Below are 72,089 nucleotides of genomic sequence, written 5' to 3'. Positions count from 1 at the left end.
TCTACATTGCTGGTGGGAGTCCAAACTTGTACAACCACATTGGAAATCAATCTGGCACTTTCTAAGAAAATTGGAAATAGCTCTACCTCTAGACCCATCTATATTATTTGTGGGCATATATCCAAAAAATGATGCACCACATAACAAGGACATTTGCTCAACTATGTTCTTAGTGGCTTTATTCATAATAGCCAGAAACTGGAAGCAACCCAGATGTCCCTCAACCGAAGAATGGGTAAAGAAACTGCAGCACATTTACACAATAGAATACTACTCAGCTATTAAAAACAGGGAAATCATGAAATTTGCATGCAAGTGGATGGAACTAGAAAATCCTATCCTGAGTGAGGTAATCCAGACCCAGAGAGACAAACATTTACAGAAGCCTAGCATATCTGCACTCAAAATACCTTCTTTTTCACAAAGTAGATACTTGTCTAGTAACTGCCTACTGATAAGCAGAAATACACGTTGAAAAGACACATGTAATTCTTCAGTTACCTTGACAGTAACAGTCATGACACCTTTTAAACATAATAGGTAAGTAACTACTACTCACACTTTAATTTTTATTTTGTTTCCTTTTCCTCATCATTTGCAAACAACGAACCATGTAGACGATGGGATTATATTACAACTACTTTACATGCAGTGGCCAGCTTCAAGAAAGTAGGTAATGAGCTTGAGGTTGGAAAACTATTAGTGTGAAGAAAAATTATTTCAAGGTAGGATAGAGTAAAAGGAGGTCCCAAGCGTTAATAAAGATTAAGAGGCAAAGCATATCATCTCAGCCTGTGTATGAAACTGTACCCTATTTGGTTGTGTATACTGTGCACTCACTCAGCCTGAGAGCGTTGATGCTGCCACCTGGCATGGTGCTGACTAAATGGAATCAGTTGATGTGTCCCACATAGATCATTAATGGAGTAAGTAAAAGTGCAGCTCTTTCTGTTTTGCTATACTCACTGCCCTACTAGCTACCTTATGGGGTACCTCTGAGAGGTACTAGATGACTTGGTACCAACAAGCTGTTCTTTGTCCACAATTTCACCTCAAAGAGCCCAAAGGTGCTTCAGCAGTTTCAACTGTACTGCTTTCTCATTTCTCACAGTAATACAAGACCCACTTACAGATCACCCTCGAGCAAATCTCTCAGTATGTGATATTAACCATATGCCTGCATATCTCATTCACCTTCAGTGTACTTCCTTCAAAGGGAAATAGTGCACAGTGACTCAGAGATAACTTTAAGTCCTTATAGCCTGCAGAATCTCAACACAAATCTTTTACCATTTGCCTTCCAATGGTTCCTCTGTGAACCTTTTACTTTTTTCCTGCTTTTATATTCAATGAGCCAAAAACTTCTGCTACAGTGTCCATCATCCTGTGATTGAGTTATAGGGTGGGAAGAGATATTCTGAACATGGATAGTATGCTCCAGCCCTTGCCTAACTTGCTGCCAGGTTATTCATTGATGAATTTTAATGTTTCTATCAGCTATGTTGTAGTTACATTGGCTAAATGGAGACAAAAAAGACATCTAGAAAGAGATAAGAAACGTCTACTATCTTCATATTAAGGAATGAATTGTATAAATCTGGAATGAATCAATTTTTTTTACATTCCACAAGAGACTGTCTATAGTAGAAAACAGGAACCACCTTAATCGCACAGCTCTTGCTCCCACAAAATGCAGTTAATCTTCATAGTTCCATTTTTATATGACTGATAACATGCATTGTATATATTTTAAACTGTAAGATATCTGCAGGTAAGGGTAGAAGTAGAAAAAATACATTTATATCTATCAATTAAATCATTAGACAAAGAATATAATCAAGACCATTTTCTTTTATCAATACTTTTGGGGGGGTGTTTATGTAGAAGACATTGAAACTCATATTGTAATTTTATAGATTAACCTACTTGAACATGTACAGTTTAGTTCTAAGCCAGTACCTTATGTACTTTTCCATTGGTGTGATAAAACACTGTTGTTGAGACAAACTAGACAAGAGTTTATTTCAGCCTTATAGTTATGTGGAGTTAAACTCTATGACCATCATGTTGGGGAGCATGGCAGAAGTTAAGCACTCATGCCATTGGCGCAGTAGCTGAGATATCATATCTTTAGACCAAATCTCTAGGAAGAATTATAAACACTGAGTGTGATGAGGTATTTTGAAGCTTCAAAGCCTACCCCAGTGTTGTACCTTCTTCAGAGAGGTCAAACCTCATAATCATTTTCAAAGCAGTTCCAATAACTCAGAACAAGGATTCAGTTACATGACTCTACATCAGCATTCAAACCACACAGTAAGCCATAAAGAAAACTCAGGGTAAAATGGCTACTGCTGTTGGAATACAAGAAATTTCAGCTTCTTTTAGGCTTCTCCTACTGCTATGATGTAAGTCTGAGACTGGAGGAAGAAGTTAAAGGAAGTGGGAACCTTTTTTGATTTTGATTTTCTCTCTGTTATATCTAATCTTTTTACCTGTATATGACTATATACACAGAGACCAGAAAACAACCTCGTAGTTATTTTCAGGAATGATGTTGACCTAAGTATGCTGTTGCTCTGACCTGAAACTCATGAGTAAAGGTAAACTGGCTGGAAAGTGACTTGGGATCTTCCTGTATCTGTCTCCCAAAGGCTAGAATCCAAGAGCATGTGCACTTGTCCAGCATCTATACTCTAGTTCTGTAGATCAAATTCATACCCTCATGATAGAAAGGGAAACACTTTACCATCAGATCCACCATTTTAGACTTCCAGTGTTGTTATAAAGAATACTTTGATTGATGAATTTCACATTTTGGAAAGTTATAATAGAGTGCTCTTTAAGTCTTGGTCTTGATTTACTTTGTCTTCCTTAAAACAATTTGTAGGATATGTGTTATCTGTTGATCCATTTTCTGAAGGAGACATTGGCTATGTTACAGGAATGTTCAGGACTTGAGAGATTGCCTATGTGACAGGAACGTTCAGGTTTGTGTGCCAGATAATTGGAATAGCCTTACCAGCCTTACTGATTTTAAGTTTTGGCTTTATCCTTGTCTTTTCACATATGGTGTCAAAACAATGAGGCCTCATCTGAGATCAGATTTTTGTTATAGAATTTGGGAAACAACCCCTTTGTCATCACAGTTTCCTCTGAGATTAAACATTCCATCTTGGAAGAAAACTTCTTATGATGTTGGGTGTTAAAATGGGAGGAAGTGAAACAGCAGGTGTTCTGAGGGAAACATTCCATCCTGCAGGAAAGCTCTTTATGCTCAGAAAAATAACAATTCAATGGCTTCAGTATGACTCTGGACAAATTAATTAGGACCTTCTTTGCAAAACATATATACACTCTAGTGATTGTTGAGAAAGACTCTTCAACATGAACAGCTACCTTAATGACTTGCAGAACAGCTACACAGAATGGAAGAAACAATATGATTTATCTGGAAGAGACACACATGACCTGAACTACTTGTAAATAAAAGAAAAAGAGAGATTAGTGAAGGCAAAGCCATTTCTATAAAGCAATCTTAGGAAGAATACTATAGAAGGTGTGGCATGTATATTCATTCTAGTTTGAAAGTGAGTGGTTATTAAATTTCTCTCAAATATCCTATTCCATACCTCTTTTTAAAAATTTATTCTTCTTTCATATATTACATCCTGTCTGCAATATTATTCACTTCTCTCCCCCCAGTCCCTCTCCCCCTCCCCTACTTTCCAGCAAATCCACATCCTTTCTGTTTCCCCTCAGAAAGGAGCATAGATACATGCAGCATTCAACGGTGTTAGAGAAGATTCTTCTTGAAGTAGACGTTAATTAACAGAGATCTACAAATGGATAGTGCACACAGAATGACTTTAGAGTACTCAGCCTTCAATTTGATGTCTTTACCAAACTCTCCTCAAAGGGCTCAAGTTTATGTAGAACAAGCGACAGAAAGGTTTTGTTTGTTTCTTTCTTTTTTTTATGCTTAGCACATTTAAATTATTTATTGGATATTTGCATTTTTTGTTTATTTGTTTGTTTGTTTTGATTTTTCAAGACAGGGTTTCTCTGTGTAGCCTTCACTGTCCTGAACTAACTTTGTAGACCAGATGGGCCTCGAACTCACAGCTATCTGCCTGTCTCTGCCTCCTGAGTGCCTGGATTAAAGGCATGCACCACCACCACCTGGCTATTTGTGTTTTTTATTTTGAGAATAAGCCTTCAGCCTTGAATAGTCTCCTTGTGGACTTACTGACACCTCTCCCAATCCCGTCCTTCCATCCAAGATTTAAAAGCCAGAGGTTGTTAATGACTCCAGATAAACTAGCATCTTCAAGACACAACAGAGCCCATGCATATATGAACTGACAAAACCAGTGACAATATGCATAAAGGCCTGTACACATTCAAGCCAAACAAAATTCCAGCATTAAGGGAACACAAAGTCCTACCTGTAACCAAGAAGCTATTTAAAATTGACACTGTGCAGAAGTGGACAGGCACTTCCAGTGGAGTGTCATTGAGTACATCAGCCACAATGCAGGGCAGGTCCACCTCAGGAGCAGTAGGCAAACACAAAACAGAATTCATGCTTTTATGTGCCTTTTGTTTTGTTTTACTTTACTAATTTTCTTCTTCATTTTCTTTTTAATTTCTTTGATTTTTTTTTTTTTTTTTAGGAAAAAAAAGCACATATAGTTGAATAGGTAGTGAAGGGAAAAGCATCTGGAAGGAGTCAGGAGAGGAGAAAGTCTATTATGAAACATATATGAAATAATGAAAAATTCATTAAAAAAACAGCATATAGATATAGTACAAAAGGATTGTACTTGTGCTGTTTGTTTTTAGACATGGAAGTTTCCTTTTAGCTGGTAGATTTTTTTCATTACCCATCACCACATCTTGGTCTTTGGCTATAATGAATTTGAAGACTAACAGGAATATATCTTGCCTTGGTTTTAATAAGTTCATTCACCTTTACTTGCTGTGAATCTAAAGTCAGTTGTCGCTTGACTTAGATGCAAACCAATGTTCACTTATTTCCAAAAATGTTTCATAGGCATGTGGCAACAGCATTGATTATTTTTTTTATCAAAGAGTCATGAAATTCTGACAAATTTTCTATTTGAATTTGACATTTATAAAGAATAATTAAGAAGACATCCATTACAGGCATGCACGGACATGAAAGGTAAATATTAGAAGAAGCCTTGAAAGTGTTCTAATTTTTACCTTTCATGTCCAATTCAAATAGAAAATGTGCAATTAACACCTGTTGTCATGGACATTTTGTACTTCAGGACATTGAGATAAGTGGTAATCTTTTATGTATTCCTGAACAGACATTGGAATAGGTTATAAAAAGCAAAAGTGTAAATATCTTTGTTGGATGTCTGCAAATCGGCCAGTCCCCACCAAGCAGAGCAATCATTTTCTTCCATTTCATGGAGAATCTGAGCATCAGGAAGACAGGTATTATCTAAATTATGGTAATACTACTTTCTATTGACATCACTGGTACTATGTTTCTCCCTAAAGGACCTTAGAGGTGTTTGGAAATGCAAGTAGATGCTTAATAATATCATTATCAACAAATTAGATACCCAAATTTCACTCTCTCAAATGAAATGTTGAAAATTCCTTTCTCTTTATAAATCACCTCTTTCAGGCAGGAGATAAGCAAAGAAATGGGAAGAGTGGGCTCATCCTGCTAAATAAGGCATTTTGTGATTTTTATGCTGCACATCTTTGGCTTTTGACAGCATATTATCAGAATCTCTTGGAAGAACAGCCAGTGCACACACCACAGGTTTTAGTGGGAATCCCAGGGATGAGGAATATTGATACCTGGTATCAGATGCTCTTCAGCTTAAGCTATCATGATAGAAGATTACTTTAAAATAAGTAAATTACAGCATGGTACATACATGCAGCGTTTGCACAAATGGTAATATATAATATTTACTGATATTAATAAATTTACAGAAAAAAATCCATAAATAATGTATTGTTTAGAAATGTAAATTTTATTCCATGGAAGGACAGTTTTCTGAAATAAAACTAACTTGTCTTAACTATTTTTTCTCATATGAAGGCAAACCTCAAACTGATTTCATTCTGTTTTCCGTTTGCTTTCTACCATCTTCTCTCCTAATCTGTCTTCTGTTTGATTGTTTCTCTTGTCATTTGTTGGGACATAGTACAAGTCCACAGGACCTGATTCAGAGGAAGGACTTGCTAATACTGTCAGTATTGAATGGACCAAATGGTTTTCAAACTGAGTCAAATTGAGCCCTTATATATCTACACGATAGAATAGATAGCCATTATGACTAACTGTCAGACCCATACATGAAAACCACCTCTCAGATGTAAAAAGTAGAGGAATCTTGTGGTCACTGTAGAGGAAATGTGTACTACATATAAAGGAAAAGAGCAGGCAAAATGGGGAAGGTGAAAACAGTTGATTGTTTTTTTTTTTTGTGTGTGTGTGTGTGTGACATAATGATTAACGATGAGGGTTTTAAATGAGTTAATGCCAGATTCAGCCTTTACTTGACATGCATGAGGCACATCTTCAGTTTAACCCTGACAGAGTGTTAGAGTTTGCATTAGTGCCAATAGATTGCCTTTGGAGTATTCTAGAATACATATGTGAGTAAGTGTTCTCCTTGATTGTAAATCAAACTCTAGTTTTGACAGGAAGTCAGATATTTGATTCCATAATACTTATATATACATTGTAGTTGCCAAAATATGTAGAATTCATCATAACAGGAACTGTCCTGCAGCACAGAGACATAGTTTGTACAGGAACCTCCAGTTCACATGATTTTTAGTTGAGATTCAGGACAAAGCAAACCAGTCAAAGAGGACTGCACAAATAATGAAGACACAGACATGGGACCGAGAAGAATTGACACAGTGTTTGGGTAAGAAGCATGCAGCAAGATAGTGGATTCTTTTGTATTACATCATAAACACTACTGTCTGCATTTTTATTCCACACATGTGGCAATGTATATTCAAGTAGGAATGTCCAGTTAACATTAAATAGTCCTAGGGAACACTAAAGACAATCCTATGAGCCAAGTGCTACTAAAAATGGTCCCAGGCAACTTATGAATCTACTATAATGTGAGATGACATTGGATTGGTGCATAAGTTGTCAACTGTGTGATGTGATTGTCCTCTGACTCTTGTTTCTTCCTCCTTTCTATAGGATCTGAGATTAGCACACCTTTTGTAGCCCAGGAAGCCACATAACACAGCCAACCTCAGAACTACTTCACTTGTTTAGCAACCAAGGCATGAAATTGACTTTTATCTTGAGAACTTGCTCTCAGTTTTCTGTAATAGGGAAGAATGCAAGTTGAGGGTGCCGAGTATCTGCTTCTGTGACTAAATTTCTTGGCAAAATTTAACTCCTGGAATAATTAACTTATTACATTTTCGGAGCTTCAGAATTAAATAAACACATCTATGACCAGATCATCGATGCATTTGATCCTACAACCCCTCCCATTTTCACCATCCCTATCCACTCCTAAATTTTTGGCTTCTTTTTCATTGAGGAGTACTGTTTAAATATATATATATACACTTGCTGAATCCATTTATTGTTGCTTATTCTTGATAAATGTTCAGTTTTTAAAAAGAAGAACTACATAAAAATTGAAGCACAGGAATGAAACATGCCACATACTTACTTCTTTCCTTTAAACATGCAATGTAATTTTCTAGCATGGCAGCCTTTTCCCTTTGTTGTCATTTTCTTGTTCCTTAGTTCTTCCTAAAGTTATTGTTCAGAAATAAAGCATTAAAATACACAAATCTACAAGATACTAAGGATATAAATATTACCTTTCTCTAGGATTGGAGGTGAATAAGATAGACTAGTATATTTGGATTTACACTCATGATTGTCATGTTTCTTGTTGGCTCAAATGATGTGGTTCCTTTAACAAGAAGTTGTTGAGCCGGGCGTGGTGGCGCACGCCTTTAATCCCAGCACTCAGGAGGCAGAAGCAGGCGGATCGCTGTGAGTTTGAGGCCAGCCTGGTCTACAAAGTGAGTCCAGGATGGCCAAGGCTACACAGAGAAACCCTGTCTCGAAAATGCAAAAAAAACAAAAAACAAAAAAAAAAACAAAAAAAAAAAGAAGAAGTTGTTACATAAACCTCCTTATGTTTGGACTACAAGAAATGCATAATTAAGTTTTGGTAAAATAATGATTATGGTGTAAAATACAATTATAAAATTCTGGGCTTTTAAAAAATTATTTTATGTGTGTGTGATTTTGTCTTTTATGTGTGCTTGTGTATCATTTGCATGTCATAGAGACCAGAGAGGGCACTCATTCACCTGGATTTGGATTTTAGACAGCTTGGGTGCTGGGAATGGAACCTGGATCCTCCGTAAGAGAAGCAAGCTCTCTTTTCCAATGAGCTATCTCTTGGATCCAACATCTGGACATATGTTTGAGAAAGTACTTATCAATGAAGAAGAAAGAATACGCAGAAACTATTTAATGCATATATAAGTCAACTGAAGATTCCATTTCCATAAGCTATTTATAATTTAAAATGAATATTTTATTCTGAAAATCTGAATATGTATTCATTCAGTGAATTTCTAGACACACTGTATGGTTGAAAGAGTATGAGTGAAGAATAGGAAATGAAAGAAACACTAGTAAGTGAAAAGTGTATTTGGAATGAGTATCCATTACAACTCTAGGATGTAGTCTCTATATTCTGAATTTTGCACGGAAACCTACTTTACTTTCTCCTTATTGGTGGACTCTAAAAGACTCTTGTTCATCCAGTAGGAAAAGAACATGTTTCCCACCTAAACATACCCCCCTATTGTAGTTTCACACACACCAGTGGAAATTCTAGCAGTAATTGTTAAGGTTTGATAGATTCCATATGGCTCTTTTTTATTTCGTTTTGTTTCGCTCTTTTCGTGGTTTCAGACAACCTTAGCTTTATCTTGTTCTTACCATTCAAAGCAATGAAGTTCTCCTAGACTGGACATCAACAGAGTGCTAACTGAAGAATATTCAGAGAGAACTGATCCATCTACAAAAGACAAGTCATTTTTGGCCTTTCTTTTAGATTTATGGCCAAAGTAAAAGATTAAAACAAATTATTTTTAAATTTTCCTATAGAAAAACATATTGCAATGCTTACAGATCTTTCAGATTTCATGAAACCTTTAAGTATCTAATTCTACTGCCCACAAAGTTTTATCATATACACTTCAAGGCGCTTTATTGTTTAATTAGTAGAGTTTCTGGAGTCTTCTTTAGAGAAGCCTGCAGTGAGTGCACTACTTCAATACAGTGTCAATTTTTCAGGCAAGGTCATGGGAGGAAGATGATTCAACCACACATTGATACAAGTCTTCTGTAGACACTTAGACATCTGCTGGATGTCACATGCTCCCAAAGAAGCAGGCTTCACAACAGCAACAAAAGGCATGCCTCTACTATATAGAGAAAAGACGCAGAGATGGTCTATTCAAATGAGGATGCAAGAGTTAAACTGTCTGGCAAACACAGTTTTGTACTGATTAAATTCTGCCCTGTGTACTTGGAGTCGGGCACACGTTCTTTCCACTGCGAGAATACAGGGTAATATCTTTCCTCAGTCCACACCATGAGAGGCAGGAGATCCTAGAGCTTTCATTGCTCCAGACAAGCTTCTTAAGGCTAGAAACATCTGGAGCTGAGATCAATCTGAAGCTAGCTCTTTAAACCATTGTCATTTTCTATTATGTTGAATAAACTTTATGTCTGTATTCATTATGCCTGTAATTCATTTTTTTCTCTCTGTACAATTGGTTTGGTAGAGTAAGACTGCTTTTCTTTTTACCATTTTACTTGGCATACAATAGAATGGCTATACTCAAAAACATGAAGAATTGTGGGCACACTGAAGTAGTGTCTTCTGTTCTGATAATGTCTATGTTTCTATTACCTTAGCGAGCATTAACATTCTCTTTACTTTTGCCATTTCCCTATCTCTTTACGTGCTGTTTGTCATTTTGAAATAGTATCTCTAGGGCTCATGCTAATTTGCACATCACTAAAGTCATCTCAGATCCATGATGACTCACAGTCACGACCAGTAGGAAAAATATGATCATTTCATAATACCTTGTCTCTAGTTCCTGGTGATTCTTCTTTCTGCCATGTCTTCTATAATGTTCCCAGAGTGTTTCTAGTGGAAGTAAATAAACTCTTTTTGGACCATCATATCATAGAAACAGTCACTTATTCTCTGTAGTTCAGCCAAACATGATTTTCTGTCAGTAACTATCAAGATTTATAAAGCAACTCACCATAAATGGGTGACAGTTCCAGGAATTGATACGCATAAACACTAATGTTTGTAAGGTGTTTGTTTTTGCAGACCAATTGCATCAAATATAGCAGTCTGATCATAGCCACCTTAATGGAGCCTATGGCCTTCCCAGGCACTAATTTCTGTTCTGTATTATAATATACCACATAAATTGATAACTACACCATTGGTTTTAAGTACAATGCAGGGCAGTTTGCTGCTAACAGAATCTCTTGCTAGTATTTTACTAGTGGACAAATTGCTAGAATGGCTGTTTTGTCATGTGGTTGAATGCTAGCGACCATGGTCATTTCTCCAGGAAAAAAGCTGCCATCTTTTGGTAACACAAAGACTTTTCCTTATGGTGGGAGCTTCAAGGTCACAACATAGCGAGAATTGTTTTAGTACTGTTGAGCCAAAGTATGAAATTCCTTCAACAACTGGGTTTACCCATTTGATTCTGGTGTGAAACTAGCAGGATCTACAGATTATGTGTGTCATATGCCTCACCTTTCCAGCAGTCCTAAGGAAAACTCATCCCAGACATGGAGGTGTTACTGAAGAAACCTACAACTACCACACATGTATTTTCTCATGTATGCTGCACAGAATTGTACAGATTCTTCAACTACTTAATTGTTAATAAAAGTATCTCATCTTCTCCAAGATGATTTGTTAAAGCAATACATCCTGTAAAAGATGGTATTATATCATGAAAAGTTTATCGATTGTGACCATCTTCCTTAGAGAGAAAATTGTCATTCAGATTGATAAACTGTGAGAATAAAAAGATAACTTAAACATACTCTAATAAAGTATGAAAAAGTCTCAAGACTTATCAGTCAGAGAACTATTAATTACTAATAATTATTCCATCACACTGCCTGAGCCTCAGTTTCCTTAATTTTGTGTCTTGCATGGTTTTAACAGTCTAAGTAGGATCAAATCAGTTGGTTGTGCATAAACCACTAAGGAGTCAAGTAGATCCACAGCTTATTCTGTTATACTGTACTCACAGCCTGACTACATGTGTTATGGGTTCTCACAGGTACTATATGAGCCTAGTGACTACAGGCTGTGCATAGACCAAAACAATTTGCTCAAATGGCCCACAGAGCAGTGAACAATTTCCCACATCAAACTCCCATTTCCCAAAATAACACAAGATTTTCTTACATTCTACCCCAAACAAATCACACAAATTGTGACTTGGGCCATGTTTAGATAACTCATTCACCTCAGGTAAATTTGCCTCAATAGAAGAAATTCAAATTGCCCACTGATGCAGGGATAATCGTCCACTATTAGGAATTGCTTGGTTTCAAAACATATATTGTATAATTTGCCATATACTAGTGTCCTATGTCATTCAGTCTTGCCCCTTTTTCAGACCATCTTGATAGCTTTACCATTTTGGATCAGCAAAAGCCTCTCCTACAGTAGCCACAATCTGTATTGAGTTCACATGAGGGAAGAATATTATGAACAAAGTCAGTATGTTTCAAGACCATGTAACTATCAGACTGTCATCTTTTGTTTCCTCGCAAATTGTATTGTGTTCATGTATAAGTTTAGCAAATGTATAAAAGAGAAAACATGTTCCCATTTCTACACATCAAATAAAAAATAACTCTGCAAATCCAGAATCTGTAAGTTTTTTATATCCCAAAAAACTGTATCTACAGTAGAGAACAGAGACAATCTTGAGTGCACTTCCCCAAAGACTGGAGAAAAGACAGGCTAATCTGATTCACTGTCAGACTTAAATATACTCTGTACTGTGTCCTACAATATTTTTCTAAGTTATGGATGGCCCTAGGCATGAATGGAAGGAAAACATATACTTTTCTTTCTCGTCTAGTTCAGTCAGAAGGCTAAAAACTCAAGCCCATTTTTTTTTTGCCAAAACTTTTATTTGTGTGTATAAACCAGAGAAATTCATATAATAGGTTTATACATCCACATACTTATGGACAGTTTTGGTCTAAACCAACCACTAAAAAAATCATAGCCAAATTTCCATATGGTTGATTGACGGATGTAAGTATGTATTTCAATCCTCATCAATTAAACTTTTTTTTGTAGTGGAGGTTCATTACAGAAAGGCACACAAAGACAAACGGAGAGAGCAAAAGCCCCTGAGGTGCCCAGCTCCAAGTGATACATCTACAACACAAGCCCTGTTCCTAAGGTTCAGGGAATATCGCAGTGGTGTAATGCTGATGGTGATAACAAGCTAGGATGGATTCTGGACAATTATCCCTGTGTTGAAGCCCATTGTGAATGTGTCTTTCTTGTACACACACTGAAAATCAACGAGGTATCAGAACGTACACCTCATGCCATATTTTGGGAATGTCTCCTGATGCTAGACTATAAAAAATATTTTGGCTTCTTCTGAGTAATAGGATCAGTTCTCCCTGGACTATTTAGCACACATTTCAAAATCTTTATTTAGTTTTATTTTATGTGCATAGGCCTCAGAACTGGAGTTACAGACAGTAGTAAGCTGCCATGTGGGGGCTGGGAATTGAACCCAGGTCCTATGGTAGAGCAGACAGTGCTCTTAACCACTGAGCCATTTCTTCAGGCCTTAGCACACATTTATAATAATAAAAAATTATCTGTTAGCCAACAAGACATGGAGACTTTCTGTACCTGTTGTTAACTGGAAAGGCAGTGAGTATAGCAGGGTAAAATGGTTCCTCATTAGGCAAAGCACTGGTTTAAGTGATTCTACCTAGTAAAACCATCAACTCAATTCAGCATGCCAATATAAGGAAATTGAGCCTCAGTCACTGAAATCAATGTCATCTATGTTATTGACCTTAGTGTAGCAATTTGCATAGTAGTGTATCTTTGACATTTTTCAGTGAAAACACATAGATGATGGATTTTCCTTTACTTTATTATTGTTCATATTGTGTTCATGATGCAGTTTTCTAACCTATGAGATCAACCAGCTTTACTATTGGTTTGCTTATGCTTTGCCTTACTGCTCTTATTTTCTGTGGTAAGCCTCTTGCTTCAGATGTATTCTATAAACAAAGAATACCATAGACACAGTAGAATGCTGATGGACTCCTAACTTGCAAGGAAGCAACTGTTAGATTCTTTATGAGAATATTTTCTCTTTTCACCTTGATACTCTATACAGCAATTATGCCTCTCCTCAGTCTTGCTTGAAAAATTCAGAATTGAGTTTGAACCTCACTATAAAGCAAAGCATATTGCCACGTACTCCTTGGTGACTTGCACATTTTAAATTCACATTTAGAATACATACTCCTGCAATTTATACTCCATAGACTTTTACTCTCATTGACAGCCAATTTTATTCCTGATAAAGGGCAAATCTCTGTCAGTACTATTTACGAAGTTATATTAATCTATACTGAATACTTCTCTATATTAAAATATAAAAATATTGTGTATGGGTTTCAAAATTTCTGAAAAATGAAAAAAGCAGACATATATTCATAAGGGATAAATGTGTCAATACACTTGTCTAGCGAAAGAATCTCTGTCCTGCTCTAAACAGTTTGGCAGTCACAATGGCAGAAAAGATTAAGAGGAAAGCTGATGTGGCTGCGAGGGAGGAGGCTGGTTCACTAGTCTTCTGTATTGATTCTATAAATAGCTAACAGTTTGTGTTTATTTCTTTTGTTTTGCTTTTAAGTAAACATACACACAAACACACACACACACACACACACACACACACACACACTACCCAGCATCAAATAACTGCCCCCTCAAAAGTCTTGAATTCTCACTTGTAGAAACATGAAATTTGTTTTATGTATACTACTAGTAACACTGAGTACATAACATAAGGTCAAAGAATACTTGTATCATGGAGGGAAGTTTCAGGAAAGGAAAGAAGAACATAAGAAAGAAATGTACATTTAGGTTGTAAGAATTTTATAAGGGGACATATGTCAGTCAGTAAACACCTTACCTAACAAGCATGAGGATCAAAGATTGGATCTACAGGAATAAAAGAAAAATCTGGTATAAGAAACACTGTTATAAAAAAAGAATAAAGGGAATTAATGAAACAGAAAGAGTTAAATTGCAATCAGGCATAAGAGAAAGAGTAGGAGAAGAAAAAAGATGCGAGGGATAAACAACTTGAAATACCTCTCAAAAAGTCATGTGGAAGCTGACTTAATATTGTAGAAGCCTTCATATATATGTGAATACACACACACACACACACACACCAAGTTTAAAATGTAGCTACCCCATAATAGAATGGCAATGTGCATACTAAACACAGAAGGTTAACAGCTATAAGACCCTGTACCAAGAATGAGATTTCTCTTCTGTAGTTGTTGACTGATGAAGTCCCATAGATTATATAATAGATATCTTTAGTTTGGGCAAACAAAAAAACAAGTAAAAAAATGCTAGAACAAGTGTGGGTCATCTCTAACTACAGACGTAGCAGGATAGAAAGACAGGCACCTAGAATTCAATGATCAACCATATAGCCCAAAGTAAAGCCATCTATTATAATAAGATATATATATATATATATATATATATATATATATATATATATATATATATATATATATTAAGAACATTACAGGCTATTGGAAAATGCCATTAACTACCCTCCAGAAATTGATTGTAAGACCTTATTGCTAAAGGTATGTCATACTTGGGTCACTGAAAATGAAACTTTAGCTGGCAATGACCTGAAAGCTGCATTCCTCCTTGTTAGCTTTCCTACTTCTGGTAGCTATGCATACTACCAGAGGAAAAAAAATTATTCATCCTAGCAAGTTTTGAATCTTTCAAGCTATTATAATGAATGGCAAGGCAAGGCATTCAAATGGTTCAATAATGGCTAGAAAAACATGGGATTTAAATACCGTTCCACAAGATGAAATCTATACCTGGCAACATTTGGAGGCCAAGAACCAGGCTAGATGGGTCAAATTCTTGGGGGATAACTTATATCTATTTTTCTGCTAAATGTATATAGTATTTGATCCACATCCAAATCCTTGTGGTTATGAACATAGACAACAACCCTCCTCTGATAAGCTTCTGTTTGAAGTGGATGATGTTTAACACAAAGACTGATGGCTGGCCAAGAAAAGAGAAGAAAGTAGAATGTTCAAGAATGTGGAAAAACTTTAAAGTCCTGAGGGGGGTGTTAATATTACGAAAAATTGTCCCTGAAACCATCAGGGGAATTGTACCTATACATGCTGTGTGTGTGTGTGTGTGTGTGTGTGTGTGTGTGTGTGTGTGTGTACTCCATATAGGACTAAGTCAAACCAAATTACAACATTGAGATATAGGATGGACATTCAGCTCTCCCCTAGCTTAGGAGATGTTGGCAATACATAATTGTTACAATAAGGAAAGGAAGTTTTCGTTAAGTGTCTTACCTTGAAAATCGACCACATTCCAGTGGAAGGCCACATATCTATGTATATATAAACAACACATATTGGACTTGATGTGTTAGGGTGGGAGAAAGACAAACATTGGACGGGTATGGAAAGGCATTGAGTATTAAAGGAATTGACCAAAATTCTGTAAGAACTAATCAAAAATTTAAAACAGATATTTTATGGATATATATATATATGCATGTAACTAAATGTAATTGTAGTGTCTCAAATAAATAAGGAAATATGATCCAATGCAAAAAAAACAACAAAAAACAAACAAATAAACAAAAAAAATGCTAGAGCAAGTGTGGGTCATCTCTAACTACAGACATAGCAGGATAGAAAGACAGGTACCTAGAATTAAATGATCAACTATGCTGCCCAAACGAAAGACATCTATTATAATAAGTGAATTGGGTCCTCTCTCTGCATCAGCTGTCTATACTTGTCTGAAAACCCCTCATAAGCAAGATGAAGATAGCCAGGCTAACCCACTGCCTTCTAAAGCATTAGAAATTAGCTCATTCCCTCGGTTTCTTAGAGTCAGTCAACAAACTGGAATTTTTGTTTTAGTATAAGCTATCATGCTATATTCTCACCCTCAGATGATTATCAACAGTGAAAATTAGTCTTGGAGTTCAAAAGAAGGGAGTGATGAATGTCTGATAATGAATTTGCCTTTCTGTTCTATATTGGAGAGAGTTTGTAGGAGAGGAAGGTGTCAGTGGGGGCCTAGTGCTGCTTCCCTTGAGCTGATGGAGTGGCCCGATGCACAAGATTCTTGTGTGAGTTGATTCTCTTGTAAGTTGAAAAGAAATCTTTGCACTACTTTTCTCAAGTACCAGGCCTTAGAATGTGAAGACCTGGAACAAAGCTGAAAAGGAGGGCACTGAGGGTGAGAGGGATAGAAGAATCTAGAGAGAGCGTTGCCTCTTGACAGACACCAGTCTGAAAAGTATGTTTATATGCTAGCGTGCCTCATGGCAGAAGCACCTGATTCTCACACGATTTTAACTTCAGTCTTATTCAGCAATACTCTTTACTTATCAGCTTTGCCATGTCAATATTTTTCATTTGTCCTTATCAACTGAATTCTGAGAAAGTTACAGACATTGATACGCAGAAATGTCAAATGGCATAAACATTGTAAGAACAGATGAGATCTCCCTCCTCTGCTGTCTGGCACTAATAACTAGAAGACATGGTTATGGTGTTGACTATCTTGAATATGAGATAAAGTGTTGTCAGATTAGTTCTCCTATAAACCACAGTGTATATGCAATCTTTCTAAGATGTTGCCGTGGAAGACCATAGTTGAAGATTTTCATTGGAGAAATTTAGACACATTTCAAACTTGCATGTTAACATATTTTTTCCAAATTTGAAATATTATGATACCTAGGCATAGTGCAAAATGCCAGAAGTTACATCATCTGTCACTGGATTATAAAACTTTTCTTATACGGAACAGTTTGATTTCAAGACCTGTCTGCACATGTTCATGTTATTTCTACTGATTAACAGGAATCTCTTGATTTATAATATCAATCTGTTTACTTGATGTAAATCTGAAGTAAATTTTAGATGAGCAATTAACATGCCCATCTTTACTTACTCTAACTCAAAAGTAAAATTTCTCAGTCATCTTGTTTCTTTCCAAACCCTGCTTATTTGTGAATATTGTGAAGTAACATCACAAAACCATCTTTCAATTTTATGCTACATGGACACAAGAAATTGATAAACATTCACTTCCAATTTGAGCTTTTTAAACAATCACGTTTTATTTTATAAAGAAACAAATCTAACATATTAAAAAGTAAAAGCATTTAAGATATGGCTCATTCATCAAGGACCATCTCAGCATCAAATTCATTGATATGCACTTATTACTTGTTGGTTTTGGTGACTCAGCTCCTCAGGATGCTGAAATAATGGAAAATCATTCCTGTATCCTTGTGCAAGCAGAATAAGAGTTTATGAAATGCACAGAGGTGAATGGTTTCATTGGAAGACCTTAATTCTCTTAGTACTTGCCATTCAGGATAGTCATTTTCTTTAACTTCAGGCTGAATCTAAACAAAAAAAAAGCAGAGGTATTATGTTCTTTGTTGTTATGGTTGGTCCTTAAACATTTCATGTGTGTATGTGATGTGTGTGTGTGTGTGTGTGTACACATATCTGTGTATATTTGCATGTATATGAGTGTGCACACACACATAGATATCAAAGGTCAACTTTGGGTAATGTTCCTTGGATTCTGCTATTGTTTGTTTTTGGTTTTTTGTTTCTTTTAAAAGACAGCTTCTTCTGCTTTGATCTAGTACTCACTAAGGATCTGCTTGCTTCTGCATCCCCAGTGCTGGAACTACAATAAAACCTACACATGTCTTTTATTGATAAGGATTTTGGAACCAAACTCAGTTCATCATACTTGCAAGGAGGGCACTCAGAGACACGAGTAATCTCCACAGCCATGGTACATATTACTTCTACATTTTGAATGAAGTTTGCAAGAAAACATAAGTGTAGAAAACCAGTCAAAATTGTGTATTGTCATGTTCCTAGACCAAAGTATGAAGGCAGCATTGGCTCATAAAACTGGAATTGAAATAGGGGTACATAATTTCTGATGTGATTCTTAACTTCAGGGATCATTTTTATAGTTTGTTACCATTTCTGATGTGCCATTGATCTGAAATGAGGACTAAGCATGCAAGGGTAGACATGTGGAGTATTAGAAAGTTGTTATCTGACTGTAGATATAGATTTAATCAGAGAACAATGAAGAGAGTGGTGTCCAGTCTTTCACTTTGCATGTCCTCAGGACTTTCCCTGGACTGTCATCCATACCTGTATGTTTCTACCCAAGTGTCCTTATTGGTGTTTGCCTTTCAACTCAATCTATTCTCCATATTATATTTTCCCCTAAACCTTAAGCATTTCCTTTAATGAGTTGTGGTACAGGAGACCCAAGAACAACTGTCCTAAGATCTTCTGAGTTAAGCAGGTGTGCCCATCCAATGAAGGAAAGCTTCTGTGCAAAGTGCTAGGAGGACCAGTTATTTTCTACTGAGATCGCTTGGGTGTTGAATTCTCATTATGGACGTTTATGAGGAGTTTGTTTTGTGTGTGTGTGTGTGTGTGTGAACCCTTACTGGTAAGGTAGTAAACACTGAAAACTCTTTAAAACAAAGTTTTTAAATTTTAGTTTCTCATTAGACAAATAACCTCTTTCACGCCTGGCTTGAACAAAGAAATATGAAAAGAAGACTCACCCTGCTGAGTAACAATTTTGCTCCCTCCAGAACTTTTTTATTTCTATAGTTAACTTCTACGGCTCTTGCCAGCATACCATGATAGGACTCTAAATGAGTCAGCACTGCAAGTGGCAGTAGTCTCAGTGGGTGTTTCCAGGCACTTGAAATGTTGATGATGACATTGAGAAGTTCTTTAGTCTAAGAGATAAGATTGAAAATTGCATTTAATAAGCAAAACAGAATATGATCAACATATAATGTGTTTGCATAAAGATAGAGAACTACAATACCAATTTTTAAGTTATAAATACATAAAAATGCTTTGGAACAAGATGCACATTATAGAAATGTGGAATTTAAGTCATGGAACTACAGTTTCCTAACATAAAACTAATAGAATTTTTCCTAATGACATTTCAATCTGATCATAATTTGTATTATTTTCCATATTCTAACATGTGCCTTATCGTGATGGGGATTGCTCTTATTTAATTGTACTTTTTCTTTCTAATTAAAATTTGCTGAGTCTCACCTGAATCTGACTCAGACCAAAGCAATGCCAACACTGACAACAGAAGCTCATGCAAATGAATTTTGGGTGAGTTTTCACATGAATGAATAAATTTGCTCATTTAAACACTCAATTGTGACATTTAGGTTATTATAAAATATGTAAATATAAATATAGTAAAGAAAAGGTGTCATTCATATAGTAGTTTTCAGGGTAAACTGACTTTGTACTCCTGGTGGAGCAGCCTACTTGTCAGAGGAAAAAAAAAAAGATAACCCAGCAAGGCTTTTAATACCAGCATCAGTGGAAATTACAATGAAATTTTGACCAGCCCAGTTTATGATCACTGTTAGAATCTTGTATGACAGCCATATCTGATATGACTAGCTTCCTGTTAAATTTTTAAGTTAGTATCTGGCAATAAAAGAGAGTAAGGGGAATCCGATGGATCAGGAAAAAACATGTAAAGGTCATGAAGGGAAGCAGCAGGCCAAATGGTGATGGGAAACGTGCTTGCTGCAAGGATTATAACACGGTGATTAATAGTGAAGAGCGGAGGTGAATGAACCCCAGCTTCATGTTGTTACTTGACATGCAGGAGATACAAAATCTATTCAAACTTTCTGACTCTCAGTTCATAATTTTTCTAATAGACTTTCTCATTAGAGAAATATTTGTGTAAAACACCTGCATCAGTGGCAACCAACTGCTTGGGAACATGTCTAGGCAAGTAGCTCTGTGAAAAAAATTCTCCCTTCCCCACCATATTTTTCTTTCATTTTGATTATTATAGCCACACTTTATTAATAATCCGTTTTGTATAGGTTATTGGTTCTAGTGATAAAATAATATAGAATACAGAATATATATGAGCTCTACACATAAAAATTTCCTTTAAAATCACTCAAAAATTGATTATGACTGGGAGTCAGAAGGGAAAGCTAAAACAATCACATATTAGAGATGCTGAGACCGCAAACCCCAGAAAAATATAGGTTACCCTAGGGTGCATGATACAGTATATATAGGGACCTCATGTTCAGCTAATTTTCAATTAAGATGCAAGAGAAGGAAGATCACTAGGGAAGACTGCAGAAATAATGAGACACAAACAAGACAACAGAGTTTCAAAACTCAAAATGCTGTCAGAGGAGGAGCCATTAGGATTACGTCATAAACTCTACTGTATTTGATTTCTTCCAGATGTATATGGATATAGTCAACCATTAATATCCAATACAGATCAAAGTTGTTAGTCCCACTTGCAAAGTGCTGGTGAATGATCTTATAGATGGGTAATTTAGGCACCTGATATAACGTAAGGTGGCATTTGAATTAGTTATCTACTGAATGATGTGGTGTTTCTCTGCCTAATGCTTTTCCATTTTATTGGATCTGAGATTAGTGTACCTGTTATAATGCCAGTTATCACACAAAGCACAAGCAGTCAGAGTACTATTGAAGTTTGTTTGGTAAATAATATAAATAAACACATACGTTATTTGAAGTGGGGGTGGAAGTGGTTTGGCAGGTTTCGCTTCTTTTATTTTTAAACCATCTTCTTTTGGCTATCCTTAAATCCTGGAGGAAATATAATGACTTAAGTCTTTCTAGCTTAAGAATGGAATAAATACTTACATGACCAGATAAATGATATATTTGATATATGTTCAATTTTCACACATTAAGGACTGCAAAAAATTAAAAGAGAGGATTGAAGCAAATGCTACTGTCTACTTCTTCCCTTTAGATATGAAATTGAACCCACAACCTCAAAAGCTCTTCTCTTCACTATGCTCTTGGTTTTTATAATTACTAAATATCAATCATTTGAAAGAAAGCAAAAAAATATTCTGACATGAAATTGTTTAGCATTTTAAGTATTTAATTAATTGGGTACCATTAAAATGGTGCCTTTGTACTGGTATTTGACAAACTTGTTGCCTATTGATTCTAAGCTGATGTGCTACTATTAAATTAATCACTGCCACTTTATACCTTTTCTTCAAATAAAATGAAATTATATATGGACCATCCCAACTTAATGGTAAATTTTCGATTCAATTGGGTTGATGATATCAATTTTCAGCATAAAATATTTTAAGGAATGAAGACAAAATTCCCAATAGTGTTTAATGTGAAAACACACAGAGGCATTCTTCAAACAAGATCAGGAAGTCACAGTTCTTTCTGGGTGAATTTCTCTGGACTTAATGTCCAAAGCAGATATTTAAAACAAAACTGCTTATTTTTAAGGTCTTTCAGAGGAAGTAAAAAATCATTACAATCCTTACAGATCTCTGAGGTTTCAGACTTCCTACATTCTCCCATGTACATTTTAGTAATTGGCTCTTTCTTTTTGCCTATAAAACATATTAGTTGAATTCTGGTTCATGATTCTCATTGGTTCAAACAGCATCAACCATTCAGTTTAGAGACAAATTGGGAAATAAGTGAAGTACTTACTAAAATTTTATACATTTTTTGGGCAACTATATGGGTGCGATTAGCAGTGGAAAGCAGATTGTCATACAGCTCTTCATTGGACATTTTGTCATACGATGTGGCAGTCACGTGTTCCCACAGGAGCACGCCTGACAACAACAGCAACAGGCTCATCCCTGAAATACAGATACATGACTTGGAGATGATCTTTTCAAATAAGGTCCCAATAACTAACCTGTGTGACAAGCATGGTCTGTTCTGTGCCAATCAGTCCTGTACAGCTGAAATTGGGCATACACTCTTCCTACTGTGAGAATATAGGAAAATATAGTTGCCCAGTCCACACCTTAAAAGGTAGGTGATCCTTCATTGTTGGCAGCTGCAGAACAGCTGTCCAAACTTGGAATCATTCGAAGCTGAGATTAATCCCAAGATAGAGTTTCTATGTCATTATTTTATATTTTTATGTCTTGGGTTGTATGATAATTTTTATATTTTATATTTTGAATAAATTTTAATTTGTTTCTCTTATGTAGGAGAGGAAAACATGTCAGAGAAGGTGATGACTTGCTCTCTTGGAAGATTAAGCCTCTATTGCTCTACAAGCCATATAGTAACCCCAAGCCACAGGCAGGCTGACGCCTCAGTTGGCTGAGACCAGTAAAAGTATCATTAGCTTTCTTCTTCTGGATTGAAGGCAACTGGATTTTATGTTTTTGGTCATATGTTTTCTATAGAGTCCAAGTAATCAACCTTAGCAGCTTGTTCATTTTTATTGGCCTATTTATTGATCTCAGAGATGACTTGAGCATTAGAAGGTGATTCAAAGTAGGTATATGTTATACCCCTGAAACTATTACAATTTATCATCAAGTAAAAGCAAAATGCAATGAAAAATGACTGATGTCATTGTCATGTGTCAACAGAGACGGAGGATTCCCTAAGGGAGTCACTTATCTCAAGGTCTACTAAGAAACTCCATTCTACAAAATGTTCAGCTCCTTCACCTTGAATCTCAGTGAGACATGAACAAACATCAGTTCTCTACAGATTACGGCACTAATCGAAACAAATAAAATATATCATACAAACCCATCAAGACAAAATAATGCATTAATAAAGTTTACTTAGAGGAACACAGATGAAGTTCACTTACAAGAGCATGGTTGAGTCCACCGTAGCTCCATCTCTGAGAAATTTCCCAACCGTGTAATTCAGGAAAACTGCCTGGACTGAGTGCTGCCTCCAGTCAGGTTTCTTCCTGCCATATATACTAAGAGATTGGTGGGAGGTGATGGGAATGCAAGAGAAGCAATGTCTATAGCACACTGAGTCTCTTCCTTCAGGCAGTGTTAACTATTTTTTTTTAACACAGTCCTACTTCTATGTAGCTTCTTTATTGTTTTGTCATGCTATATCTAGGGTTCCAGTAACTTTGCATAATGACTCATAACCATTTCTGTCAGGAGCAAAGTGCTTATTCCCTGATAATGTTTTCCTAGATCAGGGTCTTGTCTTCTTTGTACCAACTTTTAGGTGGTGGCAGACACTCTATACTTTCTGAGTTTTCACAGCAATAGTAAAGCATTCTCATGAATATAAGCTAACAGCAACCACCAAGCATTGTAAATGGTTGGTCACAGTTCCAGTAATCTATACATCTAAAGACAGGTATTTAAGAAGATGCTTTTTCAGGCACATCACATCCATTTAACACAAGAAGTGATCATATTCTCCTTGTTGGAATTTTGCACCCCATTATAGCACGTGGATTGCCCTTTAATCAAACAGGAGAGCTATTGATTACAACTCTGACTGTTCAGTTAGATTTACTACTGAATATACTCCATTGACAGACTCCATTATGGCTTTACCATGTGGCAGAATAACAAAGTTTTTGACAATCCCTAGGACATAGTCAGCATTGTGTGTTCCAGTACCACGGTGCTGTATGGTATAAGCTTCTAGATAATTAATACAAACCAGAATATTTAAAGTTGTTAAACTACAATGTGCAGCTTCTTCAGTATTTAGGCCTAACCTATCTAGCTCTAATGTGCAACCAAAACCAGTAACAGTTACTTGCATCATGTAACTTTCCATTTCCCCGAACTCACATGGAAAAAATCCACTGCTGACCATATGTTATTTATTTGCCAAGTCTATTTGTTCCATGGCACTAAAGATTAGTGAGCAATTCCTATCTCATCAACAGCCATTTCACACATAACATAAAATTGCCTACAGTCCACACTGAGATAAATGTCCCAATTACCTTATAAACATAATTTTACATTAATCATAAATTTTATTCTTACACCATGGGAGAAATCTTCAGAGTATTTTGATGCAGGTATGTCTACCCTTAGTGACTGCTTAACTTCTTTTTTAAGTGCCATATATCACCCAATGACCCCATTGTCTGCTTTACTAGTCAGATCATCAAAACATCTCCTACTGTAATTATAATCTTGTGGTTGAGTTCTGATTGGAGAAGATACATTCTGAACAGTCAGTATGTATATGTAATCTGACTAACAGACTGTCTAACTTTTATTTTCACAGTAGACTTTAGCGTTTCACAAAAAAAAATAATGAGAAACTTCTATTTTTCTAGCTACAAGAGGAAGAACTCTGTAAATCCAGGGTGTGTTCCAAGCATATCACAAGGCATCTAGAGTAGAGAGCAGGGACAGCCTGGGGCCCACAGGACCTAACTCTATGGGAAGCCTGCTGATTCTGACTCAGAGTCATCTTCAGGCATGGGTGTTAAGAAGAAAATTACCCCTTTGGCTCTCCCCTAGTCCATCAAGAAAGTGTAGAAGCACATCCGTTTTCTTTTACCATGACTTTTTTTCTTTGGTTTGTGTAAAAATTGTAGAAATTCATATTTGAAGGATCCTCCTTCCCATGTATTATTTCTTCTACATTGCTTATGAGGAAACATTCCTGGACAATTTTCTCTCTGGTCAGATACTAAGAACTCCTATATTCTGATTTCCCCTGGTGTTCTGTCACCAGGCCAAGGCTCTTATATGTATGCAAATGTCTATTTAGAAAAACAGAGGAAAATGAGCAGTGTCATTTGCATTAAACATGATTTGTGATTTGTGTGTGTATTTGTGTGTGTGTCTGTGTGTGTGTCTGTGTGTGTGTGTGTGATTTTATTCTCAGAAATATTTTAGACCTTATTTAATGTGGTCATCTTGAATTTCACCAGTTAAGGTAATCTGGCTGGCCAGTAAGCCAAAAATATCCTGAGTCTCTTTCCCCATTCTAGGATTCAAGTGTATAACACTATGCTAGAAATCTGTCCTTTAGTTCTTGGGGGCCAAACTAGAATCTTCATGCTTACAAGACAAAAAACTTTATTGGCAGAGCCTGCAGATACCATTTGCAAAGACTACTGTGATTGTTGAATCTCACAGTTTAGAGAGGTACAGTACAATCTCTTGGGCTTGACTTCGGTTTGTTTTGAGCTCCTTAGGACATTTGTAAAATATACATTTAATAATGTGTTGGGTCATCTGTTCAGTAGTTTTGTCTTGGTTTGTGTAACAGAGCAGAGGTTTGTTCGAATGCTTGTCAGCCTGTTGTGAAATTCATGTGTTTAGTTAGATTTTGGTTTAATCTTTGTCTCCCTGTTGTGGGTTACAACCATGTGGATTCACCTTAGATAAATCTTCTGAATAGAGGAATATGATGTGAAATATCTGTTGTTCGGTAGCTTCATCTATGATTAAAGCCTTCCATCTTGGAAAAAAGTTCATGATGATGAAGCATATAAAAAGGGAGGTGAAAGAACAGTTTGCTCTAAGGGAGGTAAAAAAAAATTCCATCCTTTCAGTTTATTCAACTTAAGTAGTAAATGACTGAACAGCTCCAGAAAGTTCACGATTATACACACAGAGACACACTCTTAAGAAGAAAAATTCCCTAAAAGACCATCAAACCAGATGTATTGCCTTAAGGAGGAAGAGACCTAACTGAGACAGTTGAAAAAACTCATAACCATCCTAGTGGTTGGAAAGCAGACTGTCTAAATTTTTGAGCTTCTGGTGAGTTGTACTTTGTGTTCCAGGTTTCCTGAGCCTTTACTCATGGTGAGATAACCTTTTGGTGATGCAGCTGTCATTCAGCACTTTGTCCCCTACATGTAACCCTTCACCCACATGCCTGTAAGCAGCCATGATAAAATCATTGGTTCACACTGGTGGAATTTGGATATCCTTACTTTGGTTCATCATAGTTTCCCTATTTTGTGAGTAAACATGTTTTCATTTCTCCCAAGGATTAATTGAAGGGAAATGCACACAGTCGCGGAGGGGGCCTTCAGACCCCAGGTTTGACAAAATAGGCACCCAAGCACATATTTTCACAGAGATATCCTCTATTAATCAGGGAAAAAATTAAAAGCATCTGATTTTTGACCCTTACAGAAAACAGTGGCAAATGGCCTTCCAAGTATGATTTTTTAAGGGGAAAGGAGAGAAAGGCTGTGTTTGAAGTCACTAGGATACTGTCTTAGTTAGGATTTCTATTTGCTATGAAGAGACACTACAACCACAGCAACTCTTATAGAGTATAACATTTTAATTGGGGCTGGCTTACAGTTCAGAGGTTCAGTACATTGTCATCATGTCAGGAAACATGGCGGCATGAATACAGACATGATGCTGGTGTAGTAGCTGAGAGCCCTACATCTCGATCTGAAAGCTCTAGGAAGATGGTTACACACTGGGCCTAGCTTGAGGATCTGAAACCTCAAAGCTAGCCTGCAGTTACCCTCTGCTCCAACAAAGTCACACTCACCCCAGCAAGGCCACACCTCCTAAGAGTGACATTCCCTATGAACCTGTGGTGTCATTTGCACGCAATGAAGTGGTATCCTTGATTGGGCATGTTAATTAGGTGAACCAAAGGGGTCTCTTTTTATCTTCTAATTCATTTATCATAGAGTTATGGCTAGCAATGTTCCTCACAGCCTGTTGCTTTCACTTTTGCCAAGATGACATTGAGTTTCTTGTGTAATAGCTGCAGGATACTTCAACTGGACTCAGTCCTTATATTTACCAACTTAATACTAGCACAAACCCCAAAACTACACTTACTTTTTTTCCTCCCACGTCTGAACTATTTTTTTCGGTCCTAAGCTGCCTTTCATTGCTAAATTGTATCCTATTGCCTCTACCACTTAATTGTTATTTTTTTCAAGTTGAAATTATGCATCATCTATTAAAAACCACCATCACCAGGCATTTTTCATTATCAGCCTAGATGAACGTGCATGTCATAAACTCATAGAAAATACTTAATATTAATTTAGGAGACATGCCTACTGTATATGATTGTTTAGTACTTCTTTGCCTTGCTATATATGTGAATATCTGAGAGTTTGGTTCAAAATCAGAGTCAAGTTATATCACACAATATTAAAGAACTGGTCGATGGGAAAGCATCCTATTTGTCAGTATTCCACCATGCTTTCAGTTTTCCATCTCTAATTCATTAGTATCTTGAAACTCTGCTTTTGCATTGTCATCTTTTTAAATCTTTGGAACTTTTTAAAATTTATTTTGATTTGGGGACATGATATATTACACTGATCTTAGTATTATATTCATTTTCATTTTTTTATGTAACCATCACAATTACCAGGGGAAAATATCTCATAAGAACAGATTCCTTTCTTTGCAAGTTGTACCTTTATTTTTCATGATGTGATTTGGTATTTTATGAGATCAATATTTTTCTACCATGTTCGACTGTTTTTAACATGACTACTGTTATTCTTTCTACGTCAGGACAATTCCTTCTAATTATTCCCTTAAATTGAATACCCTAGAAGCAAGAGAATACAGAGTCACTATGCTGTGAAAATAAATAACAGCTAGTTCTTTTCAAATTTCTTTTCTGTGCATCCTCCTCCCCAGAGACCCTATATATCACTTATGCTTCCTCTTAATTTTGCCCGAGAACTCAACACTTCACTTTAAATGTCACCATTGAGGCCTGTCATCATGTTCTCTGGCCTTCCATATTGTTTCTATAAACTTGGGAAAAAACTTGTCTGTTTTATGTTTTTGTTTTTTTTTTTAATGGTGACACACACCTTTATTTTTTTTAATTTTTTTATTATTTTATTCTTGTTACATCTCAATGTTTATCCCATCCCTTGTATCCTCCCATTCTCCCCCCCCCATTTTCCTATTATTCCCCTCCCCTATGACTGTTCCTGAGGGGGATTACCTCCCTCTGTATATGCTCATAGGGTATCAAGTCTCTTCTTGGCAGCCTGCTGTCCTTCCTCTGAGTGCCCCCAGGTCTCCCCCTCCAGGGGACATGGTCAAATGTGAGGCACCAGAGTATGTGAGAAAGTCATATCCCACTCTCCACTCAACTGTGGAGAATGTTCTGACCGTTGGCTAGATCTGGGTAGGGGCTTAAAGTTTACCGCCTGTACTGTCCTTGGCTGGTGCCAGACATAAAAGAAGCACATAGAGTGGAACTGTTTTATGTTTTTGTTTTTAAAGTGTTAAAAAGTATTGGATTCTGAGCTACAGAAGAGCTATAGGTAATGGTTAGATAATATTTTTTAAATTTCCATCTGAATGAAAGTTATAAGAAAGAAAAGTGCAGGAAAATATGAACATGAGAAGAATTTTGCTTAATACTCAACGATTTGGGACCTGGAGGAATCTCTTATTAAAGGTTTATTCTTTGGCTATATGTGGGTAGGGGTTCGAAGTTTACTGCACTGCACGTATTGTTCTTGGCTGGTGCCATAGTTTGAGCAATACCCCTAGACCCACATCTGCCCATCATGATGTTTTTCTTGTAGGTTTCTGGGACCCTCTGGATCCTTCTATTTCCTCCTTCTCCCATACTTCTCTCACCTAGAGGCCCAATACAATGACCTCCCCTCTTACCCACTTTCCTGGTAAGTAAAGACTTTCATGGGAAATGCCCCTTGGGTTAGTGTCCGGATATAAGTGAATATATAACATTTGACTCTTTCTGCTTCTGAATTAACTCACTCATTATGATCATTTCTAGTTCAATCCATTTGTCCACTTACAGTTGAGTAGAGAGTGGGATCCAACTTACACACAAATGCTTTTGCCCCATATTTGACCACTTCTCCTGGATGGGGAGGCCTGGTGGCACTCAGAGGAAGGATAGCAGGCTACCAAGAAGAGATTTGATATACAGGGGGAGGAGGTCCCCCTCAGTCACAGTCATAGGGGAGGGGAGTAAGGGGAAAATGAGAGGGAGGGAGGAATGGGAGGATACAAGGGATGGGATAACAATTGAGATGTAATATGAATAAATCAATAAAATATATTTAAAAAAAGAAAAAAAGGTTTATTCTTTAAGCAGAAGGATTGATATTTTGATGTTCAGACCCAAAATACATAGCTGGTACATATAGCAGTGGACTGGCAGAGAAGAGATACAAGCAAGACCTAGAAGTATACAACCAGTCTAGTCAAATCACTGAGCTCTACAGAGGTCAAAAAAAGAAAAAAGAAAAATAGAATGCGATTGAGAAAGACATCTGAAATCAAACTGTGTATCCTAATGAATATGCAGCCATGTACATGTGCACATGAATACCACCTGTACAGATGAAAACATATAAAACACACACACACGAGAAGTTCAACTCAGGAAGCAAAGTAATTATCACCTCACTATTAAAACCATGATATATCAGAAAATTTTTTACAACTGTACTTCAAGTTTCATCTCATTATAACTTTTATTGTTTTGGTATTGTATATATTAATTCATTCATCTCCTGTTATACACTAACTATAAATACCAGAAATATCTATTCAAACTTAAAAAAAAAAAAACAAAAAAGGTGGCTTGGCCATTCTTCTATCTTCTGAGAATAAAAGGAAGTAACCTTAGTTCCCTGCATACTTTTCATTTTTAAGAGACTCTACAAGATGAGCTATGTTCAGCATATAAATCTCTCTACAGGATTGATTATTTATATTATTTTAGTGCTTGGTGTTACGATACAATGTAACTATAGCGAAATTCCATCACTCCATATGTTTGCCCACAATGAAATTATTCTTGGGTTCAAAAGAAGTGACATGTGGTACATTTTCCACTGGTTAATAGTTGTAAAAGAAATTGCATTTCTGACCATTTCTGGATATAAAACAACAAATAGAAAAGAACACCAATAGACAGCCCAGATTGGTGTCCGTTTTGATGGAGCCATGTTCCTGCTTCATTTCTGGATTTGATCTTTTAAAGTGAAAATCATGCTATTTAGTGGAGGGCATTCTTTTTTTTTTTTTTTTTAATTTATTCTTGTTACATCTCAATGTTAATCCCATCCCTTGTATCCTCCCATTCCCCCCCCCCCATTTTCCCATTATTCCCCTCCCCTATGACTGTTCCTGAGGGGGATTACCTCCCCTTATATATTCTCATAGGGTATCAAGTCTCTTCTTTCTTCCTCTGCTGTCCTTCCTCTGAGTGCCACCAGGTTTCCCCCTCCAGGAGACGTGGTCAAATGTGAGGCACCATAGTACGTGAGAAAGTCATATCACACTCTCCACTCAACTGTGGAGAATATTCTGACCATTGGCTTGATCTGGGAAGGGGTTTAAAGTTTAAAGTTTAAAGTGTCCTTGGCTGGTGCCTTAGTTTGAGCGGGACCCCTGGGCCCAAATCTGCCTATCATATTGTTCTACTTGTAGATTTCTAGGACCCTCTGTATCCTTTTATTTTGCTATTCTCCCATGCGTCTCTCATTTAGAGTCCCAATAGGATGCCCTCCCCTCTGTCCCAGTTTCCTGGTAAGTGAAGGCTTTCGTGGGACATGCCCCTTGGGCTAGTATGCAGATATAAGTGAGTATATACCACTTGATTCTTTCTGCTTCTGGGTTAACTCACTCATTATGATCATTTCTAGCTCAAATCATTTATCCACAAATTTCAGGAATTCCTTGTTTTTAATAGCTGAGTAGTATTCCATAGTGTATATGTACCACAGTTTCTTTATCCACTCTTCTACTGAGGGACACTTAGGCTGTTTCCATGTTCTGGCTATTATGAATGAGGCTGCTATTAGTGGAGGGCATTCTTTGAGTGAATTTTATTTTTTAATTTTATTAATTTTTTGAGATTATAACTCAATTCTTACTGCATCCTCCCTCCCTCCCACTTTTACCTTATTCCCTTGCCCTAGGTCTATGAAAAAGGGGACCTCAAGTCTCATCTTGGCAGCCTCCTTATTCTTTCTTTGAGTGCCACCAGGCATCCCCACCAAAGGGAGCTATTACACTCCTTGGAATATACCCAGAAAATGCCACACCACACAACAAGGATATATGCTCAACCATGTTCATAGGAGGCTTATTCATAATAGCCAGAGCCTGGACACAGCCTAAATGTTCCTCAGGTGAAGAATGGATAAAGAAACTGTGGTGCATTTACACTATGGAATACTACTCAGCTATTAAAAACAAGGAATTCCCGAAATTTGTGGAAAATTGGATTGAGCTAGAAATGATCATAATGAGTGAATTAACCGAGAAGCAGAAAGAATCAAATGGTATATACTCACTTATATCTGCATACTAGCCCAAGGGGCATGTCCCACAAAAGCCTTCACTTACCAGAAAACTGGGACAGAGGGGAGGGCATCCTATTGGGACTCTAAATGAGAGACGCATGGGAGAATAGCAAAGTAGAAGGATCCAGAGGGTCCTAGAAACCTACAAGTAGAACAATATGATAGGCAGATTTGGGCCCAGGGGTCCCACTCAAACTAAGACACCAGCCAAGGACAATACAGGAGGTAAACTTTAAACCCCTTCTCAGATCTAGCCAATGGTCAGAACATTCTACAAAGTTGAGTGGAGACTGGGATATGACTTTCTCACGTTCTCAGGTCCCTCACATTTGACCATGTCACCTGGAGGGAGAGACCTGGTGGCACTCAGAGGAAGGACAGCAGGTGGCCAAGAAGAGACTTGATACCCTATGAGCATATACAGGGGGAGGTAAGCCCCCTCAGGTACAGTTATAGGGGAAGGGAATAATGGGAAAATGGGGGGAGGAGGGAGGAATGGGAGGATACAGGGGATGGGATAAACATTGATATGTAACAAGAATAAATTAATAAAAAAAAATCTTCAACTAAGGTGATGCATTGGGAGTGAGTTTTACTCATCATTGAATAATCAATGAACAGCGATGGCCTTACTGATTTGGAGAATGACCTGAACTCTAAAGATCATATGGAGCAAAAACAGTATGACACACATTGAGGCATAACTGTGGCAAGTGTAAAGAGGATGTCTGTAAATCCTGAGGGGAAAATGAGCATGATCAATAGAAATTGATTAAATCTGCCCCCGAGCTATGCTTGGTTCTGGGTTTAGTCTGGCAGCATATATAGGAGGTGGAAAGTTGAATGAAAACATCACTGAGTTGGTCACCTTTCCGGTGTTGGAGAACACACTGTTGTGGGTCTTCTCAGAGATGCATGTGTCTTTGACTCTCCCAGGCTCTGGTAAGTTGCCATTTATCCATATACTTCTAAGTAAACCTTAAGTGTGCACACATGTTAAAGATATGTTTGGAATGTATATTTCTTTGGTGTCATCTAGCTTCCATCTTTGGAGAATTGATATTGGACTGTTTTTCCTATACACAAAAAGAAACATGGAGTGGAAAGGACTTTCTATATTCTACTTGCTCAATTAATTTTGAGATCAGTGTTTTTTGAAAGGATTTCTCCATGTGTTGTAGAAACATGACACATCTCAGAGTTACTTTCATTGTCTTTATTAACAAGAGAGAAAGAGGAACAGTGTTCCTAGCATCTAAGGAACCCTAGCTGTTTGACACCTTGCAGAACAAAAAATAAAATAACTTAACAGACTCAATTTGCATTATTGAGAAACTAGGCATTAGTGAGAACACAAAACTTAAATGAATGGTTCTATTGCTTCAATCACCGAAACTACTAGTTGTAATTAACTTGTGTGTTAAGCTTGAATATATACTCACCGAAAGAAACTGAATAACCTATGAAATCCCCTAAGTCTTAAGTGTCGTTTAAGAAATATTCAAGGATAAACAGTTAGTTCCAATATTAATGTGTTTAAGACAATGAAAAAAAGCAAGGCAGGGGCAGTGGCACTTTTGTAATCCCAGCACACAGTGAGGAAGAAGCAGGGAGATCTCCATGATTTTGAGGCCACCCTGGTCTACAAAGTGAGACAAGGAAACCCAAGGCTACACTGAAAAAAACCTGTCTCAAAAAAAAAAAGAAAGAAAGAAAGTAAAGAAGTTAGGAAAGAATGAAGGGAGGAAAAATGTAAATGAAAAGAAAATAAAAGGCAATCATAAATTCCTGATGACTTCAAATATGTGCAGATAATGACTTGAAGTCTCTGGCTCATGGTTAGTCAAAGATCCATGTGTTGGTACACTTGAGAAGCTCATTTGGAGCAAATGCAAACAGTGACATGCCTCTGACATGAAAAACTCTGTGCTGGAGAAATTTAACTATTTCTCTGTACTTTCCCAGCTGCAAAAATGAATACTGTATTATGTGATAGCAAACCAAATCACATGGTGGAGGGCCCTAAGTACAGACAACATTCTAACATAATCTGATTGTTGCAACAGCATATGAATAGATCATCTCAGTTTCTCTCTTTGACAGCAGGAATGTACCTGTTGCTGCTCGTGTCAAATCTGCTCCTTTGGGAGCATGTGGCCTCCAGACCAAGTACCACTGTTTCCACTGAAGACCTGTATCATCGTGTGGTTGAACAGTCTCATAACACATATATCATGGCTGCAGATATATACAGTGAATTTGTAAGTAATGTCCTCACTTCTGGGTTCTTTTCTACAAGGGCTTTCAAATCTCTAAACAGTAACTAAAAAGGAATACATCATGTATCCGTGTCCAAATACCTCACTTTTAAATGTAATAGAAAAAAATCAAATAGTGAAATGTGGGATGGGCAGAATGTGAAGGTCTGTAAAATCTCACAAAGTTGAAAATAATTATATAATATTTGAAGCTTTTCCATGAATAACAGATCCTCTTGTACTGAACTTCTTCACTGGAATGTTGCTCTTCACTGGACTGCTAGGCATGGGTTCTGTCTTCATGGGCAAAACAAAATATGTTCTATCCTCCTCAGGGATGCAAATAATCTGTTAAGGATCTGAAAGTGAGGAAACAACAAGGCTATTTTCCATTGAAATTTGTGTATATGGATTATATATCCCTGCATTTAGAAGGAATATATATCCTTGTCGTTATTTGCCCTCGCTAATTTTTCTTATATTCCTTATTCTTCTAATATTTCAGGAGTATAACGTTTCTAAGAATTCTTTATCTTTTGTAAATTCTTTGATACTTAGAATTAGGCCATTTGTATTTTCTTAATAAATATCTTACGCACATACATTCCTCATGCCATTCATATGGAAACATTAAACATTCTGTGAATTCTTATTCACTCATTGCTGACTATTTCCCTAAAATATGCCTGGAGTTAAATGATTAATTGTTCACTGTATCAACAGTAAAGAGTCCTACATTTATCATAAACTCTTTGGTACAGACACAGTGATATTTGAGAGCAAATTTCTAAAGGAACAATTTCTTCTTTAAAATAAAACACATCACTTTGTACCAATGAAAAATAAGATATTTATATAATTGGATAGATAACAATATTTCTATTACACTCACGCAAGAATCCTAGATACTTATGGACATAGTAATTAGGAATTTGGAGGCATTTTATTAATTTTATTGTTTTCTTTCCGAACAATAACACTACCAAAGACAATAAGAAGGAATATTAAGGAGAGGCAAATATTGGGGGCAATAGACTGGATTGTATATGTAAATGAAGGAAAAAGGTAGGCAGCTTATGTGTCTGTCATTTATTGTTAGAATTTTTGTGTAGTTCTTTTTTTTATGTTTTTTAACAAATTTTTATTGAAAGATAAAATAATTCATATTACATCTCATTTTCTATCCCATCCCATACATCCTCCCATTCCTCCCTCCCTCCCACTTTCACCCCAATCTCCCTTCCCTATGACTGTGACCAAGGGGGACCTCCTCCCCCTGAATATGGTGCTAGGGTATCAAGTCTCTTCTTGGTAATCTGCTATCCTTCCTCCGAGTGCCATTGGGCCTCCCGAAGAAAGGGACATGGCCAAATATGGGGCACCAGAGATCCTGTGAAAGTCAGTCCCCAGTCTCCACTTAACTGTGGAAAATGTTCCTTCCTTTGGTTAGATCTGGGTAGGGGTTTGATGATGGTTGCATGTTTTGTCCTTGGTTGGTGCCTTTGATCAAGCAGAACCCCTGGGCTCAGATCCACCCATCATACTGTTCCTCTTGTAGGTTTCTAGGACTCTCTGGATCCACTTACTTCCCTATCCCCTATATTTTTCTCACCTAGAGTCTCAATAGGATGTTCTCACCTCTATCCCACTTTCCTGGTAGGTGCAGATTTTGATGGGACCTGCCCCTTGGGCTAGTGTTCAGTTATAAGTGAGTATATACCATTTGAGTCTTTCTGCTTCTCGGTTAGCTCACTCATTATGATCATTTCTAGTTCAATCCATTTGTCCACAAATTTTGGGAATTCCTTATTTTTAATAGCTGAGTAGTATTCCATAGTGTATATGTACCACAGTTTCTTTATCCATTCTTCTACTGATGGACACTTAGGCTGTTTCCATGTTCTGGCTATTATGAATAAGGCTGCTATGAACATGGTTGAACAAATTTTCTTGTTGTGTGCTGGAGCATTTTCTGGGTATATTCCAAGGAGTGGAATAGCTGGGTCTTGAGGAAGCCCTATTCCCAGTTTTCTGAGATAGCACCAGATAGATTTCCAAAGTGGCTGGACTAGTTTGCATTCCCACCAGCAATGAAGGAGTGTTCCTCTCTCCCCACATCCTCGCCAGCATGTGGTGTCACGTGAATGTTTGATCTTAGCCATTCTGATGGGTGTAAGATGGAATCTCAGAGTTGTTTTGATTTGCATTTCCCTGATGACTAAGGAGGTTGAGCATTTCTTTAAGTGTTTCTCAGCCATTTGATATTCCTCTGTTGAGAATTCTCTGTTTAATTCTGTGTCCCATTTCTCAATTGGGTTATTTGGTTTGGTGGCGTTTAATTTCTTGAGTTCTTTATAAAGTTTGGATATTAGACCTTTGTCAGATGCAGGGTTGGTGAAGATTATTTCCCAGTCTGTAGGCGGTCGCTTTGTTCTTTTGACAGTGTCTCCTGCCTTACAGAAGCTTCTCAGCCTCATGAGGTCCCATTTATTAATTGTTGACATTAAGGCCTGGGCTGTTGGTGTTCTGTTCAGGAAGTTGTCTCCGGTGCCAATGTGTTCCAGGCTCTTCCCCACTTTTTCTTCTAACTGACTTAGTGTCTCTGGTTTTATATTGAGGTCTTTAATCCATTTGGACTTGAGCTTCGTGCATGGTGACAAGTATGGGTCCAATTGCATTTTTCTACATGTGGAAATCCAGTTAGACCAGCACCATTTGTTGAAGATGCTATCCTTTTTCCATTGAATAGATTTGGCTTCTTTGTCAAAAATCAGGTGACTATATGTGTGTGGATTCATATCTGGGTCTTCGATTCGATTCCACTGATCAACCAGCCTATTGCTGTGCCAGTACCATGCTGTTTTAATTACTATTGCTCTATAGTACAGCTTGAGATCAGGTATGGAGATTCCTCCTGAGGATCTTTTATTGTATAATATTGTTTTATCTAGTCTGGGTTTTTTGCTTTTCCATATAAAGTTGAGAATTGACCTTTCCATGTCTTTAAAAAATTGTGTAGGTATTTTGATAGGGATTGCATTGAATCTGTAAATTGCTTTTGGTAAAATGGCCATTTTTACTATGTTGATTCTCCCAATCCACGAACAAGGGAGATCCCTCCATCTTCTCAAGTCACCTTCAATCTCTTTCTTTAGGGACTTAAGGTTTTTTTCAAACAAGTCTTTCACTTGCTTGGTTAGCATTACTCCTAGGTATTTTAAATTGCTTGTGGCTAACATGAAGGGTATAGATTTCCTAATTTCTTCCTCTGTATGATTGTCATTTGTATATAGGAAGGCTACTGATTTTTTTGAGTTAATTTGGTAACCAGCCAGTTTGCTGAATGTGCTTATCAACTGAAGGAGTTCTCTGGTGGAATTTTGGGGGTCACTTATGTACACTATCATATCATCTGCAAATAGGGATAGCTTGACTTCTTCCTTTCCCATTTGGATCCCCTTGATCTCCTTGTGTTGTCTTATTGCTCTGGCTAGGACTTCAAGAACTATATTGAAGAGATATGGAGAAAGTGGGCAGCCTTGTCTGGTCCCTGATTTTAGAGGAATTTTCTTGAGTATCTCTCCATTTAATTTGATGTTGGCTATTGGCTTGCTGTATATAGCCTTTATTATGTTTAGATAAGTGCCTTGTATCCCCGATCTCTCCAACACTTTAAACATGAATGGGTGTTGGATTTTGTCAAACGCTTTTTCTGCATCTAAGGAGATGATCATGTGGTTTTTTTTTCTTTAGTTTGTTTATATGGTGGATTACATAGATGGATTTCTGTATATTAAACCATCCCTGCATGCCTGGAATGAAGCCTACCTGGTCATGATGAATGATATCTTTGATATGTTCTTGTATTCGTTTTGCCAGTATTTTATTGAGTATCTTTGCGTCTATGTTCATAAGAGAAATCGGTCTGAAGTTCTCTTTTTTTGTTGGGTCTTTGTGAGGTTTAGGTATCAACGTGACTGTGGCCTCATAGAAAGAATTTGGTAATGTTCCATCCAATTCTATCTTTTGGAGTAGCTTGAAGACTATTGGTATTAGCTCCACTTTGAAGGTCTGATAGAATTCTGCACTGAAACCATCTGGCCCTGAGCTTTTTTTGGTTGGGAGACTATCAATGATTGCTTCTACTTCTGTAGGAGAAATAGGCCTATTTAATTTGTTTATCTAATCTTGATTCAATTTTGGCAAGTGGAATCGATCAAGAAAAATGTCCATTTCTCTTAGATTTTCAAATTTTGTGGCATATATGCCTTTAAAGTAGAATCTTATGATTCTTTGTATTTCTTCGGTGTCTGTTGTTATGACTCCCTTTTCATTTTTGATTTTGTTGATTTGGATACTGTCCCTCTGCCTTTTAGTTAGTTTGGCTAACGGTTTGTCTATTTTGTTGATTTTCTCAAAGAACCAGCTCCTGGTTTTGTTGATTCTTTGAATTGTTCTTTTTGTTTCTAATTTATTGATTTCTGTAGTTCTTAACCTTTAGGCTTTATCCACTGCAATGGTCTTATAGTTGTGTCTTTTTCTATTCAATTCTGAAACCCCCATTGAATTACAACTATTGTTTTCTTCCAGGATTTGAATTTTGCCAAGAGGAGTTGGTTAACAGACCGGATGCCTACTGTGTGCCACACTGCCTCCATCCATACACCAGAGAATCGTGAGGAAGTCCATGAAACAAAAGTAGGTCTCCCACTGGTTTTATCCAAAATGTAATGCTATCCATGTTCTAGCTGTGCTGTATATAATTACTAAGACCAAAAGAGGTGAGATAATTTCAGACCCAACAGCTAAAGGAACATGCAACTGTCAGAGAAGAACCACATCACACAAGCGCTAACTTTGGCACTATGTCAAATGCCCGCCAATGCACACTTTCCCTGAGTTGTGGTTGTCCACATAGAAGACTATTTTCAGTAACGCCTTCTGCTTGTCCCTGGGAAGTTTTAATCTCAACGGGATACTTATTGTTGAATATATTCACAGGCATATAAAGTAAAAACAAACCAGTTGTTTTTATGGAGTGACACTGGATGGTCTTCCTGTGACAGTCTTTTACTAAACTGAGCAGGGTATCATTTCTTCCTATGTTTCTCAACTCTGTGGGACCTTCTCCTGTTCCCTCATTATTAGTTCAGTTCCCCCTGACTGGTCTTCCTTCCCCCTACATCTTAACTGAAACTCAGCATAACAAGTGGCTCCTCTATAGACTATATCAAGTTAATCAGCATGACTTCCATTTTGATGAGAACTTCATAACTCTGAAAAAGATTAATGTATATCTAATATTATGATCTCTTCCCTCTGATACCTGTCATAAGCAACAGAATTTGAGATATATATAATCAAAATGTACATCCATCTCACACACATAATCTCTTCTCTAGTCATGCTTGTATTATTAAGATGAGTAACTTAAATACAGATAGTCACATAAATAAAGTATGACTATAATCAAGAAATATGGAAGAAACATTTGTATATATTTTCTTTTCTAGACAATACAAATAGCACATTGTTGGCATTGAAACATTAAATGATGACAAACAATCTCTGATATCACTTTTGAGAAGACAATAAAGTGAGACGGCAAACTGTATGCAGACACTGTCCCTTGCATGCTACCTAAGAATTCACCGTAAATTCCATGCATGTCATGCAATTAGTCTTAATTATTATTGTACAGTTCTCCTAGCACCATGTTAGCTATCAGAACTGGGTTGTCCATTCCATTCATTAATGTAAGCATTTTTTGAAATTCTGATTGAAGTTCTGTCTTTTTAAATTTTTATATTTTCGTTTTTTTATTTATCTCTTTATTGACTTTACATCCTGGTCTTAGACCCATCCCTCCATTGTTCCCATCCTGATCCTCCCTCCATGTCTCCCATCACCCCTCCCCATTCCTCAGAAAAAGGGAGCCCCCACCTTCCTACGTACCCCAGCTCATCAAGATGAATCAGGACTGAACATGTTTTCTTCCCCTATCGCCTGGCAAGCCAGAACTAACAGTGGGGAGTAATTAAAAAGCAAGCAAGAGAGTCCCTGCCAGAGAGAGCTACCGCCTTCCTTACTAATTAACCTATATGAAGCCTGCACTAGCCATCAGCTGCATCTGTAGAAGGCCTAGGTCCAGTCCTTGCAAGGCCTTGGCTGGTGATTCAGTCTAAACAGGACACTCTGGGCACTGGCTAGATGGCTCTATTGGACTTCATGTGAAGCTCCCCTCAGATCCAATTTTTTTTCTTCATTCACCCCATTATTCTATAAGGCTCCCTACACATTGCCCAATGTTTGGCTAGGAGTCTCAACATCTCTTTCGAGGCATGCTGGGTAGAGCCGCTCAGAGGAAAACTATGCTTGACTTGCGTCTGAAATCATAGCAGAGTATTGTTCATAATGTCAGAGGTTGGCTCTCTCCCATGTGGTGGGTATTGGGCTAGGCCAGGCATTTGTTAGACCTTTCCCCAGTCTCTGCTATATCCTCTTTATCTTTATCCCTACACACCTTACAGTCAGCGAGAATTATGAGTAAAAGCTTTTGTGTGTGGGTTGGTGTTCGCTTCCCTACACTAGGAGATTTGTCTAGTTAGAGGGTGTTCTTTTTAGTCTCTTTAGTCCCTGCTACTAGAAGTCTCTGCTAGGGTCCCTCTTAGATCCCCCAGGGAGCCTACCTTAACTTCGTTGTCCAGCTTGTCACACACATGCCCTGGCCCACAGTCTGTCTTTTCTCTACAGGCCTTCTGTACTCCCACCCCCATTCTCCCCAGGTCTGGTCTCCACCCTCACATCTCTTTGTTTTTCCTTTCCTACTCTGTTCCCTTTATTCAACCATTACTTCTGTCAATTCTACTTCCACTTCTTGAGTGAGATTTACGCATCCTCCCTTGGTTCCTTCTTGCTACTTATCTTCCTTGTGTCTGTACTTTGAAGTATATTTTTCCTGTACTATATGGTTAAAAGCTGCTTATAAGTGAGAATATACCATGTGTGTCTTTTTTTTTTTTTTTTTTAGTGGTATATATGATGTGTTCTCCAAAATAAATTCATTCATGTAGTTCTTGTTCACATCTTTTCCTGAAATCTTGAAAATGCATATAGGCTTTTATTGCCCTCTGCTTGTAAAGTAAAAGCCTCATGTGTGTCTTTATGCATCTAGATTACCTCATTCAGGATGATCTTTTCTAGTACCATCCATTTGCCTAAAATGTTCATGATTCCTTTGTTTTTAATAGCTGAGTAGTTTTCCATTTTGTAAATGCACCATAATTTCTTTATTTATTTTTTGGATGAGGGAAATCTAAGTTCTTTTCAGTCTCAGGCTAGTATGAATAAAGCTGCTATAAATATAGTTGAACAATGGAGTTGTGGTAAGACAGTCTTTTGTATATGTGCCCAGGAGTAGTATGGCTGGGTTGTGAGGTGAGGTAGAGCTAGTCCCAATTTTCTGAGAAAGTGTCAGATTGATTTCCAAAGTGGATGTACATGATTGCACTCCCACACACAGTGGAGGTGCATTCCCCTTTTCTGACATCTTCACCAGCAAATGATGTCACTTAAGTGTTTGAACTTATCCATTCTGACAGATGTAAGATGGAACTTCAGAGTCATTTTGACTTTCATTTCCCTGATAAGTAAGGACATTGAGCATTCCTTTAAGTGCTTCTTGGTAATTTGAACTTCCTCTGTTCAGAATTCTCTATTTAGTTCTCTGCCCCATTTTTGATTGTGTAAATTTATTTGTTGGTGTTTAATATTTTGAATTCTTTATATACTTGGATCATAGCTTTTGTTAGATGTAGGATTGGTGAAGATCCTTTCCCAATCTGTAGACTCTCATTTCATTCAATTGACAGTGTCCTTGGCTTTACAGAAGTTTTTCTGTTTCAAGAAGTCCTATTCGGATTTTGTCTTATTCTTTATTTTCATAGCCTATAAGATTTCTCACAGACTTCATAGTAAAAATCTAGTAAAAATTTAATTTGCATGAATATGTTTTTATGCTAACACTTAATAGCTCAAATTTCATTATTATTTCTACTGATACCTGGAATTACAGTTATGCTCTTACTGATTTTTTTCCTGCAAGTCAACAGATAAACACCACCTATAGAGCCAAAGGATGTGAATCATGCAGATGCAGGAAAAGTATAATTTTGACAACCATGTTTTCTGAAGTTCACCTGTTTTAGTATTCTACTGTAATCAGAAATTCACAAGTAAAAATATGAGAAACAAATTTGACTTGCTACTGTAGTAATTATTTGAACTATTCTCTCCTGACAGTGTTGGCACCTATGTTATGAGAGTCCTGTGTTTGTACACCTACTGAGCCCTATACAACTTGTTTTCTCATAGACAGGGCATGCAATCAAACACATTAGGTTTAACAAAGACAAATGTTAGTAGAAAAATACAAAAGATCGTCATTCAGACCTAATTAGTTTTATTTAGCAAAGTGAAATTAAAAAGGGAAAAATTTATATGTATGTAATATTTATATAGCATGAACTTATTAACATATATTATTAATAAGAAAACTATACGGCAGTTTGCGTCCTTTCTGAGAAGTCCCCAGGTGTCTAAGTGCACAGCTCTACGTCATGAAGTTTAAGGCAATGTCCAATCATATTTTCTTAGACTGAAGACCTTCTGGTATCAATTGCCAATATTACACGTGCCTGGATAAGACCACTGAAATACCTGGCGTCTGAAGTGGCTGCTCTTCCTGGAGCTTCTGCAGCTATGCTGAAAACAGCCAATGATTTGAAGGAAAGAAATACTGACCTTCTGACGGGACTAAAGACCATACTCAGCAGGGTGAGCTGTTTCTACACATGTCTTTGTTGATCCTATGCACGCAATGGGTGAATTGTGTGATACATAAAGAATTTTGAGATACCCAAACCCAAGACTACTTAATGAGAAATCCACAGAACAGTGATCTCCACAGGAAATAGCCATGCCTCATAGAAATATGGACTGGAGCTTTCCTGCATGGAGTAAACACGCTTACCTAATTATGAATATTTTATGGCATTCATTGTCTGTACCTTAATAGAGCAAGTGAAATGTGCTTCTCGTGTAGAAGGATTAAATGAAGTACATAAGATAGGAGAATATAATTATTGAAAAGTAGAAAAGGATCAGGGTGCTCTACCAGACCTAATGTGGCACGAAGGACACCTCAGGGGAAGGACTGAGAGCATGTGAGATCAGTGGCATATCAGAAAATATTTATGCCACTTTCCAAGTTATTTTTCCGTGCCTAAGGCCTTTAGAGTAAACATAAGAGTTTCTCACTAAAAAAATTATATTACTCTATTTTTTTTCAAAGTTAGTTAAAAATTTACAAAGAGATGTCTCATGTGTGTAACTGCCTTTTGGACAGTTGTGAGGAGCTGAAACCATTCCAGAATTTCTGTCAAAAGAATGGGTGTGGTAATTTCTCTTTGAAATGCACAGATTAAGGAGTCAGCTTACGGGGATTTGTGGTTAGTTCCAGGTAAAAAATGAGAGCAATTGCCTCCGAAAATTACAATAGAAGTCACTTGTGGAAATATATATCAAATTACTATTGACATCCAAATCGTGCCCATTGAAAAGTATATACAAATACAATTATGTGTACACACACACACACACACACACACACACACACACACACACACACCAGCATCTACTACCCACCACCACTGCAACTACCACCCACACATACATTTTCAGAAAAGAGAAGCAATTTGCACTGGACCAGGGGGGATGACATATATATATATATATATATATATATATATATATATATATATATATATATATATATATATATATATATATATATATCCCTTTCTTGTGTGAATAACTAAACACTAGTTTCAGAATTTGTGTCCAAAAAAGAAAAATGATGCAGTGACATCTCTTTGTAACCTTAGCAGAGAGCAGGCAGACAAGAGAACTGCCATGAGTTCCATGTAGAAGTAAATGCAGCCTTTTCAAAATCAAGGGAGAAGTCACTGGAACTAACACTATCTAACGTTGTCCTCTGATATCCAACATCATGTCCATATAAGTACATATACATATAATCCATGTGCAAATACAAACTTACATACTTGCATTGATAAAAAAAAAAAGTGTTAATGAAATCAGTGATAGCTGTCTGTTTGATGTTTAGATGAAGATTAAGCCTGGATTTGCTGTAAATGGCTCCCCTACCTGGCCTGGACTGAAAGACTTGAAGTCATCTGATGAAGACACTCGCCTTTTTGCCTTTTATAACATTTGCCGCTGCCTGAAAAGGGATATGAATAAGGTTGACAATTTTCTCAAGGTCTTGAGGTGCCGAGTCGTCTTTAATAATGAATGCTGAGTGCACATCCCTGCGATGTCCTGCTGATATGGTCTTTGTCGGACTAGAGTTTCCATGCTTTTTTAATTTCTTTTGTATGTGTTGTAACCATTGCATGCCTAGCAACAATGGGATTTTTCTTATAAAATAAAAGATTTTTTAAACCAGATTCGATGTGAAATGTATGAAAGTCTCTTGTTTGCATTTAATATAATATTGACCCTGGCTATTGTTATGAGCATGTAAAGTTTTGAAATTTGACATGAACAGAAGACAGCATACAGCTTATTTTAGATCACAGTCTATGAAGGTAGAAAACTCACATTAGATCCATTGTATCAAAAAGAAAAATATTTGAGGTAGTTTATAAAAGATAACTTCGATGTGAGCAAATTTTAATGTAATAACAAACAAGTTAAATACTATTGAACTACCCCTAAGTACCACTAATTTAACATTCCAAACTCTAGTCATCCTTAGGGTCACCTTAGGAAGAGTCCACATGTTAAAATGTCTGTGGTTCTGTCATAATTTCATCTCACTTGAAGGGTATGTGACACTCTTCTTTCATCCTGCAGTTTGAAGGTTACATAGCAATTAGGCTGAATTTATATATTGTTGATGTTTCAGTCAATTCTGCATATCAATTTTACTTTCTCCAAATTAAGAAGTATAAGTGAAAAATTGTGATATATTAAATTTGATAACAAAAGAGTTTTACTGACTAAGTTGCTTTGAGAATAAGAGGGTTCTATTTTGGGCACACTGGTGTCCTTAACTTGGGAACAGATCAATGCTTAGAATCTTTAGTAGAGCAGGCACCATATATAGATTCTGTTCTCCCTAACAGAGCTCTGCCGCCTGTGACATACGTTATAGTTTGTGCATATACTCTTCTCCCCCTGAGTGCTTATTACAACAAAAGGGCAGCTCAAAGGACACAGAGATAACATACTTTTCACATCCAACAGTCCAACCCCAGCAGTGAAGCATGAACATGATTTCACCAGTACGGACATCAATATGTAGTGTCTCCAGATCTTCTCTATGACCTGTATTTACACATCCAGAACCGATCAGAAATGTAATTCTATTCACAGACATTAACCAGTGGAATGTGTGCCATGTGTCCCTTCTCTTGAACCCAAGAGTAGTTTCTCTTTTGACAACCATCTGAGAGTGATAGACATTTTCTACCATTACATTGCATGGTAGTAGCAAGCACTAAAATGATATGATAATCTACTGATTATGCCTAAAGAGGATGATTTACTAAGGATAGCTCAGCTTGTGGAGTCTCTCCAAATATATGTATGTTGGGGACTAAAGTTACTGCTTTTTATTCTCAGATGACAGAGGACTTGCCAGGCCACCCTTTTCTACATTTGAGTGGATAATTCAGGTACTTATAGACAATATATAATAAGAGATGAGTAAGTAAGATGGTCAGTACTCAAAACAAAATGTGAATGTGCAATGAAAATTAAAATGAGGTGGAATTGAAAATATAGGGAAAACTGTTTAAAGTTTATTGCCTGTGTTGTCCTTGCCTGGTGCCTCAGTGAGTGGGACCCCTGGCCCCAAATCTGCCTATCATAATGTTCATTCTCCACAGTTGAGTGGAGAGTGGGGTATGACTTTCACACATACTCTGGTGCCTCATATTTGACCATGTCCCCTGGAGGGGGAGACCTGGTGGCACTCAGAGGAAGGATAGCAGGTTACCAAGAAGAGACTTGATACCCTATGAGCATATACAGGGGGAGGAAATCCCCCTCAGGAACAGTCAAGGGGAGGGGAATAAGGGGGAAATGGGAGGGAGGGAAGAATGGGAGGATACAAGGGATGGGATAAACATTGAGATGTAACAAGAATAAATTAATAAAAAAAAAAAAGAAGAAATAGCAAAAAAAAAATGTTTCTGATACCGCATGGTATAAATGGTGAGATGATGCCTTTCTTAGCCTTTGAAGTGTGTGTGTGTGTGTGTGTGTGTGTGTGTGTGTGTGTGTTTTAATCTGTGCAGGTGGCATTTATATGCATATGTACATGGCTGAAGCATACCTCTTTGAACTGTCTAGGATAGTTGGTTTTTGAGTTCTAGGCTTTGCCTGTATCTATTCTATGCCAGCTCTCAGTTATGTATTTTGGTTCTGAACATCCAAGCTTCAATCTTATGCTTCCAGAATACTTTTTTACTAATACATTTATCAGGTCCATGTTTCTTGAGTAGTAAGTAGCATTCTTATGTTCAATTTTTCTTTTTTCCATATGTCCTTTTATGACAAAAGTCTTAGGAAGACTTGAGAAGTTAGGGATATATGTCAACATATTAAAGGCAATTTTTAAAACTCACAGCAAATATTATTCTATACAAAGAAATCCAAAACATTTCTTCTTAAACCAGAAATATGACAATGATGCCCAATCTCCATGTCTGTTTTAGTATTTTAAGTCTTTGCTAGAGCAATAAGACTATGGAATGAGATAACAGGTTTAGAAATATAAAATGAAAACATCAAGGTGCTCACTTTTTGTTTTCCTTTTATTTTATTCTATGTGTCTTTATTACATCCAAAGAGGTTATTAAATACAATAATATTCATAGTCATATGATAAAAGTTGTTGATGAAAAATACTACATAGGCTTCTAATATATCAAAAAATTAAGAAAAGGACCAATGTTTTAATAAAAAATATCCTAAAGATGAGCAGGAAACATATGCAGCTAAAACATACATTCATCAAAATAGCAGGATACAAAATTAACATGCAAAAATCTGAAGCTTTCTTATATATAGATGACAAATAACCCAGAAAGAGATCTGGAAAAGTTATAAGTTTCATAATAGTCACAGAATAAAAGAAAATGTCAAAGAATAAATCTAACTAAACCAATGAATCATTTCTGAAATAAAAATGATATAATATGTAACATTATATAAATATAACATAATAAACATACTAATATTTTATATACTATGTTGTAATTTAATTTTAATAATTATAATTTTATATTGTACATTAAAATTTTATATGAATTTTTGTAATTTTATCAAAATTATAATTTTATTAATATTATAAAAACACAATAAAAAGACATTAAAGAAAGAAGTTGGAGACCTCAAAAGTAAAAAATACTCTCATTTTTATAATTTAGTTAGTGTGAAAACACAAAAGCAACCTATTTATTACATGCACACCATGAAAGTTCTAGTAGAATTCTTTGCCAAATTTGGAAAAATAATAATAACAGTATAAAAACAGCAATCATGGTAACACAGTAGATTTAAAGCTATAATGAACAGTGAAAATTTTATTAAGGCATCATCCTTCCTGATTTTATACTGCTCTCTAGAGCTATAGAAATAAAAAAAAAATCATAGTATTGGCATAAACACAAGTACAATAATAGATCAATGAAATGGAAGATTCAGACATAAATCCATACACTTACAGACACATGATTTGGATAGAGAAGCCAAATATATACACTGAAGAAAAGACTATAATTCAAAAAATATTTTTATTCAAATTGGACATCTACATGAAGAAGAATGAATACAGAACCATAGCTTCCACTCTACACAACCTAAACTACAAATCCATCAAGACCTCAACTTACATCATGATATCCTGAGTCATATAGAAGAGAAAACGGGGAGTACGCTTGCCTTTACAGGCATAGTACAGCACTTTCTGTGACAAACCTTCATATAGCAGGCCTTGTTTGTTTGTTTGTTGTTTGTTTGCTTTGATACAGAGTTTCTTGGTGTAGTCCTAAATGTCCTGAAACCCACTCTATAGACCAGGTTGCCTTGGAACTTAGAGATCCACCTGCATCAGCCTCTACATGCTGGGATAAAGAAATGTGCTACCTTTGAAGCCATCTCCATAAGGAGGTTCTTTGATGATCATCATCCTCTTTGAGGTAGGATGGATTTTACCAGGAGTTAACCTGTCTCATTGTCAGTGAATTCTTACAATAATAAAAACATTTTAAATGCCATATTCTGCATGTCTCTCAGGGTTTTAAAAATCTTATCTAACAATTTTACCTTATATTTCTATAGAATAGTATTTATCTATTGTACATAAGATGTATATTCTTGTGTTAAAAATAGACTAGTAACTGATATAACCATAATTTGATAAAGTAACAATTAATTTGTATAACTTATTCATCATAAACATTCTGCAATACCACTTTCAAAGTAATGAAAGTAAACTTTGTATTATAATTGAGTTATATGGGTACATTACCTCATATTGGAGTAGAAATACATATACATATATGTATGTATTTGCACACACACATATATATAATGCATGTGAAGAATCATCTTACATTTGAATTATTTACAACTGTGTCTAATATTAAACTTATTTTGCATATATAAACAAAATTCTATACAAATGAATTAAAAGTATCTTGTGGGTGACAATAAAGGCATTAAGTTGAGGAATAGTTCACTTATCTACAAGCCACTGGGAAAATGTCCTTGTTTCTACTACAGACAGAATTCTGCCTAAAAGAGGCCAAGCTTAGATGCAGGCAGAGTCGACGGCCAAACTCTGCCAAGACAGGGTAAGCAAGTCCTCAGTAGTTCCTGCCTCACAAATATGTCTGTCAGATCTATTGGGCCAGAAGGATGAAGATGATGCTCCAACATTTTAGAAGAGTTTTGGGTGACTGCTCAGGTAGAAAATTGTCTCTGTCATCTTCTCATTTGGGAAGTTTCCCAACATGCACTTCTAGTTCACTCAGGTACTTAAGTTTTATTCCTTCTCAAATCTCTGATGGGGTTGAATACCACATGCTTTAGTCTTACAATTACGCTTACTTATCTAGGGGTTAAGATGTTTTTAGGTCTAGGTAGATGTTTTAAGTTGATAATGATGAGATATGATAGATATTGATTTACATTCGAAATTTTAGACCCACGAAAATAGGAAAGATGTTTTCTTAAGGCTGCCAAATACAAATAGCCAAAACACTAAGAATGTACCACATATATAATTCCTGTTTGTTTCATGGTTCTTCTTGTTGTAGATAGTTTGTTGCATATGTGTGTAATGACATAAATGTACATGTAAAAAATAAAAAACATTTAATAAAAAATTGAACTTAAATTTATGGTTGTGAGCCTACCCTTTAACGGCTGAGCCATCTCTCCAGCCCAGCAAGTGAAGGACTTGTATGAAAAAAAAAATTGAAAACTCTGAAGAAAGAGATTGAAGATGACCTGAGAAGATGGCATGATCTTCCTTGCTCATGGATCAGGAGAATTAACAGAGTAAAAATGACCATCCTACCAAAAGCAATCTACAGATTCAATGCAATCCCTATCAAAATACCTACACAATTTTTTAAAGACATTGAAAGTTCAATTCTGAACTTCATATGGAAAAACAAAAAACCCAGAATAGCTAAAACAATCTTGTACAATAAAAGGTGCTCCGGAGGAACCTCCATACCTGATTTCAAACAGTACTATAAAGCAATAGTAATTAAAACAGCATGGTACTGGCACAGCAACAGGCTGGTTGATCAGTGGAATCGAATCGAAGACCCAGATATGAATCCACACACATGGTCACTTGATTTTTGACAAAGAAGCCAAATCCATTCAATGGAAAAAGGATGGCATCTTCAACAAATGGTGCTAGTCTAACTGGAGGTCTATGTGTAAAAAAATGAAACTGGACCCATATTTGTCACCTTGCACAAAACTCAAATCCAAGTGGATTAAAGACCTCAACATAAAACCAGAGACACAAAGCCACTTAGAGGAAAAAGCGGGAAAGAGCCTGGAACATATTGGAACAGGAGACAACTTCCTGAACAGAACACCAACGGCCCAGGCCTTAATGTCAACCATTAATAAATGGGACCTCATGAAGCTGAGAAGCTTCTGTAAGGCAGGAGACACTGTCAAGAGAACAAAGCGACAGCCTATAGATTGGAAAAATATCTTCACCAACCCTACATCTGACAAAGGTCTAATATCCAATATATATAAAGAACTCAAGAAATTAAACACCACCAAACCGAATAACCCAATTGAGAAATGGGGCTTGGAACTAAACAGAGAATTCTCAACAGAGGAGTATCAAATGCCTGAGAAACACTTAAAGAAATGCTCAACCTCCTTAGTCATCAAGGAAATGCAAATCAAAACAACTCTGAGATTCCAACTTACACCCATCAGAATGGCTAAGATCAAAACCTCAAGCGACACCACATGCTGGCGAGGATGTGGGGAGAGAGGAACACTCCTTCATTGCTGGTGGGAATGCAAACTAGTCCAGCCACTTTGGAAATCTATCTGGTGCTATCTCAGAAAACTGGGAATAGGGCTTCCTCAAGACCCAGCTATTCCACTCCTTGGAATATACCCAGAAGATGCTCCAGCACACAACAAGAAACTTTGCTCAACCATGTTCATAGCAGCCTTATTCATAATAGCCAGAACATGGAAACAGCCTAAGTGTCCCTCAGTAGAAGAGTGGATAAAGAAACTGTGGTACATATACACTATGGAATACTACTCAGCTATTAAAAACAAGGAATTCCCAAAATTTGTGGATAAATGGATTGAGCTAGAAATGATCATAATGAGTGAGTTAACCCAGAAGCAGAAAGAATCAAATGGTATATACTCCCTTATATCTGCATACTAGCCCAAGGGACATGTCCCACGAAAGCCTTCACTTACCAGGAAACTGGGACAGAGGGGAGGGCATCCTATTGGGACTCTAAATGAGAGACGCATGGGTCCTAGAAAGTTTTCTTTTATAAACTACCTCAGATAGCTTTCTTTTTGATACAATGGATCTAATGTGAGTTTTCTACCTCCATAGTCTGTGACTTAAAATAAGCTGTATGCTGTCTTATGTTCATGTCAAATTTCAAAACTTTACATGCACATAACAATAGCCTAGGCCAATATTATATTAAATGCAAACAAGAGACTTTTTTACATTTCACATTGAATCTGGTTAAAAATCTTTTATTTTATTAGAAAAATCCCATTGTTGCTAGGCGTGCAATAGGAACAACACATAAAAATGACAAAAAATAAAAGCATGGAAACTCTAGTCCGACAAAGACCATATCAGCAGGACATCGCAGGGATGTGCACTCAGCATTCATTATTAAAGACGACTCGGCACCTCAAGACCTTAAGAAAACTGTCAACCTTATTCATATCCCTTTTCAGGCAGCGTAAATTGTTATAAAAGGCAAAAAGGCGAGTGTCTTCATCAGATGACTTCAAGTCTTTCAGTCCAGACCAGGTAGGGGAGCCATTTACAGCAAATCCAGGCTTAATCTTCATCTAAACATCAAACAGACAGCTATCACTGACATGATTACCAGCAGGACTTCATTAACACTTTTTTTTTTTTGTCAATTCAAGTATGTAAGTTTGTATTTGCACATGGATTATATGTATATGTACTTATGTGGACATGATGTTGGATATCAGAGGACAATGTTAGGTAATGTTAGTTCCAGTGACTTCTCCCTTGATTTTTGAAAAGGCTGCATTTACTTCTACATGGAACTCATGGCAGTTCTCCTTGTCTGCCTGCTCTCTGCTATGGTTACAAAGAGATTTTACTGCATCATTTTTTTTTTTTTTTTTTTTTTTTTTTTTTTTTTTTTTGGACACAAATTCTGAAACTACAGTATGGTTACTCACACAAGAAAGGGAGTCACATATATATATATATATATATGTCATCCCCCCTGGTCCAATGCAAATTGCTTCTCATTTCTGTTCATGTGTGTTTGAGTAGTGGTGGTGATGGTAGGTAGTGTGGGTATGTGTGTGTGTGTGTGTGTGTGTGTGTGTGTGTGTGTGTGTCCATAATTGTATTTATATATACTATTCAATGGGCACGATTTGGATGTCAGCAGTAATTTGGCATTTTTTTCCACAAGTGACTTCTATCGTAATTTCTGAGGCAGTTGCTCACAGTTTTACCTGGAACTAAACACAAATCCCCTTAAGCTGACTCCTTAGTCTGTGCATTACAAAGAGAAAATACCACACCCATTCTTTTGACATAAATTCTGGAATGGTCTCAGCTCCCCACAATTGCCCCAAAGGGAGTTACACGCATGAGACATCTCCTTGCAAATTTTTAATTAACTATGAAAAAAAAATAGAGTACTATAATTTTTTAGTGAGAATCTCTTATGCTTACTCTAAAGGCCTTAGACACCAAAACATAACTTGGAGAGTGGCATAAATATTTCTGATATGCCACTGATCTCAGATGAGATATATCTAGACACATAGACAAGCAGGGTGCAATTTGGATGTACATATGGAATTAATGAAGGACAGAAAAAGGCTACATTAATTCGTTGACGTTGGAGACTCTCACATGCTCTCAGTCCTTCCCCTGAGGTGTCCTTCGTGCCACATTAAGTCTGGTAGAGCATCCTGATCCTTTTCTACTTTTCAATAATTATACTCTCATATCTTATGTACTTCATTTAATCCTTCTACATGAGAAGCACATTTCACTTAATCTATTAAGGTGCAGACAATGATTGCCATAAAATATTCATAATTAGGTAAGCGTGTTTACTCCATGCAGGAAAGCTCCAGTCCATATTTCTATGAGGCATAGCTATTTCCTGTGGAGATCACTGTTCTGTGGATTTTCATTAAGTAGCCTTGGGTTTGGGTATCTCAAAATTCCTTATGTATCAAACAATTCACCCATTGCGTGCATAGGATCAACAAAGACATGTGTAGAAACAGCTCACCCTGCCGAGTATGGTCTTTAGTCCCACCAGAAGGTCAGCATTTCTTTCCTTCAAATCATTGGCTGTTTTCAGCATAGTTGCAGAAGCTCCAGGAAGAGCAGCCACTTCAGACGCCAGGTATTTCAGTGGTCTTATCCAGGCACGTGTAATATTGGCAATTGATACCAGAAGGTCTTCAGTCTAAGAAAATATGATTGGACATTGCCTTAAACTACATGACATAGAGCTGTGCACTTAGACACCTGGGGCTGTCTCATAGAGGATGCAAACTACAGTATAGTTTTCTTATTAATAATATATGTTAATAATTTCATGCTATATAAACATTACCTACATATACTTTTTCCCCTTCTTAAATCCAGTTTGCTAAAAAAAGTAATTAGGTCTGAATGATGATCTTTTGTATTTTTCTACTTTTTAACACTTGTCCTTGTTAAACCTGATCTGTTTGATTGCTTCCCCTGTCTATGAGAAAACAACTGTTAAAAGGCTCAGTAGGTGTACAAGCACAGGACTCTCATAACATAGATGCCAACACTGTCAGTAGTGAATAGTTCAAATAATTACTACAGTAGTGAGTCAAATTTGTTTCTCATATTTTTTACTTGAGAATTTCTGATTATGGTAGAATATTAAAACAGGTGAATTTCAGAAAACATGGTTGTCAAAATTCTACTTTTCCTGCATCTGCATGATTCACATCCTTTGGCTCTATAGGTGGTGTTTATTTATTGACTTGCAGGAGAAAAACATTAGAGAGCATAACTGTTATTCCAGGTATCAATAGAAATAATAATGGAATTTGAGCTACTAAGTGCTAGCATAAAAACATATTCATGCAAATTAAATTTTTATTAGATTTTTACTATGATGTCTGTGAGAAATCTTATAGGCTATGAAAACAAAGAATAACAAGAAATCCAAACAGTACTTCTTGAAACAGAAAGGCTTCAGTACGGCTAAGGGTACTGTCAATGGAATGAAATGACAGTCTACAGATTGGGAAGAGATCTTCACCAATCCTACATCTAACAAAGTGCTAAGATCCAAGTATATACAGAATTCTAAATATTAAACACCAACAAATAAAATAGCACAATTAAAAATGGGGCAGAGAACTAAATAGAGAATTCCGAACAGAGGAAGCTCAAATTATCAAGAAGCACTTAAAGGAATGCTCAATGTTCTTACTTATCAGGGAAATGAAATTCAAAATGACTCTGAGGTTTCATCTTACATCTGTCAAAATGGATAAGTTCAAACACCCAAGTGACATCACATGCTGGTGAGGCTGTTGAGAAAGGGGAACACACCTCCATGTGCGTGAGAGTGCAGGCATGTACATTCACTTTGGAAATCAATCTGACACTTTCTCAGAAAATTGGGACAAGCTCTACCTCACCTCACAACCCAGCCATACTGCTCCTGGGCAGATATCCAAAAGACTGTCTTACCACCACTACACTTGTTCAACTATATTCATAGCAGCTTTATTTATACAAGCCAGAAACTGGAAAGAACTTAGATTTCCCTCATCCAAAGAATAAATAAAGAAATTGTGGTGCATTTACACAATGGAATACTACTCAGCTATTAAAAACAAACAAAGAAATCATGAACATTTCAGGCAAATGGATGGTCCTAGAAAAGATCTTCCTGATTGAGGAAATCTAGATGAATAAAGACACACATGGTATATCCTCAGTTATAAGCGGCTTCTTACCATATAGTACAGGCTAAACATACTTCAGTGCACAGACACAAGGAAGATAAGTAACAAGGAAAAACCAAGGGAGGATGCGTAAATCTCACTCAAGAAGTGGGAGTGGAATTGACAGAAGTAATGGGTGAATAAAGGGAACAGAGTAGGAAAGGAAAAACAAAGAGATGTGAGGGTGGAGACCAGACCTGGGGAGAATGGGGGTGGGAGTACAGAAGGCCTGTAGAGAAAGACAGACTGTGGGCCAGGGCATGTTTGTGACAAGCTGGGCAACTAAGTTAAGGTAGGCTCTCTGGGGGATCTAAGAGGGACCCTAGCAGAGACTTCTAGTAGCAGGGACTAAAGAGACTAAAAAGAACACCCTCTAACTAGACAAATCTCCTAGTGTAGGGAAGAGAACACCAACCCACACACAAAAGCTTTTACTCATAATTTTCGTGGACTGTAAGGTGTGTAGGGATAAAGATAAAGAGGATATAGCAGAGACTGGGGAAAGGTCTAACAAATGCCTGGCCTAGCGCAATACCCACCACATGGGAGAGAGCCAACCTCTGACGTTATTATCAATACTCTGCTATGATTTCAGACGCAAGTCAAGCATAGTTTTCCTCTGAGCGGCTCTACCCAGCATGCCTCGAAAGAGATGTTGAGACTCATAGCCAAACATTGGGCAATGTGTAGGGAGCCTTATAGAATTGTGGGGTGAAAGAAGGAAAGAACTTGGATCTGAGGGAAGCCTCACAAAAAGTCCAACAGAGCCATCCATTGCCCAGAGTGTCCTGTTTAGGCTGAAGCACCAACCAAGGCCTTTCAAGGACTGGACCTAGGCCTCCTACAGATGTGGCTGATGGCTAGCTCAGGCTTCATATGGGTTAATTAGTAAGGAAGGCAGTGGCTCTCTCTGACAGGGACTCACTTGCTTGCTTTTTATTTACTCCCCACTGGTGGGTCAGGCTTCACAGGTGATAGGGAAAGAAAACATTTTTGGTCCTGATTCATCTTGATGAGCTGGTGTAGGTAGGAAGGTGGGGGCTCCCTTTTTCTGAGCAATGGGGAGGGGTGATGGGAGAGGGGAGGGGGGATCAGGATGGGAACAATGGAGGGATGGGTCTAGGACCAGGATGTAAAATCAATAAAGGAATAAGCAAACAAGCAAAAACATAAAATGTTAAAAAGACAGAAATTCAATCAGAATTTCAAAGAGTGATTACATTAATGAATGAAATGGTCAACCCAATTCTGACAGTTAACGTGATGCTAGGAGAACTGGACAATAATAATTAAGACTAGTTGCATGACATGCTTGAAATTCAGGGTAAATTCTTACTCAGCATGCAAGGGACAGTGTCTGCATACATGTGCAGCCTCACTTGATTGTCTTCTCAAAAGTGATGATATCAGAGATTGTTTGTCATCATTAAATGTTTCAATGCCAACAGTGTGCTATTTGTATTGTCTAGAAAAGTAAATGTATACTAATGTTTTCTTCCATTTTTCTTGATTATAGTCATACTTTATCTATGTGACTATCTGTATGATTAGAAACATAGGAAGAAATGATACCCTGCTCAGTTTAGTAAAAGACTGCCACAGGAAGACCATCCAGTGTCACTCACTCCATAAAAACAACTGGTTTGTTTTTATTCTATATGCCTGTGAATATATTCAACAATAAGTATCCCGTTGAGATTAAAACTTCCCAGGGACAAGCAGAAGGCGTTACTGAAAATAGTCTTCTATGTGGACAACCACAGCTCAGGGAAAGTGTGCACTGGCAGGCATTTGACATAGTGCCAAAGTTAGCGCTTGTGTGATGTGGTTCTTCTCTGACAGTTGCATGTTCCTTTAGCTGTTGGGTCTGAAATTACCTCACCTCTTTTGGTCTTAGTAATTATATACAGCACAGCTAGAACATGAATAGCATTACATTTTGGATAAAACCAGTGGGAGACCTACTTTTGTTTCATGGACTTCCTCACGATTCTCTGGTGTATGGATGGAGGCAGTGTGGCACACAGTAGGCATCCTGTCTGTTAACCAACTCCTCTTGGCAAAATTCAAATCCTGGAAGAAAACAATAGTTGTAATTCAATGGGGGTTTCAGAATTGAATAGAAAAAGGCACAACTATAAGACCATTGCAGTGGATAAAGCCTAAAGGTTAAGAACTACACAAAAATTCTAACAATAAATGACAGACACATAAGCTGCCTACCTTTTTCTTTCATTTACATATACAATCCAGTCGTTTGCCCTCAATATTTGCCTCTCCTTAATATTCCTTCTTATTGTCTTTGATAGTGTTATTGTTTGTAAAGAAAGCAATCAAATGCCCCCAATATTATTATTTCTCCAGTTTTATAAATATCTTTTTTTTTCATTGGTACAGAGTGATGTGCTTCATTTTAAAGAAGAAATTGTTCCTTTAGAAATTTGCTCTCAAATGTCATGGTGTCTGTACCAAGGAGTTCATGATAAATGAAGGACTCTTTACTGTTGATACAGTGAACAATTTAACTCCAGGCATATTTTAGGGAAATAGTCAGCAATGAGTGAAATAAGAATTAACAAAATGTTTAATGTTTCCATATAAATGGCATGAGGAATGTAAGTGCGTAAGATATTTATTAAGAAAATACAAATTATCTAATTCTAAGTATCAAAGAATTTACAAAAGATAAAGAATTTTTAGAAACCTTATACTCCTGAAATATTAGAAGAATAAGGAATATAAGAAAAACTAGTGAGGGCAAATGACAACAAGGATATATATTCCTTCTAAATGCAGGGATATATAATCCATATACACAAATTTCAATGGAAAATAGCCTTGTTATTTCCTCACTTTCAGATCCTTAACAGATGATTTGCATCCCTGAGGAGGATAGAACATATTTTGCTTTGCCCATGAAGACAGAACCCATGCCTAGCAGTCCAGTGAAGAGCAACATTCCAGTGAAGAAGTTCAGTACAAGAGGATCTGTTAGTCATGGAAAAGCTTCAAATATTATATAATTATTTTCAACTTTGTGAGATTTCACAGACCTTCACATTCTGCCCATCCCGCATTTCACTATTTGATTTATTTTTTCTATTACATTTAAAAGTGAGGTATTTGGACACGGATACATGATGCCTTCCGTCTTGATTACTGTTTAGAGATTTGAAAGCCCTTGTAGAAAAGAACCCAGAAGTGAGGACATTACTTACAAATTCACTGTATATATCTGCAGCCATGATATATGTGTTATGAGACTGTTCAACCACACGATGATACAGGTCTTCAGTGGAAACAGAGGTACTTGGTCTGGAGGCCACATGCTCCCAAAGGAGCAGATTTGACATGAGCAGCAACAGGTACATTCCTGCTGTCAAAGAATGAAACTGAGATGATCTATTCATATGCTGTGGCAACAATCAGATTATGTTAGAATATTGTCTGTACTTAGGGTCCTCCACCATGTGATTTGGTTTGCTATCACATACTACAGTATTCATTTTTGCAGGTGGGAAAATACAGAGAAATAGTTAAATTTCTCCAGCACAGAGTTGTTCATGTCAGAGGCATGTCACTGTTTGCATTTGCTCCAAATGAGCTTCTCAAGTGTGCAACACATGGAGCTTTGACTAACTATGAGCCAGAGACTTCAAGTCATTATCCGCACATATTTGAAGTCATCAAGAATTTGTGGTTGCCTTTTATTTTCTTTTGGTTTACATTTTTCCTCCCTTCATTGTTTCCTAAAATCCTTCCTCTCTTTTCTTTTCTTTCTTTCTTCTTTTTTCTGAGACAGGTTTTCTCAGTGTAGCCTTGGGATTCCTAGTTTCACTTTGTAGACCAGGCTGTCCTTGAACTCACGGATGTCTCCCTGCTTCTTTCTCACTGTGTGGTGGGATTACAGAAGTGCCTGTGCCCCTGCCTTGCCTTTTCTTCATTGTCTGAAACACATTAATACTGGAACTAATTCTTTATCCTTGAATATGTCTTAAATGACACTTAAGATTTAGGGGATTTGATAGTTTATTCAGTTTATTTCGGTGAGTATATATTCAAGCTTAACACACCAATTAATTACAACTTGCAGTTTCTATGATTGAAGCAATTGGACCATTCATTTAATTTTTGTGTTCGCACTAAAGCCTAATTTATCAATAATGTAAATTGAGTCTTTTAAGTTGTTTTATTTTTTGTTCTGCAAGGTGTCATACAGCTAGGGTTCCTTAGATGCTAGGAACACTGTTCTTCTTTCTCTCTTGTTAATAAAGACAATGAAAGTAACTCTTAGATTTGTCATGTGTCTACAACACATGGAGAAATCCTTTCAAAAAACACTGATCTCAAAATTAATTGAGCAAGTAGAATATAGAAAGTCCTTCGCGCTCGGTTTTTCTTTTCGTATATAGGAAAAACAATCCAATATCAATTCTCCAAAAATGCAAGCTAGATGACACCAAAGAAATATACATTCCAAACACATCTTTAACATTTATGCACTATTAAGGTTTGCTTAGAGGTACATGGATAAATGGCAACTTACCAGAGCCTGGGAGAGTCAAAGACATGTGCATCTCTGAGAAGACCCACCGCAGTGTGCTCTCCAACACAGGAAAGGTGATCAACTGAGTGATGTCTTCACTCAACTTTCCACCTCCTATATATGCTACCAGACTAAACCTAGAACCAAGCACAGCTGGGGGGCAGATTTAATCAATTTCTATTGATCATGATCATTTTCCCCTCAGGATTTACAGACATCCTTATTACATTTGCCACAGTTATGCCTCAATGTGTGTCATACTGTTTTTCCTCCATACGATCTTTAGCGTTCAGGTCATTCTCCAAATCAGTAAGTCCATGGCTGTTCATTGATTACTCAATGAAGAGTAAAACTCGTTCCCAATGCATCACCTTAGTTGAAGATGTTAAGCCTGTCATATTTCTGCATTTTTCTGATTATAAAATGTTTTCAACAATTTTATGCACAATGGACCTCTCTATCTCTATAAAATCAGTTATTCTAGACTATTTTCAGTGAATTCAAATCGCTTTCACCAACCGCCAACCCTGAAAAAATGTTTCTCTCAATGGACTAGGTAACAATTATATTAATCAACAGGTCTAAACAAAAATGTTTAGAAAGCACTTTGAGAAGCACACCATATCAATTTCCTTTTAGACAGATATCATAATACTTTATGCACTTTATTTTTATAACTTATAACACATTGATTGCTCTATGTGGCTTGAGCCTTTAAACAAATCAGATAATTGTTAGTTGTAATGATAACTGCTATGCTATGCTTTCACTACTTGCAACACTTTGCCAGGTTTGCTGATGGCCTTATCATGTCACTGAGTATTAATATTTTATTAAATTCCCCTAAATTATTCTGTATAGTGACTGATGGAATCATAAAAAACATTCCGAGTTGTAGTAGATTTTATAACATTAGAAGTTAGATTTTGTCACTTGATTTATCCAACATATTTAATTTCTTCACTATTTTGTCTAACCATTTCATTCTGCGGTATAATCAAATCAACAATGACAGCATCATGTACAGAATTTTGGTATCATGTGCCTCCTGTGAAAAATTTATAGAGAAAAACTGACATTGAACACCGGGATTTCAATTAACTTGTAAGTCTTGAATTTCCTTTTCCATGCCAGATGAGTCCCTTTATAATTTTATTTTCAATACTGTGTTTATTGCTCTGCAAGGTGGTTTACCAGACCATTATGCCATTTAGAGCATAGTTCTATTTCATGGAGCAATTAGAAGTGGTAGACAGCTTAGACATACTGCAAAATGTTATTGATATTAAGAATCTGTAAATATATAGATAAAAATTTTACAAAGTCTTCTAGAGTATAAAAAGCATTGAGGCTTATCAACTATGTTTTATTTTAAAATATATTTTATTAATTTATTCATATTACATCTCAATTGTTATCCCACCCCTTGTATCCTCCCATTCCTCCTTCCCTCCCATTTTCCCCCCTTCATTCCCCTCCCCTATGTCTGTGACTGAGGGGGACCTCCTCCCCCTGTATATACTCATAGTCTCTTCTTTATAACGTGCTCTTCTTCCTCTGAGTGCCACCAGGCCTCCCCATCCAGGAGATGTGGTTAAAAATGGGGTACCAAAGTTCATGTGAAAGTCAGACTCCACTCTCCACTCACCTGTGGAGAATATGTTGTCCATTGGCTAGATCTGGGTGGGGGTTTAAAGTTTACTACACGTATTGTCCTTGGCTGGTGAACTATTAAGAGAGCAAGTTGATTATGTGAAAATGGATAGGAATAACTATTCTATTTATAATATAAAATCATGCTGCTTTAACCTTATTTTGTTCATCTTGCTTTGTTGCATTGTACTCTCCCTTTAAATAGATGAGTGCAGTTTATGGGATACTTAGGTACATTGTGGCAACAAGCAGGGCCACATCCTGCTTGTTTCTGCTACACTCACTTTTCCCTGCAGCTCCATTAAAGGGCCAAGACAGGTACGACAGGAATCTGATGCCTCTAGGTTGTTTCTTGACCAAATCTTCTTATTTTGAGAGGCCAAAAATGTGTTTGAGATTGCTATCTTAATATTTCCAATTACATCCAATAACATAAGTTTGCTTAGCCCTCACACTGAAGCAACAGGCTATAAATCGGTATAACTTGTTGTCACAGGATGCCTTGATATCTTAGTACCTGCTTAACTTCAAACCATCACTGTGTCATTCAGCTTCCAAAACATACTTTTTTCCTACATCCCATCTTGATTGCCTCAGTACTTGGATGATCTAAAACCTCTTCTGTGTTAACCATTATCCTGCTGTATGTTTCTAATTAGTAAGTGTACATTCTAACCAGAGTACTGCGCTCTGGTCCTTGGCTATTAACTGTCACTGTTTCTTCTTTGATAAATTATAATGTGCTCATCAGTTATACAGCATTTTGGCTCAGGAGCAATGTCCAAAAAGAGATAAAAAGTTTATATCCTCTGTCTATCCAGAGTAGAACAGTGAAAATCAATAGTATTTAATTTCTCATATCCCTAAAATGTTTGTCTGGAGTAGTCAGCAGGAGCAATGTGGGGTCAAACACCTGACCCACATGATAAGGACAGATTCTCAGCATCACACTCATACTTAGATAGGATCTAACCTTTGCCCTACATACCTTTATGAGCTGTAGAATCTCCATGGGCACAGGCGGAAGGAGAAATTTATGCTTTGCATTTCCTTCTAATTCAGTCAGTTGGTAAAGAACAAAATCAAGCTCATTTGTTTTTTTAAAAATACTTGATTTCGGCTGAAATCAGAGAAACAAATATTATTGGTTTAAGGATCTATCTGAAAATAAACAGCTTTCCTGTAAACCCACCAAGAGGGAAATTTATGACCAACTATCCCTGTGATTATTTTCAGTGAAATCCTTTAAGTTGGTAAATGCCCCATGCTGTTCTGATGTAAGATCTGGACAGTAAGTGTTACCAATGCATATTTGATGAACAGGTTTAACCGAATATAATTAGGCCCTTTGACTTGAAGTGATCTCAGGAGTTTCTATGTCTTCATGCATATGTTTGTAGGTATGTGTGTGTAGTTATATACGCCCTAGAATAGCCATGTGTCATTCTTAGGAAACTCATTGACCTCATTTTAAGAAGGTCTGGATGTCTACGTGTAGAAAAATGCAAATAGATCCATATATATCACCCTGCACCAAACTAAAGTAAAAGTGGATTAAAAACCTCAACATAAAACAAGATACACTAAATCTTTCAGAGAAAAAAAGTGGTGAATAGTCTTGAACTCATTGGCATAAGAAAAAACTTCCTGAACAGAACACTAACATCTCAGGATCTAAGGTCAACAAGTAATAAATGGGATACCATAAAAATGAGAGGATTCTGAAAGGTAAAGGACACTTTCAATAGAACAAAATGACAGTCTACAAACTGGGAAAAGATCTTACCAACCCTACAGCTGACAATGGGCTAATATCCAAAATATATAAAGGAATCAATAAATTAAATACCACCAAACCAAATAATCCTAATAAGAAATGGGGTGCAAAAACAAAAGAAATGGTGTACCGAGGTAACCGGAGAATTCTCAACAGAAGAACATTGGATGTCTGAGAAATGCTTAAAGAAATGTTCAATGTCCTTATCATTAGGGAAATGCAAATTAAAAAAGACACTGAGATTCCATCTCACACCTATTAGAATGACAAATATTAAAAAATTCATGTGTCGGCATATGTTGGTAAGGGACATTCCTCTATTGCTGGTTGTAGTGCAAACTTGGGCAACCACTATGGGAATCAATCTGGTGCTTTCTCAGAAAATTTGAAATAATGCTACCATAAAACTCAACTATACCAACATGGGCATATACGTGAATCATGCTCCACAATACAACAAGGACATTTGCTCAACTATGTTCATAGTAGCTTTCTTCATATTAGCCAGAATATAGAAACAACTAAGATGTCCCTTGACTGAAAAATGGATAAAGCAACTATGGTACATTTACACAACAGAATACTACTCAGCCATTAAAAACAAGGAAATCCTGAAATATGCAGGCAAATGGATGGAACTAGAAAAGATCATCCTGAGTGAGGTAACCCAGACCAAGAAAGACAAGCATGGTAAATAATGACTTAAAAGTCGATATTAGCCAAACATGGATGTCCTCTGTGAGATTCTACCTAGCTGGGGATCAGGACAGATGCTGGGATTTCCAGCAGGACACTGGGTGGATCATTGGGAGAGGTATGGAAGAGTTGGGGAAACAAGGAGCACAGGGTTCAAGAGCACCACAGGGAGACCATCCAGGCCTCTGGACCCAAGGGGTTTCCATAAACTGATGCACAAACCAAGGACCATGCACATGGAGAACCCAGACCCCTGTTCAGATATAGCCAATGGACAGCTCATTCTCCATGATTGTGAGGGAAGCTGAGACTGCCTCTGACCTGAACTCTGTTGTCTATGTGTTGGTCATTTTCCCAGACAGAGAGGACCTGTGGGCACACAGGGGTAGAGGATGTAGGTTATCCAGATAAGACCTGATAGGCTCTGATAAGATGATGAGGAAGGAGGGCTCCTGGACAGAGGTCTAGGGAAGGGGAATAGAGCAGAAATGAGGAGAGTCAGAACAGGAAGTTACAAGTGAGGGGATAAGAATTGGAATGTAATATGAGTAAATTATAATAAATAAATACATAAAATATTTAATTAATATAAAAAGCTCTCTTGTTTACCTGAATCCCATTAATTAGGCGAATGGACAGACATCCAGGGATCCTTGTGTGTGTTTCTCCCCAACATTAGGATTCCAGTGCATATCATCATGCCAGGTATTTTTATTCCTGAAGGTCAAACTCATGTCCTGATGCTTATGGGTATAAGCTTATACTTCACAGACAGAGCCATTGATCCTAACATGCTCATTTTATACATAAAGAATCCTGTGATTGTTTAAGGTCATGGGTCTAAGAGTTATAGAAAATTCTGTCTTCAACTTGATACATATTTTGTGCTTTTGACAATTTGCAAACAGTGTACATTTAATTTGGTTGAGTGTTTTTCTTAAATATTTTTAATGTGACTATAAATATCAGGTTTTCTTGGATTAAAAAACAATTGTGTGCATTCTACTTAGTCTTGTGCAGTATATTTGTATCCAATTTTCTTTAATTTTTGTCTCCTCATTTGTGCCGTAAAGTTTTTTGCACATACTTTAAGTAGCATACTTTATGTGGAATTCTATGAAGTAAAACAGCTGACGCTCAGGTATTTTCACTAAAAGTAAATTCTTCCATCTTGGTGAGAAGTTTTTTGAGAAAAAGATTGATAAAAGGTATATGAAACAAATGTCCTAAAGACACGTGAAAAGTTCCATCCTTTTTGGAACCTCATATAGCTAAGGTTGAAAACAACTCCACAACTTCAGGAGAACTCTGAAATGTTTCTCATATAGAAGAGTCCTATATCCAGGCAGAATCAAAATGCTGCAAAGACTACTGGGAGACACTTCCAGACAAGCTGAGCTAAACTATCAGATCAGCTGTTCTCCTTGGAGAAAGCAGAGGAGTCGCGGAAGGAACTGAAGTCTTACATTCATCAGACTGACAGTAAAAGGAACAAGACAGATTTTTGAGCTGCTGGCATAGTACCTTATGCTGAAGTTTCTAGCTGCCCCCAGGTGTCATCCATCCTTGGCTGAGCTTTGCAAGCTATAAGTCTCCTTCTGTCATTTCTTCTGTCTACCACCTTTCACTCACACTAGTGCAATTAAGTTTAGTAATATCCCTGGTTTGCCAAATATAGGACTTGCTGTTACCCTTACTTTGTTCTACCAGTATTACTCTATCTGGTGTGAGGTGATATCTGCTCATATCTCCCAACGAGGATTATTTTCATACAGTAATATCTCATATATCTGTGACTTGAGTTAAAGGGTGCATTTTCTGGAGTATGGAAAAAGTCTCAGAATATTAAATTTCTAGAATGTGTTTGTTTGTGTGCATGTACAAGTGTCTGTCTTTCTGTCTCTTTCCGTCTCCCCTTCTCCTTCTCTGTTTTTCCCTCTTCCTTCTCTCTCTCTCTCTCTCTCTCTCTCTCTCTCTCTCTCTTTCTCTCTCTCTCTCTCTCTCTCTCTCTCTCTCTCTCTCTCTCTCTCTCTCTCTCTCTCCTCTTCTCTCTCTCTCTCTCTCTCTCTCTCTCTCTGTCTCTGTCTCTATGTATGATGGTGATCAGATGTGAACATATGTTGAATCAGGGTTCACTTGAAAGAGGGAGTGGGGATTGAAAGTAGGATACAGAGATGTGAGAAAAAATTATTCAAGTCAGGAAATTTCTGATCAAGAATCACTTTTTTTGCCGACTAGCAGGAACATATATAGGGCAAGGTCAATAGGATCTTTTCTTTTTTTAATTTTATTTTATTAATTTATTCATATTACATCTCAATGATTATACCCTCCCTTGTTCCCTCCCATTCCTCCCTCCCTCTCACTTTCCTCTTACTCCCCTCACCTATGACTGAGACTGAGGGGGACCTCCTCCCGCTGTATATGCTCATTAGGGTATCAAATCTCTTTTTGATAGCCTGTTATCCTTCCTCTGAATGCCACCAGGTCTCCCCATTCAGGGGACATGGTCAAATATGAGGCACCAGAGTACATGAAAAGTCAGACTCCACTCTCCACTCAACTGTGGAGAATGTCCTTATCTCACTCACCCTACCTTCTGGGCAAGAATGCAATAGCCTAAATCACTCCCTCAGAACTTCCTAGTTCTCGGAGTAGTTCCTTGTAAGAACTTCCTAGATCCTCTGGGTGGATCTGAATTGAGACTTCTCTACTTGTTTCAAAGGTAAATAGTCCAAGGATGGCCTAGAACACAAGACCTCATGGTGAGGTGAAGGTCAGCAACTCTAAGGTCACAGCATACAGCCTAAGCACAGGATTTCTGACATGGCAGAGTTTGTCATGGGTCCCCACAAAAATATGTGTTTTCCTCTATTGATACTTATGGTTGTGAAAAGGTTTCACAAAAATTTGTGTCTTCTTTTCTCCACTAGGCTGATAACACTACATACTTGAGTCATAGGATATGGATAAATCCAGCCAATATGGGATTAGAATATTGATTCTAACAGTATAATGTTCATACTATATGAAATTATGATTCTTGATGTGAGAGGAGAAAATATTGCCAACAAGATTACCAAGGTTTCACGCACCTTGTTGTCTCTTAAACGGAATGGTATGCCATCATGTGCCCACTGTTGCAAGAGTAGCATCAATGGTAGGATTTGAGGCATATTTCACAGACAAAAGTCTCCTTATGTCGTAGGCTTAAGGGACAATTTGACACTATTATTCTACTAAAAAAAATTTGAAAAACACTGTCATGAACTGTACCACAAGTGATTCTTTTTATACCAATAGATTTAGGGATCTTTCAATTCTCATCGGATAATATGTCCATGTACTATGCAGTTATTTATTACAAAATTAATAACAGTTGAACATGAACAGTACAAGACACTGAAGCGGTTTCAGCTTCAAAGATATTTTCTGGATATATGAGGGCCATTACAAACACTTATTAAATGCAGTTCTGACTATATTCATAAAAGCTGCATGTGAACAATCTAGGCAAAATTTGATACAAGGAGTTAATGAAGTCCTACGGTTTTCTGAACTCAAGTGTCCATAGTTTTATGAGCTTATTTCTGGGTCTTTGATTTGATTCCACTGGTCCATTGATCTGATTCTATACCAGTACCATACAGTTTTTATTACTGTCCCTTTATAGTATAGCCACAAAACTTCCACAACACCAAGGACATGTAAAAAAGAAAAAACCTAAGAGTACTTGGAATTGAAGAAATAGAATATTCCTAGCTCCACAGCCTAGAAAATGTTTTCAGTGAAATTATAGAATAAAACTTCCCCAATTTAAGAAAAAGATGCCTAAAAACACAAAACAAAGAAAAATATTAAAAGCTATAAAGAGAAAAAGCCCAGTAACATATTATGACAAACTTTTGAAAATCACAACTGACTCTTCAGCAGAGAACATGAAAGCCAGAAGGACCTGGGCAGATATCCTACAAATGCTAAGAGACCACAGATGCCTGTACAGACTATCATATTCAGCAAGACTTTCAATCTCTATAGATAGAGTAAACAAGATATCCCTTAATACAATCATATTTAAAAGATTCCTATGCACAAACCCCAACACTAGAGAGGATACTGGAAGGAAAACTTCCACCTGAGGGGGTTAACTATAGAAAAAACAAAAACGAAACAGTCTGACAAGAAACAAACAACTTCACTAAAAGAAGACCAAAAGTAGAAAAGCAAACAACCACTTTTCCATACGCAACATCAACATAAAAGTTTTAACAGTCACTTTTCCTTAATATCTCTCAGCCTTATTGGACTCAACTCTCTCATAAAAAGACACAAACTAACAGAATGGGTGTGTAAGCAAGACCCATAATTCTGTTGCATACAATAAATTCATTGCAAGTACAAAGATAGACATTTCTTGAGAGAAAAGGACTGGAAAAGTGTTTCTAAAGAAAGAGCATGGGAAGCTGTTGGAGTATCTATTCCAATATCTAATAAAATAGACTTTCAAGCAAATGTAGTCAAAAGAGAAGAAGAAGGACATTTTATGCTCATCAAAGGAAATATACACCGAGATAACATCTCAAATTTGAATATCTATGTTTCAAATTCAAGGGCAACCACATTTGTAAAAGAACATTACTAAAGCTTAAATCACACATTAAACCCCACATAATAGTGGGAAACTTCACCACACTACTCTTACCAATGGACTGATCACTGAGTCAAAAACTAAATGGAGAAATAATGAAACTAAGAGATGTCGTGAAACAAATGGACCTAAAAGACATCTACAGAACTTTTCACCCAAATACAAAGAAGACACCTTCTTCTCAGTCCCTCATGGAGCTTCCTCAAAAATTGACCCCATAGTAGTTCACTATGCAAGCCTCCACAGATGCAAGAAAGTTGAAATAAAACTTTGTTGTCTTATCAGATCACCGTCGATCAAACCTGGACTTCAACAACAAAAGAGATTTTTAAAAAAGCATACACACACAAGGAAAACAAGCCACTCTGTACTCAACAACAACTGAGTAAGGGAAGAAATAAAGAATAAGATTCCTAGAGTTCAATGAAAATGAAGGTACAATATATGGAAACCTATGGGACACAATGAAAGCAGTGCTATGGGGAAAGCTCATAGTACTAAGGAAATCATAAGACAGATCCTAGAAGCTACTTAATGGCATACCTGAAATCCATAGGGACAAAAAGAGAAACAGATACACCGAAGAGGAGTACATGGCTAAATACAATCAAACTTAGGACTGAAATCAATAAATTGGAAACAAATAAAACAATTCAAAGAATCAATGAAACCAAGAGCTGGTTGCTTGAGAAAATCATCAAGATAGACAAACCATTAGCCAAACTCACTAAAAGGCAGAGAGATGCTATGCAAATCAATCAAATCAGACATGAAAAGTGAGATATAATGACAGACACTTGGGAAATCCAAAGAATCATTAAGTTTTTACTTTAAAAGCATATATGCTACACATTTTGAAAATCTAATCAAAATGGACAATTTTCTTGATAGATTCCACTTACCAAAATTGATACAAGATCATGTAAACAAATTAACCCTTTATTTCCTAAGGTAATAGAGACAGTCCTCAAAATCTCCCAACTATAAAGAGCACAGGGACAGATGGATTCAGCACAGAATTATACCATACCTTCAAGGAAGAGCTAATAGCAATATTCTTCCAACTATTCCACAAAATGCAAATAGAAGAACAATTACCAAGCTAATTCTATGAGGCCTAGTCACTTTGATATTTAAAAACACACAAAGAACAAAGAAAGAGTTTCAGACAAATTTCTCTTATGAACATTGATGCACAAATACCCAATATAATTTTTCCAAATAGAATCCAAAAACACATTAAAAATATTAATGACCGTGACCAAGTGGACTTCATCCCAGGCTTGTTGGGGTGGTTCAAAATTGATAAACCCACCAATGTAATCCTCCATATAAACTGAAATAAAATAAACCACATGTCCATCTGAAAAGCATTTGTCAAAATCCAACATCCATTCATGTTAAAAGTCTTGGAGAGATTAGGAATCACATACCTAAATACAGTAAAAGTAATATACAGCAAAACTACAGCCAATATCAAGCTAAATGGAGAGAAACTTAAATCAATTCTACTGAAGACAGGGACAAAACAAGGCTTCCATTCTCTATCTCTTCAATATAAGACTTGAAGTCCTCGCTAGAGCAGTAAGGCAACTAAAGGAGATCAAAGGGTTACAAATTGGAAAGGAGGAAACCAAGCATCACTGTTCATGGATGATATGATAATATACATGTCATATCATATAAGTGACCACCAGAATTCTACCAAGGAATTCCTACAGCTGATAAACACATTTAGCAAAGTGGGTGGAGGCAAAATCCACAAAAAAAAAATCATTAGCCCTCCTGTATTCAATAGACAAATGAGTTGAGAATGAAACTAGAGAAACAGCATCCTTCACAATTGCAACAATCCCCATAATAGATCTTGGTGTATCTCTACCCTAGCAAGTGAAAGAATTGTATGAAAAAAAAAATTCTAGTCTCTGAAGGAAGAAATTGAAGAAGATATCAGAAGATGGAAGTATCTTTCATCCTCATGGATTGGTAGGATCAACATAGTAAAAATGGCCATCTTGCCAAAAGCAATTTACAGATTTATTGCAATTCCCATCAAAATCAAACACAATTCTTTACAAACCTTGAAAGAACAATCCTCAACTTCATATGGAAACCCAAAACACCCAGAATAGCTAAGACAATACTGTACAAAAAAGGATCTTCTAGAAAGCTTTAAAGCTTTTGTATTGTTTTACTTAATTAATTTATTCAGATTAAAACTCAATTTTTATCCCATCACTTGTATCCTCCAGTTCCCCCCTCCATCCCACTTTCACCCTATTCCCCTCTACTAGGTGTAAGACCGAGGAGGTGGTCCCCCTTGGTCTTAGACTTGGAGAAGGCTTTAAAGTTTGAAGAGTGACTTAAATGGAGTATATTTTGGAGGCAGATGTCTAAAATCATTCACCCTTTATGGTAAGGCTTTAGAATTGCACACAAGTTATTTGATCATATAATGTCTCCTCTTTCAACTTCTCCAAGCTATTCTCTCATGTTGCTCACATGCACCATCCTGCTTTGCCTCTCACTAAAAAGGGTACAGAGTAATAACAAACCCCCAAATAGAACATAATTTGTCTAGAGTAATTTTCCAGTACCAAACTGCTCTAGTTTGGTTGATATATCCAGTGATACAACACTTAAGAAAACTGATTATTTCTCACCTGGAAGCTATCTATTGCAAAGTTTTCTGGTGAAGTGTGAGACATTTGGGCAAATATCCCTTCCTCTGTGAAGAGGTTTTTGACTGGCTTTATCTTATGACAAGGTTATACATGCTGTCACAATCTGTGAGTTCATATGTGTGTCTGTTTTTCTGGTAATTGCTGTTTCTTTTATGTCACACAACACTTCTGGTTCTTACAATCTGTCAGCTTCCTCTTCTGCTTAGAATCCTAGGGCTTGAAGAGAGGGGTATGATTGAGACACATCCATACGTGCGAGCATTCCAAAGCCTCATGTACTATATGCAATGTCAAACTGTGTGTATCTATCTCAATCATCATCTACCTACATAATAAGTTTCTTGTGTGTGTGATGACTACTGTACTAATATTACCATAGCAATGTGCTATGCGTCTGTTTTCTTGTTATGTTCACATACCATGCCTATATGTGTTCCATCTCATCGAACAGTCCTTGAATCTTTTCAAAACATGGTTTGTTCTTCACCTAACATTTGTGCCATTTGTGACAGTGCGTATATCTTACATACTCATCATTATTGTAGTTCTTAGGGTCAATAGCTCTATGAGAGGGTTGACTTATTTCCTAATCTGTCGGACGTACAGAAACCCCAGCGTGAAAAAACTGGCCAGTAGTGCTAAAGGATTTAGCTGAGTATTATATAAGTTTCTCCAATGTCTTTTTATAAAATTATATGATGTCTCCAACAATAGCGTCTGGCCACCTTTATCAAATACATTTGGCAGAGGTCTAGTATACCAGAAAATCAAATCACTAAAAAACCTGACCTTTGAAAGAAAGAAGTAATCCATTTATGAGTCATGGAACTACATAGGTATTTCTGAAAAATGAAATAAAAGTGGTTGAGAAACATGTAAAACGTTTAAAATCTAGTCAACAGCAAAATGTAAATTATAACTGCTTTCGTATTTCACTCTTCATTGGTGAGAATGGAAAAAACTAATAAGGCAAATGATAGCAAAGAGTGGTAAGTATATAGGGAAGAGGGTTACTAGTGGGATGGAAAGGGGACACCCATTAGGGAATCCAGTATGGAGCATACTGAAAAAGCTAAAACTAAAGTTGCTATAGAATCGATCTCTTACAGAATATTTGATTCCCGTGTAAACCCTGAGATTGTGAACTGGAAAAAAATGTTTTTTGCTTCATGTTACACATCTCTAATACACACCTTTAATCTGAAAAGTATCTATACATAGGATTAAATAAAGGTAATTCTAGGTCAAGGGGTGTAGGAAGTAAAGGAGTAAAAAGGAGTGAAAAGACAAGGAGTAAAAAGAAAGGAAGAACATCTAGTGGAAGTGTATTTAAGAGAGTGTGGAGAAGGAAATGAAATGAAACTTCATTCTTTCTGCAATAGGAGCTTAGAAGT

General features: G+C 36.8%; 3 protein-coding genes across 5 annotated transcripts; 1 reads left to right on the top strand and 2 right to left on the bottom strand.

Annotated features, from left to right (window-relative positions):
• Window positions 1–17,670: 17,670 nt before the first annotated feature.
• Window positions 17,671–22,150, bottom strand: LOC127186943 (prolactin-3C1-like). Its single transcript, XM_051143216.1, has 4 exons — window positions 21,998–22,150; window positions 21,029–21,112; window positions 19,039–19,218; window positions 17,671–17,835 (listed from the first exon to the last, which is right to left on the bottom strand). Exons 1-4 carry the CDS (start codon window positions 22,148–22,150, stop codon window positions 17,671–17,673), a joined length of 582 nt encoding a protein of 193 aa, XP_050999173.1.
• Window positions 22,151–32,488: 10,338 nt separating this feature from the next.
• On the top strand, window positions 32,489–44,216 carry LOC127186994 (prolactin-3D4-like). 2 transcript variants are annotated; one of them, XM_051143263.1, is made up of 5 exons: window positions 32,489–32,519; window positions 33,684–33,838; window positions 38,426–38,533; window positions 42,491–42,670; window positions 44,028–44,216. In XM_051143263.1, the coding sequence occupies exons 1-5, from the start codon at window positions 32,489–32,491 to the stop codon at window positions 44,214–44,216; spliced, it is 663 nt and encodes a 220-aa protein (XP_050999220.1). The 2 variants fall into 2 exon arrangements, with proteins under 2 accessions (XP_050999220.1, XP_050999219.1); XM_051143262.1 differs by having other exon boundaries at window positions 33,681–33,838.
• A 7,124-nt stretch (window positions 44,217–51,340) lies between these two features.
• LOC127186993 (prolactin-3D4-like) lies at window positions 51,341–59,268 on the bottom strand. Of its 2 annotated transcripts, none has more exons than XM_051143259.1 (5): window positions 59,238–59,268; window positions 57,910–58,067; window positions 56,657–56,764; window positions 52,981–53,160; window positions 51,341–51,529 (listed from the first exon to the last, which is right to left on the bottom strand). In XM_051143259.1, the coding sequence occupies exons 1-5, from the start codon at window positions 59,266–59,268 to the stop codon at window positions 51,341–51,343; spliced, it is 666 nt and encodes a 221-aa protein (XP_050999216.1). The 2 variants fall into 2 exon arrangements, with proteins under 2 accessions (XP_050999216.1, XP_050999217.1); XM_051143260.1 differs by having other exon boundaries at window positions 57,910–58,064.
• Window positions 59,269–72,089: the final 12,821 nt, after the last annotated feature.

The sequence above is a fragment of the Acomys russatus genome, chromosome 3 (assembly GCF_903995435.1).
Source record: "Acomys russatus chromosome 3, mAcoRus1.1, whole genome shotgun sequence".
NCBI classification, from domain to species: domain Eukaryota; kingdom Metazoa; phylum Chordata; class Mammalia; order Rodentia; family Muridae; genus Acomys; species Acomys russatus.
The sequence above is the reverse complement of the archived record's forward strand: the minus strand, read 5'-3'. Positions and strand labels throughout refer to the sequence as shown.

Coding starts and splice junctions, on each gene's coding strand:
- LOC127186993 (XM_051143259.1), bottom strand. CDS start 59,268: ATGCACATGTCTTTGACTCTCCCAGGCTCTG. Junction 58,068..59,237: donor TTTGACTCTCCCAGGCTCTG/GTAAGTTGCCAT, acceptor ATTCTTTGACAG/CAGGAATGTACCTGTTGCTG. Junction 53,161..56,656: donor AGGAAGTCCATGAAACAAAA/GTAGGTCTCCCA, acceptor ATATTTTCTTAG/ACTGAAGACCTTCTGGTATC.
- LOC127186943 (XM_051143216.1), bottom strand. CDS start 22,150: ATGAGCCTGTTGCTGTTGTTGTCAGGCGTGCTCCTGTGGGAACACGTG. Junction 19,219..21,028: donor CCACCCCCACTTCAAATAAC/GTATGTGTTTAT, acceptor CTTATCTCTTAG/ACTAAAGAACTTCTCAATGT. Junction 17,836..19,038: donor CAAAATTGTTACTCAGCAGG/GTGAGTCTTCTT, acceptor TTTTTTGTTTAG/ATTCAGCCTGAAGTTAAAGA.
- LOC127186994 (XM_051143262.1), top strand. CDS start 32,489: ATGCATGTGTCTTTGACTCTCCCAGGCTCTG. Junction 33,839..38,425: donor CAGATATATACAGTGAATTT/GTAAGTAATGTC, acceptor GTTTTCTTCCAG/GATTTGAATTTTGCCAAGAG. Junction 42,671..44,027: donor TAAAGACCATACTCAGCAGG/GTGAGCTGTTTC, acceptor GTTTAGATGAAG/ATTAAGCCTGGATTTGCTGT.